The sequence below is a fragment of the Myotis nattereri genome (assembly GCF_964212035.1).
Source record: "Myotis nattereri genome assembly, chromosome: 9".
Lineage (NCBI taxonomy): Eukaryota > Metazoa > Chordata > Mammalia > Chiroptera > Vespertilionidae > Myotis > Myotis nattereri.
Window position 1 is genome coordinate 78,774,587 of NC_138084.1, and position 72,089 is coordinate 78,846,675.

The window sequence follows — 72,089 nt, forward strand, 5'->3', positions numbered from 1 at the left end:
AGTTTAAAATGAACCAATGAAGAAAGAAGCCACCGAGCTGACGGCTGTGGGCCATTCCTTGACCAGAAATGAAGCAGAGGCAGCGGCCGGACAGAGAGGCCTGGACAAAGCCCCGCTATGGCTCCAGACCTGGCCCTCAGGGAGCGCAGACGTGTTCAGGGACTAGGAGCAGAGAGAGGCAGGGTGGGCCGGGCGGACCTTGAGCTTCCTCCTCACCTCCGAAGCCCCCTGACTCCTCACGGCTCACCCCATACAGCCCAGCGCTCGCTCTGGCGCCCGAGGCCACTCAGTAAGGCCCAGCGTGTCTGCCCAGCATTGTCTGCACTGATCCTGCTCTTGGTGCTTCTCTCAGACAGTCAGCACCCGAGTGCCCGCTCTTACCTGTGTTCTGAGGCTGTGGCATCAGCAGCCAAAGACAGATTCTCGACCTCACGGGGTTTGGATTCTAGAGGAAGAAGGCCAAACAGGAACTTGAAAAACTAATACATAATGTCACTCAAGGAGATAAGTCCTCCATTATCATCATAACCCCAACAGACTGAAGGCTTAGAGCGTGATGGGGAGGCCTCTCCCCGAGGTGCCGGGACAGGACCTGCATGAACGGCAAGTGTGCGGTCCCTGGGCAAGCACAGCTTGGCACCTGTGAGTTCAGAAGGTGGGTCAGAAGGTGGTCAGAGGTGAATGGGTGGAGGGGCTTCGGCCAGAGATGCTGGCAGGTGCAGATCAGGAGGCCCTGGTGAGCCATGAAGGAAACGTGGCCTTCATTCGGGAAGTAGCTGAGCTCTGGCGGGCTGGCCGGGCCCCTCCTTTGAGTGTGATGGACGCCTGCTGAGCTCAGCATCCCCAGCCGGCGGTCTCCTACCAGGCACACCTTTCCTCATAGGAGCCGAGGCTCTTGATCTTTTGAGGGTAATGCGCCTTCAAGTTTATTTTTCTGGACTAACCCTCAGCTCTTTAATAAACCTCTTTGTGCTAATGGGTGCACGTGGGGGTCTTGGCTGGGCTCACCTGGCTCACCTGGACTCCAGATGTCAGGTCCGACGTTGGGCTGCTTGGCGAGTCTTCATCCTGGGGCCAGCTAAAGGGGGTGCCTCCCAGGGCGTGCATGGATGCAGTGACCAAACTGTCAGGGAAGACAATTAAAGAGAAAAGGAAAGCAACACAGGGGAGAGAAGAAAACATTTTTAAAAATTCCCTGTAAAATCTGTAGTGAGATAAGAGAAAATTTACATTCAAGAAACAAGAACAGGGTACTATTTTTTTAAAAGAAACAATGAGATAGCATGCAAGAGTTCTAAAAGTTAAAGCTGTAGTAACCAAAGTAAAACAAAATCAATGGAAGATTTGTGAAGTGAAGTGGGGTATATCTCCCTGGAAGCAAAAGCAAAAGACAGAAGGGAGTGAAACAGAAGAGGAAGGACAAGCATATTTGACTACTAGAGGCCTCGTGCACAAAATTTGTGCACTTGCGGGGGTATGTCCCTCAGCTCAGCCTGCACCCTCTCCAATCTGGGACCCCTTGGGGGATGTCCGACTGCTGGTTTAGGCCTGATCCAACCGCTCACCTGACTGCCTGCCTGATTGCCCCTAACTGCTTCTGTCTGCCAACCTAATCACCCCCTAACCACTCCCCTGCCAGCCTGATCGATGCCTAACTGCTCCCCTGCTGTCCTGGTCACCCCCAACTGCCCTCCCCTGCTGGTCTGGTCCCCCCCAACTGCCCTCCCTCCCTGTAGGCCCAGTTGCCCCCAACTGCCCTCCCTCCCCTGCCATCCTGGTTGCCCCTAACTGCCCTCCCCTGCTGGCCTGATCACCCACAACTGTCTTCCCCTGCCAGCCATCTTGCTGCAGCCATCTTGTGATGACCTGGGGGTGGCCATCTTGTGACCACATGGGGGTGGCCATCTTGTGACAACATGGGGGCGGCCATATTGTGCAAGGGTGTGATGGTCAATTTGCATATTCCCTCTTTATTATATTGGCTGTTTTATTGACTCACTAGAGGCCCAGTGCACAAAAATTCGTGGACTCTGGGGGTCCCTTAGCCCAGCCTTCGCCCTCTTGCAGTCTGGAACCCCTCAGGGGATGTCCACCTGCTGGCTTAGGCCTGCTCCCTGGGGGATCGGGCCTAAGCTGGCAGTCAGACATCCCTCTGGCAGCCCGGGAGCCCTCAGGGGTTGTCTGAATAATCGTTTAGGCCCGCTTCCCATGGGGAGTGGACCTAAGCCACAGTCAGACATCCTTAGTGCTTCCAAGGAGGCAGGAGAGGGTCCCACCACCACAGCTGCACTCGCAGCCCATCAGCCTGGCTTGTGCCTGAGTGGAGCTCCCTCTATTGGAGCACACTGACCACCACGGGACAGCTCCTGCATTGAGCATCTGCCCCCTGGTGGTCAGTGCACGTCATAGTGACCAGTCATTCCTGGTCGTTCCACCGTTAGGGTCATGTTACCCTTTTATTATATAGGATTGGAATAACTGTATAAGGTAAGTATAATCTCCTCTATCTACCTAGGAGAGCCTGCGGCTGCAGGGAGCGTGAGCACTCTTCCCACGGTTATGCATGGTGAAATGGCGGAGCTGGATGGAACCCACGTCTCATGCTACAAAGCCGCGTTGTTGCTGCTCAGCTGTGCCCTGGCGAGAGGATTGCTGGAGCTGGGCCGGCAGCCTGGAGGGAGGGGAGGGCTGAGCCGCGCTTTATCGGAGGGCACCCATGTCACCTGTGTGATAACTGGAAGACACAGGCTTTCCATCTTCCGAGGCTTTCTGCGCTGATATGAGAGAGACATCACGCGCACTCACAGGTGCTTCCCTAGCCTCAGCCGCCTGAAATCCCAGTCATTCTTTGTACTGGGATTTTATCTGATAAAGTTATGAGCATTCAGAACACAAAGTTGTCCTTTTATCAGACTTAGCGGGGCCTTTTCATAAAGTGGCAGCGGATCGAGGAGCCGGTTATACATCAGGCCGCTCATCCGGGTGGATTAGGCGATGATATATTTTTCAAGTCGGGAGAATGTAGTGGCAGAGGGAACATCACCAACACGCGCAGCTGGCAGGGCCTCTGATGAATGGGCCTCGGCTCCGCTGCTGGGCCTGGGCCGTGGAAGGAGATGAGGCCCCCAGCAGACCTGTCTCCTCTTTCCTGGGCGAGAAGAGAAAGATTGAGAGACAGCGGCTTCCTGTAGATCAAACCACGCACGCCCGGCAGAGCAGGCACTGCGAGGGTTTACCACCTGCAGACGCTCCCTCTCTCCCCTCCCTTCCTGCCTTTCTCCATCCGGGGGACAGAGCCAGGGTCCATGCTGATTATTGACACAGGTTAGTTTGAGGAGGTGACTGAAATATGGGACAGCAATGGCCTCCCAGGCACTGAACTGGAATAGAGTCGAGTCACGGGTCTCCGGAGACCTGGTGGTGGCAGCATGGGCCGCCCTGGGCAGAGACACTGTCCACCGGGGAAGAAGGGGAGAAGGGGCAAGCGCTGGGCTGCTGTGCTAACCAGCAGCGCCACACGCGGGAGGCTCAGCGTGGGGCTGCGTCCCTCCCCACAAGCACAGACTGGCATAAAGGGTGTTCCAGGGGGTGACCTGGCATGGAGAGGGTGCGCACCAGCAAAGGGGATTTAGTTTTCTTTTTTTTTTATAAACATTTGGCAACTCTGAAGTGATCATTTCTACTTTTTCCTCCCAGTGGCTGGAACTGTGCTCTGGGGATGGCACTGTGCTCCCAGGCCATGTGCTCTGCCTGTGGGCGGGCATGTGAGGCTGCTACACTGCGGAGAAGCGTTGCAACACTAACCTGCAGAGCACTGTCCCGTGGTACTGGCGATGCCTGACCTGGCAGCAATTCCAGGCTCCAGAACCTCGCTCCACAGCCGGTCCCCTAACACCTCTGCCTGCACACGCTTCCCGGGTCTGGTCCCTGGAGAAGCTCAGGAGAACGCCACCTGCCCATGGCCATGGGCCGGGCTCCTCCTTCTCCACCCTGCCCCTGCCTCTGAGTGCCTTGCACCTGTGCTAGCAGGCAGCAACCTGCCCACTGCAACTGGGAAGGAAGGGAGGGAGGGAGGGAGGGAGGGAGGAAGGGAAGAAGGAAGGGAGGAGGAAGGGAGGAAGGGAGGAAGGAAGGAAGGAAAAGAGGGAGGAAGGGAGGAAGGGAGGAAGGGAGGAAGGGAGGAAGGAGATAGATTTAAAGCACAATACAACAAAAAAACCTATCTGCACCTTTTGCTCAGAAATGGCACAGCCGAAGGGGTCTCAGACATGGTGATTAACTTCCTCTGAAAGCCAGCGCACCTGGGAACGTGCCGAGACACAATAGGCTGAGCAAATATTGGACAAGTCTCTATTCTGCATTGCCCACTTTGCTGGAGATGAATGGATTGACTTCTCAAACACTAACAAGAGCGAACCAGCCAGCCTGGATCCAAGATCAACATCGCTTGCTTTTCTTTCCGCCTTTTCTAATTTCTAGAGCAAATGTATACAAAATATTTATCTAAAATAGAGGCACTCAGGAAAGCAAGCTGTGCAAATAATTAGCGATCTGCAGCCATCGTGCGCCTGATCTAGGAACCCCAGGACGTGGGCTCCAACCTGGGTTTGCCCAGCAGAAGGCTCCGGGCACTGCCTGGCTGAGATGTGGTGTTATCTGCAGCCCTCTGACCTCTCCAGGTGGGGATGGGGCAGGAGGGGTGGGCGGGAGCACTGCATCCAGGACCCCAGGGAGCACGGAGGCACCCATTCTCTCAAGAAAGAGCTAGGGATTAAGCAACAAAAACCAACAAACAAACAAACACCGACAAGACAACAGTGTGGTGACTGCCAGAGGGCAGGGCAGTGGGAGAGAGAGGAGAGGGCGAAGGGGGGTAAGTGGTGATGGAAGGAGACTTGACCTGAGTAGTGAACACGCAATACAGATGATATGTTATAGAACTGTTCACCGGACGCCTGTGCAATTTTATTAATCAATGTCACTCCAATAAATTCATTAAAACATTTTTTTTTTAAAGAAAGAGCTGTGTATTGGCGAGCGGGTTCAGGGTAAGTGTGAGGAAACACTTTCTAGGTGCACTGCCTGAATCACAATGCAGTGAATAAACAGGGCTGCCCACGGCTTCCTCCCGGGCAAGTGGGGGGGGGGTGAAAGGGGGAATCTCGGTCAGAGATGGTGCCAACAGTGAAGGCAAGGCTGTCTGGAGGCAGGAGTGCACTTGGCGTGACCTCTCCGTGTCCCCATCTGCTGGAGCCAGCATCCGAAGGAGCCAGCCTTGGGTGAGGCCTCTGAGGTCATGGTGCTTTACCAGCAGCTCAGGAGCCGAGGCCCAGAGCGGTGAAGGGGCTTCCTGACGTCACACCGCAAGGGAGTGGGGAGGCCGGGGTTTCAGGCTGGCCTGTCCCGTTAACCTCCTGTGACTTCTCCTTCTGGGCTCAGCTGTCTCGGAGCCCCCAGCACAGGCTGGCCATGCCCTGGACAGGTGGGCCCCTGGCCAGAGCTACCCATTCTCTAACTGGGAGTGACCGTGTGGTACAGACGCCTGACGGTGCTCCGCGCTCAGCCTGACCTTGCCTGGGCACTGTATGCCTCCTGTGCCAGGATGCTGGCTGCTTCCAGATAGTCCCTGGGTGCCCCGTCCTGCTCTTACATGGCCTGGCTTCTCTTCTTTGCCCAATTTCTAGGATGGAGGTCCCAGCATGCCTTTCTGATGAGTCCACTTGCATTAGGACAAAATGGATGGGAGCAGGCTTCCCTCACTGTTCCAGGCCCCTGTGCCGGTGGCCACTGGGATGTGACATTCTCATTTTTCCTTCAGGAGGGAGAGAGGTTTTTATCTTTTCGCTGGAAGAGGAGTGACAGGGAAGCCACAGCAGCCAGGGCTGAGGACAGGCTGCGGTTTCTCATCATTAGAATAATTAAAGTATACAGACAGAAATGTGGTTTTACTTCATAACTGTATCCTGTCAACTAAATATTTCATTTAGGCCTCATGCCTGAGCTAAATGAGAATCTGGAGCAAAACTGCACTATTAGAACACAGTTAATTATTGATCCGGCCAGGCAGGAACGGGGAACAAGGGCCGGGCGCGCTCCGGCTCCGCTCACCAGGCATCTCCAGCGCTAAGCTGCACTTGAGCAGCTGCTTTTATCCCGGGAGCCCACCGCTGCCAGCTGCAAAACGCACAATCCCCACCAGCCGCATGGAGCCAGATTGAAGGCGACAAGGAAAATACTCCCTCTCTGCAGCTCATTTCTTCTGGGGGGAGGGGGTGGAGGGGGCGGGGAGGGTGGGGGTCCTGCTGCCTGCACCCCGAGGGCGTCTCCACACTCCCTTCTAGCCTCCCAGCTCTCAGGTGAGAAGAAAAGGAGCCAAACCATCATAGTGCAGAAGACACCAGTGATTTCATTAGTTCTCCATCTGGAAATGCTGGGCATGCTATCTAAACGTCTTGTACTACTTTGCTTTTTAAAAACAATGAAGACAATGGTTTATGATCCCAGCACTAACTGGGACCCCAGGCCTCATCTCAGTCAGCCCTCTCATTTGCCCAGACGGAGTTATTGAGGTTGTGGAGGCTGGAGGTGTGCCCAAGGCCACATCCTGTTAGTGTGAGTGGTAGACTTCAAGGTCCATCTAATTGTTTTTGGTTTTTTTTCAGAGAAGAGAGATAGAGCAGTTTGGAGTAGAGTTAGGAAGTGCTGGTAACTGTAGTGTGGGGGTGGGGGTGGGGGCATGGTGTGATTATATAATGTACCTGTAAGAAGGCCATGCTAGAAGGTCAAAGTCAAAATTTTTGAAAATACAACTTCGTTGTATACTTATTTTTAACCACATTGTAGCACTTCTCTTTGTATAGAATTATTAAAATAACCACCATAATTCATCTGTAATTCTTCTAGTTATTTATTCACCTATTTATCATTCCACTCGCAAAGCTATTATTGAATTGCATATCTTTTCTCTATCCCTCTCCCCCTCTCCCCCTTCTCTCTCTCCCTCTCTCCAAATCCATCCAAGAAGCACTTACTAGGTTCTACCTTGCTCACGATGTTGGAAAATGGACGTTCTCATGAACATTACTCTCTAAGAACAAACTCCCCCGAGGGAAGGCAGGCTTGCTGACTCACTCAGAGCCCAAATATGACTTGTATTTTTCACCAATGTGTGCTCAGTGAGATGCTTATGACCAAAGGTGAGAAGCTCAAAGGTCTTCTGAAGATCGATATTACAATTAGCAAGGTGGAAGCAGCCTTCAGGACAACCTGTCTCTACCGCTGCTTCAGGTTAGTCCTTGACCTAAATCCTACCGTCTTGTCAAAGGGTGTCTTTAATGCCCCACAAATTACATCGCCTCCTGCTTCTCTCCCTTTGGGATGACCACACAGGCCAGCTGCCCAGGGCTGAGGGGATTCCCCAGCAGAAGAGGACACCTCGGTCACCTCCTGCCTTTGTCCCCACAGCTCCTCTGTCTGGGCCATAATGTTCTCTGTCCATACAAACCCTTCTCGGCTCAAGTCCTAATGCTTCCTCAAAGATTTACTTAGCTTTCTTCCTTCTTTAAAATTTTATTGCAATTAGAGTCCTTGCCAAGTCACTTGTGTGTGTACACAACGTCGCATTGCCCAATCTTCTTGATCTGTCTGGGGATCTCTAATGCTACTGGAAACTTCTGGGCAGAGACTGTGCCCCACTCCAGTCCAGCATTCTGCTACTGCAGCTCTGACAGACACAAGTTCTCTGTTTTATTTAACCTAATCCCCTCCTGCTGCATTTTAAGTCTGCGAATGTTTACTCCTTTCTCAGAAAAGACAGGCAGGAACTCGCTTTGCGCCAGCACCAGTCCTTCTAACACGTGCCGTCAGTGACTAAAACCCTCCCAGCCCTTTCACTCTCCTTCGTAATGAGGCTCTTCCTTCTGGTCTGCCCGCTAAGGCACCATTCCTCTTCCATATCGCCCCCAGCCTTCCTTTCCAGTCTTCAAATGCAGCGTCCACATGGGGCCTGCTGTCAAAAGGGAGACTGGCCACGTGTTGTCCAAAGTGAGCCCGGAAGGCTGCTTGGCCAGGTGCTGACAAGCTTTATCACCTGGTCCCCTGGAGGAGGGAGGGGCTGGGGGAGGTCTGGGCGGCAGCGGTATCTTTCAGAAGGACTGGCATGTCAGGACTTAGGTTTTCTTTGGACATCCCTCCCTCTTGTCACCAGCAGGGCCTTGATCGCTGGCCTGGCCTGGAAACTCACCGTGGCTGCCCAGGGGACGGCTGCCGCTTCTGTGTGCACTAATGGAGAAGAAAATGCCCACGGAGGCCTGTGGGCCACACAAAGCAGCTGGCAGTTTGTGGTGTTAAGAAAAACAACACTGGAGGGTCAGAGGATGGAAAATAGGACATGGATGACATGCGAGGACTGGGCGAGCGGCGAGGCCTGGGAGGCCGGCTCCTGCCTATGGCTGGACTTGTGTTCTCTCATGGCTCCTGAAAGCGGGCATGTTCCTGTGTCCCCCGCTCCCCCACTTCCAAGCCATGAAGGAGCGACAGAGACAGTGAGGGTGACAGGAATGTGGCTGGCCCATTGCAAAGGCGCCTGCAATGTTTTGGCCTCCTGTACCCAGGCCTCTTGCAATGTGACTTTGCCTCCTCCCAGCATGAGGAGGAGTCTATTTTATCATCCCTTAAATCAGGACCGATTTTTTGTTTGTTTGTTTGCCAATAAAATGCCACAGAGGAGAGTGTGCCAGTTCTGAGCCTAGAAATCAGAGCTTTGTGTGCCCCCCCCCCCCGCCCCCCGCCATGTGCTCATGAAGATACTTATGACCAAAGCTGAAGAAGGTCAAAGGTCTCCTAAAGATAGGGATTAACCAATACCGCCCTCTATTGGAGAAGGCATTGCTGTGAAAGGCCTGAGATGGCCTGCTAGAGGATGAGAACTACATGGCCTGGCATATGGGCTGTGGTTGCCACAGCTACCCACCAGCTGACCACGAGCACGGGAGTGAAGCCAGTCAAGATCAGCCTGGCCCAAGTCAGCGGAATCACCTGTGGATGTGCAGATGTGTAAGCAATAATAACTGTTGACTGTTTTAAGCCATTGGGTTTGGGGGTTGTTTTCTATGCAGCAAGATTTAACGGACGCAGAGATTGAAAGGGTGGAGGGACGAGGTTTGTCTTCCAGATTCTAAGGGAGATGGGATGAATTTGGTTCTTGATGGCACACAGGGATCTCCACAATCTGGACTCCTCTTCTCTCTTTGGCCATACTTCTCACCACTAATACCCCTCCACACCTCCCTGCCTCCCCCATACATATATAAGCTCTTGCTTGCTGAGCTCTGTGTACAGTTTGAACCCTGGCTTTGACTTCTACTTTCTCCTCCTGGTACCTTGTCCCAGTTCTCACCTTCTTTCCTTTTGCTGGCTAATTCCTACTCAATCCTCAGGCTTCAGCTCGGCTTCCACTTCTGTCTGTCATTGCTGTACCTGTCTTTAGTTTCTTTTATGTCTGCCTCTCAAACACTTGCAACATTATGCTGCGATCTGAATGCCCCCCTCCTTCCCTTCAAGGACCACTGACTGTTCTCTGATTCCAACATTGATGCGGCTTAGGCCCTCACTCAGACATTCACTCATGGGTTGAGCCACCAAGCATTTCAAAGCACCCAGGTGATTCTAATGTGCGCCAGGCCTGAGGACCCCTGCAGATCTAGTGTATTTGGGAAAAGCTGTGTGTGCGGGAAGCCCTGACCCCCACACCTGCAGCTGTACTCCATTCCCTCAGCTCTGCCCTGAGCCTCTGCTCCCTGTGTGAGCGCCCAGGCCTGGACCTCCAGGGCTACTCTCCTCGCCTGAGGCCATGTTCTTCTGCCACTTGGGTCTCAACAGAAAGTGATGGGGAAAAGATGAGGTTTCTCTTTGTTGCCCTGTTCAATTCTTTACTCAAAACCACAAACAAAGGCTGTTTTGCATAAGCTCTTTTTCAGAAGGGATACAGGGCAAGGCAGAGGGGTAGCACATAGCAAAGAGCCTGAGATGAATCGAGCTTGGTCAGAAAATCCTTTGCACGGTTCCATCACCATCAGTTTCTCTGACCTTTGCCTCTTTGTGTTAATGGGTTCTTTTTTCAAATGCACTTGGCTTTGTCAATTTATATCCATTCCTACCTCTTTACTCTTCTGACTTGGGCTACAGATGCAGACTGAAATTTCTCTTTATAATCATTTAGAGCAATTCCCTGCGTCACTCCTTTGGCCCACCAGGCCCTGGGCACTGACTCATTGCCCAACATGGCCCATCAGGTGAACTGGAACAGGGTGCAGCTCCGTTACCTGTCATTTTTGCCTGCTTACTTATCTGTCCCCCCAGTAGAGAACGAGCAACTTGGGGAGCTGTTTCCAGGTGCTCATGTTCACCAATGTGTTCTCAGGGCCAATGACTGACACCAGGTAGATGTTCTATAAATATTTCTTGGATGGATGATGTGTGGATGAAAGAATTCAGGAGTGAGACCTCAGTGGGGGATCCCTAGGGAATGCCAAGGGTTCAGTTCAGTTGTCCAATCTACAAGGAGAATGTTTGATTTGAAACAAGACAGGAGGGTCCTAAGATGAATGGCCTAGAATGAAGCTGGGAGTAGGAGCAAGGGCAGGCGTGAGGCAAAATGCGAGGCCCAGGGACTGAAGGATCTGTAAATCGTAGGGCCATTTGCCACAGGGCAGGGTCCAGGGGGGCACTAGAGCAGAGCTGAGGGAGCCAATGGTGTCTTGTCCCCTAAACCACTATTTCAAGGTCATTTCCATCTCACTTCGTACAGATGTGAATTGTGTACACACACACACACACACACACACACACACGATTGCACCCAGTTATGTATGGACCACTTGGATCAGACTTTTAGGATCAGGCGTGAAGATGCCAGAGACTGTAAAATGCAGCTGGCGCTCAGGACAGTGATTTCCCTGGAAAGAAGTGGTGTGACCGAGTGCAGAAGAGGACAGATTTGGAGTCAGACCGTCTGCAGTGCTGGCCCTGCCTCTCAGCAGTGGTGGGGCCTCCCAATGGGAAACTACAGGAGTATCCGCGCTTGAACTCTAACCTCTAATGCCTCGGCTTACTGGGAACGTTAAACAAAATACACTGTGTAAAGGACTTAGCGTAGTTCCCGGCACCCGATAAAATACAACCATAGCCAACAGATGCTCTCGGGCCGCAGGCCCCGTGTCCGTGCTCTCCCAGCTCAGCGGGACAGGAAGACCGGGGCTGTGCTCACGGGTGTGGTGGCTAGAGGCGCCTCACCTATGTCGCCTACACATGCCTTCTAGGGCTGGGAGGGAACCATGCATTTCTGCTGAGTGTTGCATTTAAGTACCTACATGCTTGGTCTTGAAGGCACTGGTGACCCTGAGCCCAGGGAAGGAGAAGGCCCGCCTTCCAGGAGAGAAACACATCCCTGGGGCAGCTCATTCGGCCGCATCCCAGGTTTTTCTAGGAGATTCCCACCATCGGAAAACCAGCGAGGCCTGGCCTTGCCGGATGGGACGAGCTCCCAGCCTAGAGCAGTCGGACTGCGCGGATGGGCCATTCATAACCCAGGCACGACAGACCCGTTAGCGACATCGCTGCCGGCGGGCTGTTACTTACAATGTAGTTAGTGTCGCTTAACCAAAATGGATGGGGCCCGGTGTTTGATAGGAGAGCCCTGAATCGGACCGAGGAAAGCAAGTTCCAGCCCTTGTGGGCTGGTCTGGGGAAGGAGAGGGCAGGGTGGGGGCTGCTATTGAAGCCAGGTCTTCCTGACTCAGTACCATTGTTTTCCCTCTCAGGTAAATGTCCAAGATTAAAGCTCCCAGGGAAGGATGTGATGCGATGGTAAATCTTTGCTTGAGGAAAAGTGGATTTAAGAATTATGAAGGAGAAAGAGCACCGGGGGCGAGGGACGCTGGGGCCGTGGCCATGGGGCCGGTGGAAGCGGTAATTGTTGGGAAGTGTTTCTGAGGCCTCAAGCCCACGTAGTTAGTCTCCTTCTGCCGCCTTAAGGGTCTACTCCTGGGCAGTCTTCAACATTTCGACAAGCCTTCCCTAAAAGCCATCACTGCAACCCTGCTGTCGCCACCGAGACCTTTCTAAAGCTGTGGAGTGCTCAACCCAAGCATGACTTCTTTTCCCTTATGGAGTTCTTTTGCCCACAGGACCACCTGTGAATCCTGGGAAGATTCAGGTAGCTACACTTTCCAATTTCCCCCAATCAGTGCCCTTTCTAGGCTCCTTGGAGATCATCAGGGATGTCAAAAGCACAAAAAAATATATGTGAACCCTTGCTCCTCAGACATACTTGAGGCCAGTCCCTAGACAGGACACCCCAGCCCCCAGATCGACACCCTAGTGCCCAGATCGACACCCTAGCCCCCAGGTAGACATCCCAGTCCCCAGATAGACACCCCAGGTAGACACCCTAGCCCCAAGGTAGACACCCCAGCCCCCAGGTAGACACCCCAGCCCCCAGGTAGGACACTCCAGTCCCCAGGTAGGACACCCCAGCCCCCAGGTAGACACCCCAGCCCCCAGGTAGGACACCCCAGCCCCCAGATAGGACACCCCAGCCCCCAGGTAGACACCCCAGCCCCCAGGTAGGACACCCCAGTCCCCAGATAGGACACCCCAGCCCCCAGGTAGACACCCCAGCCCCTAGGTAGGACACCCCAGCCCCCAGGTAGGACACCACAGCCCCCAGGTAGGACACCCCAGCCCCCAGATAGGACACCCCAGCCCCCAGGTAGACACCCCAGCCCCCAGGTAGGACACCCCAGCCCCCAGGTAGACACCCCAGCCCCCAGGTAGGACACCCCAGCCCCCAGGTAGACACCCCAGCCCCCAGATAGGACACCCCAGTGGGTGTCCAGCTGGAGCTCCATCTCCCAGTGAGGCCGTTCATTCCCGTGCACTTGGCAGGGTGGTCGGTGGTAGTTACAGAGCTTGAGTGCAGATCTGGGTGAGGCCAATGAGCTCCCACCCGAGGTCTGTAGCCTCTGAGCTGTGTGCACTTCCTACGGCTTTGGGCCCCTGACGCTCACTGTGAAAGGGTCAGTCACAGTGCGCACAGTGGGTGTGGCTATTGAGCAGGTGTGTGTGAAGTGCTCGGCACCTGTGCGCACAGTAAGAAGCTGTTTTTCTCCACTTCTTTGCTTTCAGAAGCGGGAAGCTTCAGAGAACAGCCAGGAGCCCAGGGACTGGAGTTTTAGTTCCGGCTCCCTCACCACATAGCAGGGTGAATGTATGGTACGTGGTCGTTTTCCTTCAATCTCTCGCGTTGTTTCACTTACAGAGTGGAACGATAACTTCACAGATTTGCATGAGGGTTATACAAAAGACACAGTGGCTGGGAAGCGATCTGAAAGGTAATCAGCTGTAGGATATCAAGACTGGAAGGCTCCCGAGCGGTCAGGCAGGCCAACCTTCCCTGCCCACCCAGACTCCACGTGGAGCCTTCGGCAACGGAAAGCCCAGTCGGGTTTTCTGTGAAGTAGCACATTTCCTTGTGGGGTGAATGCAAGCGTTTTTAAATTACTTTAAAAATATATGTGATATTATTGGATACTATATTTTTTTTTTTTAATATAAAGGCAGGCTACCACGTGCAGCCCTCGTTTGCATGTGTCTGGAGCTTTGGAAGCTTGACTAGCCTATGTTCTCCTACAGATGGATGGTGAGCACTTGTTTGGAGGTTCCAGCAGGGAGCACAGCTACATATCCCCTTGACCGAAGACCGGTCCTCTCCTGGGGAGGAGGGGGGTTAGGAGAGGGTCAGTCGTCCTCTTCTACGGAGGATTCAGCTTCAGGAGGGACGCACATGCACATGGATCGGTGAGGGAGGAGGGGACGCCCGCCTAGCCAGTCAGTTCAGCTGAATCAACCCTGGCAACCAACGGGGTGACAGGTGTCGCAGCCAGATCGCCCTTACATACAATTTTTTTTGGTAGCCACCGTGGTTTTTCCCGGATCCTAGCAGTGAACCATGCAAACGCGCTGCCTGCCCTAATGAAGCATCCATACGGTGCCGTGTTAGAACAGCCTTCATTCATTGGAGTGAATTAGAGTCCCTGTAACTTCCAGCCATTGATCAGTCCCGGCCTCCACATCAATACCACCTCCTTCCCCAAACAGGCATGTGTGCACACACACAACAAGGAGTCTCTGTTTCAGCTCCCTCAACTGTTCTTCCTGATTCACGTGAGCTCTGGTGAGCAAAGTGCCCTCCTTTGCTTTCTTCCCACCCCTGGAGATTAAAGAGGCAAGACATTTGCATATGACCCCAGAGTTAGTGTTTCTGAAGAAATAGTATAACAGTTAGGATAACAAATAAGACTATCTGGCTCAGCACAATAGAAATTCGTTTTTTTGTTTTTTTTTATCATCTAACAGTTTCATACTCTGTCCTCTTCCACTAAACGTGCCGCATAGCATTTATCTTTCTCCCCACATCGTGGAGGCAGCAGAAACGGAGCAGAGGAGAATGCCTGAGGCCGCAGAATCTGAGAGCCAAGAATGAACTGGACTGGCCTTGCATTCTGGCCTCTGGGATCGGCACATGGAACAGAAACACCCGGTCAGGGAGGGAGTGAGGGGAAGGACTGTGGGAGGAAGAGGAGTGAAGAGGGAATCAGAAAGTCAGAGCACCTGCTGGGATGTTTTCCAAAGGCCAAGGCCCCGCCCCTCTGCGTGGTGGTAGGCCCAAATACACTGAGAGGAACCAACCTCCAGTTCCCTTTCCCTCTCTACTTCCCATTCTTCTCCAAGGCTTTGGGGCAGATCACGGACACCTTTTACAAAAGAACTTTTTAAATGTCAATGGGATCCAGTGAGTCTTTTGATTAAGAAAGGCAGGAGAGTTGATATTCAAGTGGGGTCAAGGGTAACCCCACTCTTTGGTCTTATAACAAGCATCAGCCCACACCCTCAGTTTGAAATAGCCACAGTGAAAAATAACCACCAGCAGACAAGTACCTGCCTTGGGAGATACGAAGCCATTTCCCTCGATGCTTATCTCTCCAAAGCAATCACGAGAGATGCATCTGAAAGCCATGTGAGTTCCCAGCCCCTCACATCTGCCCACCTTCCTGTTGATGCTCACTGTCACGTCAGCTGGGCGTTGGAACTGAGCACATCATCCTGATGTGTACGGACAGTTCAGCGCACAGTATGTTGGGATTATTAACCCTCTTACTCAGGATGCTACATTTCTATTAATGTTACCTTTGTTTTGTTGAAAGTCATGTGTCACACTATTACATAGTGAGCTCACAGAAAGCTAATCCCCTCTGAGTTTGTTTCACATGAATTTCTGGAAAAACGAAGGCTTCTCCCATTCTGTGCTGGCACAAATAATTTTAGGTCTAAGGGTGGGATTTTAAGTGTAGTCTGATAAATTTCATCTTCCGCATTCTATCCCATCCTTCAGCCCTGCCTTTTGAATCTAGATTTTGTTATCCAGGGTAACTAGCTGTCCCTCCCAGCTGGGTGCCATCTGCAACTCTGATAAGCAAGCTTCCTCCATAATTCAGGCAGACTTTCTGGTGGTCAGATTTCAGCAACCTGCTGGTCTGCATAGACTGTGGTTAAAGTGAGCTTCGATCCCTTTGCAGATATATCAGATGAGAACAAAATTAGTAGGCCAGCCAACTTATGGATAAACTACTGCCTGCAGACAGGGTTACATGTAAAAAATTCAAATGATTTTATTTTACTTTTTGTATTTCTCCTAAAAAGTGAAAGGAAATATCAGGAAAAAGCTTTCTGGTGCAAAAAAAAAAAATGTTAAATTTTTTGTTCTTTTTTTAAAGGCTAATAGATGTGTAATAAGCCTATCAACCTTCAGGTACCCAAGGCAAAACCCTAATTTTCCCAGTTAAATCAGTTCTTCCCCTAGTCTGCCCCATCTCAGAAAATAATGATTCATTTCTTCCAGTTGCTCAGGCTATAAAAGTTTGGTGTCACCTTTGACTTTTTTCCCCCTCTCACCCCCAAATTTGAGTAATTAACAAATCATTTTGGCTCAGTCTTGAGAAGGTACCTAGGACCTGATCGCTGTTCACCACCCCAACTGCCACCACCCTGTCCAAGCTGCCATCATCCCTTGCCTGGATTCTGGCAATAGCATCTTCTCTTGTATTCTATTTCCACCCTCACCCACCTGTAGTCTATTCTTAAAAACAAACAAACAAGTCAGATCATGTCACTCCTCTGCTTAAAACCCTCTGGTAGCTCCACTCAGAATAAAGTCCAAATGACCTCCAATGGTCTACAGCCCCCTAACTGATCAGCCCCCTCTGGTTCTCAGGGACCCTCTCCAGGTGCGGCCTTTCTCATTATCCTTCAGACACAGCTTTTGTTGTTTCTAGAACATCTCAGCAAGAACCTTCTTCTGCCTGGTGTTTTCCCTGCTGGAACGCTTCCTCCCTGGCTGGCTGTGTGCTCACTCCCGCACTCCCTCCGGCCTTCTTTGTCACATAAGGAAGGCTTTCTCTGACCATCCTGTTAAAGATAGCATGTCCCCTGCACCCCACACATTGTCCTCCTTTTTCTGTTTTATTTTATTTTATTTTTGGGGTAACAGTCAGCTACCTGGCATAGTAAGTACTGATTTCTGGTTCATTGTCAATCTCCTCTCATCTGACTATAAACCATGAGAACAAGGCTTTTGTTAAGTTCGCTCATATACTCCAGAACATAGAAATACCCCAATCAATATTTGTGGAATGAATAAGCAGGTGGCATTGATGTAGACTTAAAGTTGTCTTTGTGGTAATATAGTACATCTTCAGTAGATTTTAAACTCTCCTCCCGCCCCCCAAGCCAGGGAATTCTTCCTTTAAGTGAATTCTTAAGCAGAAATCAGACAATTTCAAACAGAAAGCCTCCACTTGTAATTATAGTAATTAATTATATTTAAGTGAGCTGTTTTGGTTGACATAAGGATAGAAAATCAGAGACCCCCAAACACTGTAGGCTTCAACTATTCCTTAGGTAGAAGGTTTAAAAACCACAACACCAACGTATTCTAGAACTCGATCACTATGGTGACTATGAGTTACCAGAATGGTTGCGGTATTTATAGGACGTTAAAAAAGGAAAATAGTTCTCCCCTCCTGCTTCTCCCTCCCAACACTGAGGCGGAAACGGACAGGATGGGATCTCAAGGTCTTGTTTTGGGAGGAAGGTTATGTGATGAAATGAGTGTCTGGCGTTGCCATGATGGGCACCCCTGCCTGCGATGGGAATGGAGAGCTGGGGAGCATAAAAGGTGGAACAGATTTCGAACGCGACTCAACCCATTGCTGCATTGAGAAGCATCGAGTCTTCAGAGCGAGGTGCGGCTTCAATTAGAAATTTCACGGAAATTTCAAATTAACAACCATTTCCCCCTTAAACAACAGAATGAGATGGCGTTGCAGGGAAACTGACAGGTAATTTGGGAAACGAAAGGTTCCTTGGACTCCGTAGTTAATGGAGAGCTTAGCACCAATTCCTGCGTAATTTGCACTTCTGAGAAGCAGACTTATTATGAAGCCAGACATCTCCAGCACTTTCAACTCTTGGATCTGCCGGGCTCTAAGCTGACCAGGAACGCAGAAAGGCTGAGGTCAGAGGCGGCCATTTCAATATCTGAGGCTGCCAGGCTCCCCCAAACTGGCATTTGAACTGAAGAGTTGAAAATTGGAGGTGACATTCAGAAGTCTCTGGAAAGCATAACCCTGACTTCCTCCTTGAAAAGCTTATCTGAGGCCTGGCTTGCTTTGATGAGGTTACTGAAAAGCGCGCTGTGCCAGCTCTTGAAAGATAACAGTCAGCGCCAGGGAGGCCGCAGTACCCCTGGGGGAAGTGGCGCAGATGTCGCCAGCTGGGGACACTAATTAAATGGTCTGGACCACTTTCTGGAGATGAGGGAGTCTGCCCCTTACACCTTTTCTCCCTGGAACCCTCCAGGGGGCGATGCCCTGAGTGCTCGGGGCACCTTTCAGAGAGGGCCGCCCCCTGCTGCCCCAGGAGGAAGGCATTTGTGCCTAAACCGGGCTTGCTCAGGGAGCAGACTCCCCCTGCTGCTCTGCTGCCCTTTCCTCCAAGCAGGGAGGAGGGGAAAGGAAGAGCTGTGGCACCAAAGACGCCCACTCGCCCAGGCCTCATTTAAGGGCCAGTGGTGCTGAAGACAGAACCGATGTCAATGCTAGAATCAATGCCCCCGGCTCCTTTAAGACGGCAAGTAGCCTCCGCCCTGGTCACTGCCCCAGGCTGGTCTGTTTCTTCTGGAACTTCACCACGCTGAGGTCTGTCTTGCTTAGTGTGGCCTTTCTCCTGAGGGTTTCAGTGTTTGCTTGTGGATCCCGGAGCTTCCCGGCTCGGCCGTGGGCTCTGTGAAGGCAGGGACCGTGTCCTGTACGTCTGCTGCTCCCAAGCTCCTTGTATGATGTTGAACATAAAACAGGTGCTCGTTCAGCAAGTAGGTAGGGCAGTGATGGCGAACCTTTTGAGCTCAGCGTGTCAGCATTTTGAAAAACCCTAACTTAACTCTGGTGCAGTGCCACATATAGAAATTTTTTGATATTTACAACCATAGTAAAACAAAGACCTATATTTTTGATATTTATTTTATATATTTAAATGCCATTTAACAAAGAAAAATCAACCAAAAAAATGAGTTCGCGTGTCACCTGTCACACGCGTGTCATAGGTTCACCCTCACTGATGTAGGGAGTGCATTCTCTTACTGAGACAGGGCACGGGAAGTAGGGGCTGCCCGCTCCCGGGGCCACAGGCTGGCCCTTCTGCTTCCTGCTGGCTGGGTGACTTCCCACAATGAGTTCACCCTCATGGCCTCAGTTTCTTTAGTTGTCAGGAGGGGTTAGAAAAGCCAGCCTCGATATCTTGTAACATAGATGTGGTGAAGGTCAAAAGCCTAAATGAATGCCTTTGGTTGCTGGCCAAACTATGATTTTTGTTTATAAACGCATGGGATTTAGGTTAGATTTTTAGACACCTCTCTGGGCCTCAGGTTTTTGTGCGTGTTTTTTTACAATATTTATAATAATTTATACTTTTAAATGTATTCATTATTCAATAGACATATACTATATATACAGTATTGTACTACCTGTTAAGAATACGAGGATAAATCTAAGCATGGCCCATGCCTTCCAATACTTCACATCAGTGAGGGAGGTAAGGTTGGCAGGCAACTAGTGGAAGAAATGAACGCTTCTCTATGTCAGGGATGAGATATATATGTTATTTATTACAGGGACAGTTATCCCTCAGTATCTGCACCACCGGCGCTCAAGTGCCTGATATAAAATGCTGTGGTATTCATCCATATTTGCATATAGGTTGCATGTCACTTCATTCATGTAGATTCAGCATGGTGCTTGGAGCATGACAAATTCAAGTTTTGCTTTTTGGAACTCTCTGGGGTTAATTTTTGATTTGCCATTAGCTGAATCAGGAGATATGAAACCCACAGATAAGGAGGACTGACAGTATATATGATATAATATGTTACACTACAGGCCCGATGCATGAAATTCAGCAAGAGTAGGCCTTCCTTCCTCCAGCTGCCTGCACCAGCTTCCCTCTGGCACCTGGGACCCAGGCTTTCCTCACAGCCCCGGCTTTGTCAGGAAGGTCATCGGAAGGATGTCTGGTCTAATTAGCATATTACACTTTTATTATTATAGATTATATCAATTATTATGCATTATATTCAAATTGCATTAATTCTACAAACATGTACCTATATAGTCAAATTCCCCATAATAATTTTTGATTCCTTACCTTGTAAAACAGAAATCAGCTTGATTTGTAAATAAATATATATATATATATATATATATATATATATATATATATCCTATCTAATAAAAGAGAAACATGGTAATTGGCGTATGACCGCTACCCTTCCCATTGGCTAATCAGGGCAATATGCAAATTAACTGTCAGCCAAGATGGCGGCCGGCAGCCAGGCAGCTTAAAACTAAAATGAGGCTTGCTTGCTTCAGTGATGTTTCTCTCTGTCTTTCCCTCTCTCTTCCACGCTTTCTAAAAATCAATGCAAAAATATCTTCAGGTGAGGATAAAAAAAAAAAAGAAGGAAATGTCATATTCTATGAAAGAGACATCTTGAAAATGCCTAAAGAAAGTTGCCATTTTTTCGTGGTGAAGGGACTGGAGTCTGTGTTGATGAAAACATCTTGTCGGCTGCATTGGCTGGCAGTGGCAGCAGCAGTGGGGTGATGAGGGTGGTGCCTTCCCCTGATTAGCCTGGTTGCCTCCCTCAGAGGGAGGCCAAACTTCAGCTTACACCCCCCCTCCATGGGGAGCGGGCCTAAACCGTCTGTAGGACATCCCCTGAGGGCTCCTAGACTGTGAGAGGGGGCAGGCTGGGCTGAGGGACGCCCCCCCCCCAGTGCATGAATTTTGTGCACTGGGCCTCTAGTATTTAAATAAGCAGTTATTTTAGGAAGAAACAGAAATAGCTCCTTCATTTACCAAGTGGCTATCCATGTGGGGAAAGGGTGGTTCTAGGAGACTCACAGCCACGCTCAGAGGTGAAGAGGTCAGTGGACAGCTCAAGTGACACCCCAGACCCAACTTCACCCCTGTGACAAAACCACTGTGACTGAGGTGTGCTGTGGTGTGTGAACCCCATGACATGGCCACAGAAGGCTGTGGTGAGAAAGGGTAGGGAGCAGGGGCACCATGAAGGCCTGTGTGGAGGAAAGACTCCTTGGAGCTGAGAGTCCAAGTTGAGCAGTAAACAATCATTGATTTTGCAAACAGTGCATTCTTCCCAAACCAAAGAGCAATCTCTGTGTGGTCCCAGGACAGTCTGTCTGCTGTGGCCGCATACAAAGATAGCAGTTATTGTCAGTAATACCATTCTCTAAAATAAACGACAAATATATACACATCTGGGCAGCACACACTTAGATATATTATCTTTATAAAGTCCTTGTGGAATATAAAAATTTAATAACCCAGGTCACAGGTATGATAGGAAAAGTCTGTAAGTGGTGTTCTAAAACAAATGAACTAAAGTTTGTGGCAATTGTACCATTCATTCACATTGCAAAAATTTTGATTCCTTAAAAATAATTGTTTCCTTTATGTGTATTTTCAATCTTGTACTCCCCAAAATGCCTGGAAGAGTGTCTAAAAATAGTAAGCATAAAAAATTAATTTTGTAATGTATCTAAATATTGCTAAAAGCTAGCTAAATCAGTAGTGAAATATTCAACCCTCTTGTTTAGTTAAATATCAATTAACTAGAGGCCTGATGCACAAAATTCATGTAAGAGTAGGCCTTCCTTCCCCTGGCTACTGGCACCCGCTTCCCTCTGGCACCCAGAACCCGGGCTTCCCTCCCCGCCTTGGCTTTGTCCGGAGGATGTCCAGTCTAATTAGCATATTATGCTTTTATTATTAGAGATTGGATTGGCTATTTGTTTTCTTTCATTAGAACATTAGTTCATGAAAGCTGGTTTATCCAGTGATATATCCTGAGTGCCTAGAACAGTGTTTGGCATACAATATGCAATCAATGAATAGTTATTCAGTGAATGGTGAATGAGTAAACTGACTTTAACTCACTGTTAACAAGTAAGGCAGCTTTTTACTAGTTGAACTGAAATGCATATTAGCTATGCAAAGAAAGTTCATTTATTTATTCATTTATTCTTCATGTATGTACTTATTTATTTACTAGAGGCCCAGTGCACAAAATTAGTGCACTGGGGGGGGGGTGGTTTCTCAGCTCAGCCTGCACCCTCTTGCAGTCTGGGAGCCCTCGGGGATGTCCAACTGCCACAGAGGCAGGAGAGCCTCCCACCACCACTACTGTGCTCGCCAGCCATGAGTCTGGCTTCTGGCTGAGTGGTGCTCCTCCTCTGGGAGTACACTGACCACCAGGGGGCAGCTCCTGCATTGAGCGTCTGCCCCCTAGTGATCAGTGTGCATCATAGCGACCAGTAGTTCCACTGTTGGGTCAAACCGGCTCTCAGAAATCCCCAAGGGGTCCCGGATAGTGAGAAGAGGGGTGCTGGAGGTTGGCCAGCCAGGGAGGGACTGCAGGGGGGCTCTAGGGCATGTCTGGCCCATCTCACTCCCAATCGGCCAGATCCCAGCAGCAAGCTAACCTATCAGTCAGAGTGTCTGCCCCCTGATGGTCAGTGCATGTCATAGCAAGTGGTTTAGTGGCCTTTGCATATCATTAGCATATTACGCTTTGATAGGTTGAACAGCTGACCGGAGGACTGGACACTTAGCGTATTAGGCTTTTGTTATATAGAATTCATTCAAAAAACACCTATCTTCATTGACTATGTTCAAGTCACTGTGATGGGAGACACAAAGTCACATTATGGGAGACAGAGATGGACAAGAAACGTTTTCCACCATTAGAGAAGTTATATATGTTTGTGTCCTGGAGAGATGCAAGACCAAATATAGCAATTGGATAAGGGTGCAATTGGAAAGATGATCTCATCCAGTCCATGTGGCTCAGCAGTTGAGCATTGACCTATGAACCAGGTGGTCACGGTTCAGTTCTCCGTCAGGGCACATGCCAGGGTTATGGCCTCAATCACCAGTATGCGGGTATGCAGGAAGCAGCCGGTCAATGATTCTCTCTCATCATTGATGTTTCTATCTCTCTCCCTCTCCCTTCCTCTCTGAAATCAGTAAATAAATATTTAAAAAAAAGAAAAAGAAAGATGATCCTCTCGGGTTTTCTTAATTCTGAGGTTCTATGATTTCATGTTTTACGTGTTGATTTCAGATAGTTCCTATGATACATACAACCTGAAGTTATGAAGATTTGAAATTAAACACTTTTCAAGGCAAGGCTTTCTGAAGAAGGTATCTTTTACTAGTAAGTGGATTTCTATTTGGAAGCTAATTTGTTGAGCTGAACAACCTCCAGGTCATTGGGTCAGATGCTGCTTTCTGCATCCCTGCACCCTCTTGCAGTCTGGGAGCCCTCGGGGATGTCCAACTGCCATTTTCTTCTTCAATGTATAGCAAGTTTAATACTTGATTTCTAGGTAGTTTTTCTATATTAAAACAAGCAGTTATTTTAGCAAGAAACAGAAATAGCTCCTTCATCTATCAAGTAGCTATCTATGTGGGGAAAGGGTGGTTTTAGGAGACCCACAGCCGCGTTCACAGGTGAAGAGGTTAGTGGAAATTTTCTTGTGCTTGCCCCTTATCTCAAAGTTTGGAAGACTGGAAAGGTATGACACATAAGGAAACTTATTTATAGATTTAAAGATACAGTTTGTAGGGACAGAAAAGGTGAATAAATATTTGTTGGAAAATTACTGCATCCTTAAAAAATGTTACTTATTACATTTTAAAAACTTGAACTGTAAGATACAATTAACAACAACAACAACACAAGCCCTGGATGATATGGCTCAGTTACCAAAAGTGCACCAACAGTCTCTGGTTCTATTCCTGGTCAGGGAACATGCCCGGGTGTGGGCTCGATCCCCAGTGGGGAGTGTGCAGGGAGCAGCCATTAATGATTAATGTTTCTCACATTGATGTCTTTCTCTCTCTCTCTCTCTCTCTCTCTCTCTCTCTCTCTCTCTCTCTCTCTCTAAAATACTTTCTAACAATCCCACAAAATTTCTCAAAATAAATTAGAATATAGAAAATGTTTCATGAAATTACTAACATATTAACCAGGTTCATGGCTAATATTAAAAACTGAACAATCTATTTAAATTGTACTCAGTCTATTTCTACACACAGTGGTCCAACAGGCAGCCCCAATCCCAGATGGCTTTGGCCCCAGTGGGTAGTCCAGCAGGACACATTGTCCTCTATGTACCTTACCTCTGCCAAGTCATCATGGTTCTGATGCTAAAACATGGGCAAGGTGTGTACAATTCATAGTGAGGCTAAACTTGGGGAGGGTGACAGGTGGCACTCCACAACTCATAGGAGATACCTCCAGGCAGAACGACTCCTTCCATTTGTGTAGACCTTTGTTTCTAAAGTGCTTTGTCATACATTATCTCATTGGTTCTTTTTCTCTCCATTTTATTGAAGAGACAGACCGCTAAGTCTTTGAGTGGGAATGCCATTTGCTTCAGGCGCCCTGATGAATCTGTGGTGGAGCTGGCACACGCTTATTCTTCTGCACCAGGAAGCCTACCGCGTTAGACACTAGACTCTGAGGGAGAACCAAGAGACCTTTCTCTGCACAGTGAAGTTCCCTTTGCCCAAAGATGGGGTAGAAAATAATGCCATCCCCATGCCCCAGAGGCTCCTCAGTGCCAGCCCCAGACATTCATCCTGATCACTAGGTCCCAACAGTCCAATCAGCTGACAGCTGGAGGAGAGGGGCTCCACCCTATGCTTGTCAACTCCGTGAATGGATAAAGGCATCAAGAGAAGACAGCCAGGGAGACCTTGGGCCACAGCCAGGACAAGATGTACATGGAAGGAGGGGAGGGGATTGGAGATGAGCTCTCTGCCTCAGCTACCTGGGTGCCACCTGCAGCTCTTCTGCTCTAAATCATGTCGGGCTGAGCTCCTGCGGGACAGCCTGGTCTCTTTGTACCATTTATCTTTTTAAAGCCACCGCTCTGAAGGGCGCCCTCAAAGGACATTAGGGACACATGCCCAGAGGCTCTGCGGTGGAGTCAGAAATCCTGGCTTTCGGTTCCAATTCTCTACTTTTAGCTTCGTGGTCTTGGGCAGGGCACCAGGAAGTATCTGTACAATGGAGGTAAATGGTGCATCCCATCTACATCACTGCCTCTTAAAGAGGATAAAAGAGCATTTCAGAAAAGTCCTTGTAAATACGTAGATACTCTCAGATACTGCACAAACGTATTTTTCCTGGGGCAGAAGGGCGTAATGAGTTGTTCTCAACTACCTCCCTCCCCCAGCCACTGGCCAGAGGATGACCAGGAGCTCAGCCAGGTTACAGCTGAGAGCAGAATTCTTGGGGTTTCCAATGCTAGCTCAAAATCCAAGGGACACAGTAGGGCCAATAGGTAGAAATTACAGGGAGACGGAGTTAGCTTCACATTAATTACTGTAATAATAACAGCCAATACATATTGGTTGCCTGCTCTGTGTAAAGTCCTCTGCTAGGTTGTTTGCCTATATAAACTTAATACTTCAAACAAGGCTCTGGTGATCATTCCATCACATTTATTGAGAACGTGCAACTTATCAAACTCTGAAATAGGAACCAAACCACAGAGGGGACAAGGTATAGATTCTGTCCTCAAGGAGCTCGTGGTATTGTGGGGAGACAAACACACAAATATAACATTATGTATGAAAAGGTATAGAGGAAATAGTTTTAAATCGGGGGGGTGGAGGAGCCAAGTTTGCTATCAGGCAAGGCCAATGAGGGGCCTCTTTTGAAGGACACGTTTGTGACCAATATTTGACCTGCTCATATGTGCATCTTCATAGGAAGAGTGCCCCTTGAATAATCAGTAGGAAAATAAATATTACTCTGTATTGTGTGGGTTAAATTAGCTGCTCCAGGGGCCACATAATGACATAAATATGATCATGCAAAACGAGATATAATAACGTGTTTCATAAGCTTCAGTGATATTTTTGCAGCCCATGAAAAGCAAGATAATGCCCATAAAAATAAGATATTATGGCGAAGTTGGTATTAATTACTAAGAGCCAAAGTGCACTGCTTGAGGCTGTAAAACTTTTAAGATTCCAGAAGAAAGCAGCTCAAGTAACAGGCTAACCACCATCACTAATCGCCTGGCAGCTACCCAGCCTATCTTGGTGAACAACAGAGTGGAGGCAGCGGAATAAGCCCTAATCAAACAGCCCGTGGCCCGTGGAGCCTTGCTAATTCAGCTGAGATGACGGGGTGGGCGAAGAGGGCTGAGAGCAGAAAAGCGCCCTCCTTGCCACTTTCCTTCTTCCTAATGATGGCTGGGCCGGCAGAGAGCCGCTGGCTACGCTCTCTGGGCCTCTTGAGAAGCAATGGGCCCTCAGTTCCTCCGGATCCGCTTTCCAGGTGCTGTGGATACAGATGAACCACATGGGGCCTTGGTGGAGTCGGAAATTTTATCCTCTTCTCTGCCTCTGTCCTTTTGGCTATAAACACACTCATGCAAGTACACATACACACACACACAAGCACACACACATACAAGCACATGCACGCATAAGCACACACATGCACACACAAGCACACACACTCAGCACACAGAGCTCCTTTCTTATATAAACGTGAGGCTCTCACTGCTTCTGTCTCCCACACTGAATGTGAGACCAATTTGGTGACAGCCTCTCATGGCCATAAACAAAATAGAAACATATGCACACGCGGCGATGAAACAGATCTGAAACGACACCCTGCCGCCTGTCGGGTGGCAGCTGAAATCAGACATCTTAATGTATGGTATTATGGGAATTACCCGCATTAAGATAAAATATCTGCGTTTAAGTAACTGTCTTCGGCTCTGAATTAACTTAGAGACTGAACTCAGAAAGCAAAGGCGAATGCGTAGGGGCTAAGGAGTGGATTCTACAGCCCTATGCCCGCTGCCATGCTGTGGGGGCACGGTGCAAGAATGCCAACAGGGACACCTCTGCTCCACCCTGAAGACGCAAGCACTTAGCAGAGGCCCCAAATCTCCTAGCACCGTGGTCGGCAAACTGTGGCTCGCGAGCCACATGCGGCTCTTTGGTCCCCTGAGTGTGGCTCTTCCACAAAATACCACGTGAGGGCGTGCACATACAGTGCGATTGAAACTTTGTGGCCCATGCACAGAAGTGGGTATTTTGTGGAAGAGCCACACTCAAGGGGCCAAAGAGCCGCATGTGGCTCACGAGCCGCAGTTTGCTGACCACTGTCCTAGCAGGTCCTTTAAAAATATTTGTAGAGTGAATGATGAGGTGCAGTAAGTCCTTTCTCAACCACCAAGTACGGTCTCCATTCTGTCTGCTTCTCCCTTCCTGTCCCTGTACATTTGACATGAGTCCAAAACTCTACTTCCCTCACCTGGTTGGAACCTATATTGCAGCACCTTGGCATTAGCTAGTCCAAGAAGTTTCCTTCTCTGACGGGGCTTTGCAAGACTGGATTGTGCCCATCCCACTCCTCGGAGTCCCTTCTCAGCCGTCTCCTTCCAGGGCTAAAGATGAGATTGGAGAGGAAGACGGAGGTGGTGTGTCAGCTGGTGTGCGGGCAGCTAGGTCAAGGACTTCAGTCTCCTGACGTCCAGCGTTGCTCCCTGGGCTTCGGAATGGACGGGGTTCCACCTCCCACCTTGCAGGTCGCTGGGGAGGAAGAGAAGCTTAACACTGAGCTGGACGACCGCCCGTGCTTATGAGAAACAAGTGGAATTAGATGCATGAATCACAGAATAATGTCCTCATAAACCAGGGACTTAAACGTGAAAGGTCAAACTGGAATGTTTTTAGATACACTGGTCAATAAAAGAGGCTGCCTCCGTGACTATGAGGTGTGGGAGATTTTTTAAAGCAAAACACAAAATACATTAATAATGAATTAAAGGACTGATAAATTTAGCTACATTAAAATTAAGAATGTATGTTCACCAAAACAATGGCATAAAGAAAGTGAAGAGACAAACCACAGATGGGAGGAATATATTTGCAACAAATAGATTCAGTAAAGGATTACATCCAAAATTCAAAGCCTTCAGAAAATTGTTAGGGAAAAGATGAACAATCTAACAGTTAAATGGGGGGTGGGGGGAGGAGATTCTATGAAAAGGCATTCCCTAGTAAAGAGAACTGGGTGGACACCAGGCAGGTTGGGGCGTGGGAGGGACAGGGGCCGAGGCATGGACATGTGGCTGGAGACTACTTCTAAGAGGCAGAGCAGCTGCAGAGATTTGCAACAACATCTGCCTTTGGAAACTCCTTCCAATGGTCTTGCATGAAAAGTATGGCTGTCGCTGGAAGGTCACCTAAGAAGCTGAAAAAGAACAGCTTGTAGACAACACCCAACATTACTAGCCAGGAAGCCCCTATTTAGAAACCTGCATTGCGGTCACCTTCTGTGACAAACCCGCAGCCCCCGGCCTTTGTGGAGACGGTATAAGAAGTCTGAAGCAGAAGGGGTTGGGTTTGCAGGATTTATCAGTTGCCTCTATTCATCACCCTCGCTTGAGCCCATGGCTCCTTCCGGGGTCCCCGGGGGCCGGCTTACCCTATGAAGCCCTCTCCTGGGGCGATGGCAGCCAGCACCATTAGGCAGATGCTGCTCTTCAAGGAGATCCTTCCAAGGCCGCGTCGCTTTGAAATGCTGCACACCGTTTCTGCGGCCTCTTCAACAGAATCATTCATTAGTCAGTGAAGAACAATCAATATCACAGTCCCACAATTACACACTGACTCTGTTTACCCAGTGGACCCTCTCTGATAATATTATTTATGATCCTAAATAACTCTATCGGTGTTCAATGGAGCTGGGGATGCCTCTGGGACCAGGGCACAGTCAAGTTATAAAGACATATAGCTCGTGCATCCATGGAAATGCTCAGATGCATTTCAGCGATGCCTGTCTCACAGTGCGCCTTCCCCAGTCAGCTCTACACCGTTCTAGCAGTGCCTGTGGGAGGGAACTCCTTTTTAGGGACAGGATTCTCTGTCATACAAAGGAGATGTGGCTGCCAAGGGAATGTTACTGTGGCTATTTCAGGGTTCTCCAGAGTGAAGGACACAGTGAAGAGCACAGCGGATTCGAGACTTCAGCAGCAGTGGGGATGTCGCTAGGCTTTGCCTTTCAGAGAGCACAGGACAAATGTGTCCGGGAGAAATCAATGGGGCAGCAGAAATGGGGAGATGAGCAACGGTGTGTGTGTGTGTGTGTGTGTGTGTGTGTGTGTGTGTGTGTGTAGATTGGAGTTCATGGTAGGGATGAGGGGTTCGGTGAGAAGCAGAGGATTTGTGAGGTCCGAAGGTCAAATATCCTGGGGTTCAAAAGGGAAGGTGAGACTATTCACTAAAAAACACATTTGGCCCAGCCAGCATGGCTCAGTGGTTGAGCATCGATCTATGAACCAGGAGGTCACGGTTTGATTCCCGGTCAGGGTACATGCCCGGGTTTCAGGCTCGATCCTCAGTGCAGGGCCTCCAGGAGGTAGCTGATCAATGATTCTCTGTCATCATCAATGTTTCTATCTCTCTCTCCCTCTCGCTTCCTCTCCGAAATCAATAAAAATATATTTTAAAAACATTTATTATTTGACTTGTTACAATGAGCATGTATTATTTACATAATTAAATACACATATACAGGGTGTCCCAAAAATGTATACACACTTTAACAGCTGATAGCTCAATTTCGAAAATGAAATGTATTTAATAAACACTGCCTTTATATTATTCAATATGTGTGTACATAGATTTTGGGGACACCCTGTAGAAGACAAGTCTCCCTCTTTCATTTTCTTCTTGTTTGCTCCCTCTTTCTACCTCTTCCTTCCACCTCCATCTCTCCCTCTCCCTCTCTCTCTCACACACATGCACACACACACACACACAGGCGTGCAAACACACTAGATTTGATAAGTAGCATCAAGAGAGGTTTGGTGCTGCTTCACAGCGCTGCCGAATGGCTGGAATAACATGAGAGTAGGATGCCTCTCAGTGCACACCCTGAGCCCATCTGATAGAAAGGAGTGTGAAGGCCAAAGAGTGGAATTCCCATTTTTCCACTGGCATTTCCCATGAGGCATTGAATTCCCATTTTTCTGTGGTTACTAATTGACCGGTCTCTTTTTAGGAGAGAGATGGGACAGGGGAAGGCTGCGATTATGAGGAAGGGGGCGGGGGGCACAGCTAGGATCCCCTGGCCATCCACATATGGTCTCCTCCTCGCGGCCTGCTAGGGAAGTGTCCAGAGCCAACACAAAGAGCCGGCCTCCCTGGGCTGACAGCCTTTCCAAGGGCAGCTGAAACCTTGGACAGGCGCCTGAACCTGGCTTTCACTTTTGAAACCTGCTCTTTCCAAATACTCTTCATAACAGCCCTGAGAGCTTGGCAGGGAGAGCATGGCCATCCCCACTGACCAGATGAGACAACTGAATATTCCAGGCTCGCATCCCCGGGCCTGGTGCCAGGAACGCCAGACTCCTATCCAACCCTTTCTCTGCTGGCCCAATAGCATTTCTCCTTGTCTCACCTAAGTGACAATTGGCCGGAGACAGGGTCACTGTGTGCAGGTCTAGACCAAAGGGTGATCTGTGGCAAAGCAGTCAACGACCAGAAACACATTGCAGAGTTGGGGAGGCTGCCCTTCCATTTCATCCTCCTGCTCTCCTGTCCACTGAAGACTGATGGTCTTCGCTGCACACGTCCGTGGAGGTTCTGAGCACTCTCCCTTCCTTCACTCTATCTTTCTCTTTCTTCCTTCTCCTTTTCCTCAGATATTTGGTGACTATCTGCCATCTTTCAGACACTCTGACAGGACAAGAGCTAGATGACGAAGACCCCTGCCTGCAGAGGCATACAGTCTAGAGATGAAATGCGAGTTAGACAGAGAAGAGTCAGTAGGAGACACACATTAAGTGCCACGGAACAGGGACCTGTGCGCTGAACAAGCTGGGTGTGTGATATGAAAGCACAGGCAATTTGCTTTGCTTCCCACTGTCATTTACATTCGCTTGAGGCGCATGATTCTTCCACCCTAGGTATATACTTGGACGGATCCATGACTTTGATGAAGACACTTTTCAGTAGTAAAAAGTCCAATGACATGTTAAATGACATTTAGACTCAACTCATGCTGAACCTGCACAATCCCGTGTAATGCTCAAAGCGTCCAATTCCATTGAGAGTTGCAGCTACTTCCCCTCTGTGGCCAGGGCCTGCCACCGTGTGTCCCCTGCCTGTTGTTGTCTGCAAAGAGGTGAAGTGGTGGGCTTCTCTGCTGCTCTCCTCCCCCCACTCTCAGTCCTCTGTCTATGACCCCCTGGGAGTGGGTAGGGGTGGGAGGAAAGAGGTGAGTGGAGCAGGCAAGTCTTCCTTGATGGACCTGCGTGGCCCAGCTGAGCATACAGACTCTGCCGTCTCTGGGGTTGGACCTGGTGTGGGAAGTTGGAGCAGGGAGAGGTTAACTCTGGCTGGGGAGACTCAGGGACGCAAAATTGGGGATGTGGGGACTTCCACTTGGAGAGAGAAGCAGGGTGTCACTGGACGAGGGCCACGATGAGCCCTGTGCATTGGAGGGCAGAGGTGTGGACCCCAGGTTCCTGGCGTGCACACGGGGATGCTGTGGAGGCTGAATGAAGGCCACCTCTGACTGTCCTTCTCCCCTCGGGTATCAGGATCCTCTGCCATGGGCTGAGGCCAAACTGAGCTCTGCTGCTGGGGACGTGATTTTGCCTGGGACAACTGTCCTAAGGACTGAACATTGTCATATCTTCTAAATGTTATTGGTGTGAGCCAGAGCTTTGATAATCGTTAATGTGCTTATTAGTTCTTTGGGCCTTTAACAAAGAGGGTGCACGAGAGACTCGGGGTTGAACTATCTCATCTCTGAGGAAGTGAGGAAGCACACGCGCTCCAGGGAAACGCAACTCAGAATCCAGCTCCCCGGGAGCTCCCACTCTGCTCAGACACGGAGCGTGCCTCTGGCCGAGACTGAGCTGAGCAAGAAAAGGGGAGGACCCCTGTTTCTCTGCACCCGAATTTAATGTGCAATTTGGGTTTCCATTTACAGGGGCCTAATACTTTGACTTTGGACATTGATCTCTTTGGGATTCTGATCTCTACATTTGGTTTAGATTTTGATGATGGAAAGGGTGGCTGTCCAAATGTGGGGCATCTTACTTGGGCATTTATTTTTGAAGAATCTTTATGCATTTTGTGTTAGCGCTTTATGCATTTTATTATTGAAGTATCTTCACGCTGCTGTCAAATCCCATTGCAGAACCTCTGAGGAATTTACTGGGCCGTGGGGCTGGACCTGAATCTGGATTGGAAAGAGAGTAAGCTCTGAATGTTCAGCCTTGGGTGCGGCATAGACTCGGAGCTGGTTTCATGAATGGGCCGTTCTGATCCACTTCAGGGCCTCCTGGGAACAGAATGAACACCGTCTGAAATGGCCAAGGAACGTGCCGGAAGGAGAGAGGCCGGTGCTGGAGAGCAGCTGCAGGGAGCTGGCCAGCCCACACACCTGGTTGACCAGAGGCTTAAAGTTCAGTCCAACTGGTTAGGAAAACAAACAGCTGGAGTCCTTAGTCCCGCTTCTCTAGGTTCCAGTGGAAGGACTTCCTACATTCACACTCCTGGCTCCGCGCTGCCCAGTCCTCACCAGGCAAGAATGGGCCGCCTGCCCTCTTCCTCCTTCTCACAGCCCTTTGGGATATGTTTGCCTTCAGGGGCACATCGTCCCTGCTGTCAGCCATGTGGCAAGATCAGTGGGACGGGCTCTGCCCGCAGCAGGAGAACCTAATGTTTTGGGGGTTCAGATTAGTTTAGGGGTATGATGGCAAGTCATTTCCGCCAGTCCAAGCCATGGCCTCTCATTTAACATTATCAATAATGAAGATGACGTCGGATCTCCTTGTCTCTGGCTCTTGGTGGATCTTGAAGTGGTTCTGGACTCAGCGGGAGGAAGAGGTGTTACATGTTTACCCCCTCAAACCCTCTCAGTAACCCTTTTGGACCAATAGCCACGTGATTTCTCAGCTGTGCATGAACCGACTTCTTTTGGAATGAATCACACGCCATCAATTTTCCAGTTCAAACACACACACTTCAGCAGAAGTCCCTTTGCAGCAAATGAAAGAAGGAATTTCCCAAGGGAAGGGCAGGTTGACACTCAGCCCAGGGCGGAGGGTCTGATGTGGGGGTATTCCTGTTCCCCAGCTGTGAAATCACAGGAGGCTTTCTGATGCCACTGTCCTTACAGCCAATGAGTCCGTTTGCAAAATGCTGACAATTCGGCAGAGCTGCGACGGGCTGGGTGGCATCCCGCTGTCCACAAGTTCTGAGAGGCGGTTAGTGTCTGACTCACAACGGAGGCAGGAGGGTGTGGGCTTTCCTGCGGCTGGTGGGGTAGCTTCCTGAGAGGCTTCCACTCAGGGCCCCACATGAGGGCTCTTCCCCATCCCCCTCTCTTTCTCCTCCAGTTCCCCCACTTGTGTCTGAAGCAGCCACGTGGAGGCAGTGACTGTGACAGTGTGGGGAGAGCTGCCCCGTGGGTGTCTAGTCACGGAAGCAGGCTCCCTGGGAGAAAGCTGGGCAGCGGGCCTGTCTCCCCTCATGGCACAGCACGCCAAGGTCAGAGAGGGCTGGAGGGGGCCGTCACATCCGCCTACGCGTTGTCCATGGTGTTGGAGAGAGATGACACAGAGAAGGCCTCTTACTGGACACGGCTCAACTCCCAGGGGCCTCAGAAGGGGAATACCTCTGGCTCTCCTACAGCCTGCTGTTCTGTGGTCTCAGCACATGGGAGGGGAGCTGAGGGGACACAGAGCCAACACCTGGAGAGACTGCAGGGGCCATCAGCACGTGGCTGACAGTCACCCCCACGCCCACTCAGCTGCTCCCAGGGGCTCCCACTGCACCAGCAGGCAGTAGCCCACTCCTGGAGGCTGTTCCGCTCATCCCGGCTCCCCGGCCTCTCACATCTGGCTGACATGGACCCTAGGGACAGAGTGGCCACAGGGAACCAAGGCACAGCCTTCCCTCTGAGCTGAGAGAGAGCATGTGTGAGTTTTATGGTGTGTCCGTGGGCCTGTGGCTCTGTGTGTCGCTGAGGGTGCGCAAGGCGAGGATGGCTCTGCTGCCTCTCCTGGCCCTTCACCCCTGTTCTGAAAGACCTGGCTTTTTGGCAGCTGGTCCTGTCTCACCTCTGGATGAAACCCGGCTCCTGCAATGGTGGGAATCTGAAGCCAGGCTCCACGTCATGAGCTGTGTGGGGAGCTTCCTGCTCACGGGCGGCCATGGTTCGACGCCCAGCTCAGCACTTACCAGTCCCGGCGTCTGAGAAGGTCCCGTAAACTCTGCGAGCCTTCTCCTCCTGCGGCACTGAAATCATAACAGTAATAGTAACGATAGCAATAAAACAGCGATAATAGAATCAAGTCTGCAAAAATGTGGCGGGACCAACTGGATAGTGAATGGAAAGCACTTCAGACTGTAGGTGCCGTTCCTGGGGGGTGGGGGGGTGGGGGGAGTTCATGTGGCCAGAGTGGCAGCTGGGAGTCTTGGAGAGCAGCAGGGAGGAGGGGACTCAGGAGGGCCACGCGGGACACCTGACCCTCCCCCTCACCCTGCCCTCCCCTGGAGCCGCGGCCTGACCAGCACCCCCGCAGGGATCAGGAGGGCTCGGGATTACCCTGAGAAGTTAGTGCAGAGGATTTGGGCAAACAGTCAATGGCCATGGTCTCCCACCTCAGAGCGGTGGGCCTTTGCAGGGGACACTTGGAGCCTCACACTCCACTTGTCTCAGTGTCCTTATCTGAGCAATGGGTGGCGGTACTGCCCTGTCCAGCTCATGGGACCAGAGTGAGTGCACCAGTGTGACGTGCCCCTGGGTGACGGGCTTTGAGGCAAGATCCTGCACACCTGCGTGAGTGGGGCCGTGGGCCGGGGGAGGCGGGGCTGGCCTCTCCAGCTTGCTCCCCCCTCACTGTGGCCAGGCCTGGCTACCCTGGGGCCAGTGGGAGCAGTTTCCCCTGATGAGAAACAAGTCCTGCTCCTGAAGGAGAGCCAGCTGCTGGGAGCCCGACCCGCTCTGGCCTTCCTCCCCTGCAGGTGCCTGGGAGTGGGCCGGCCGCTCCCCCTGGGCCGGGCTGTTCAGGGCCCCTGTCTCTCCTCCAGGGTGAAAACTGGAAAGCAGAGCTCTTTGGGCTCAGATGCTGCTGGAGTGCCAGGCCCCAGAGAGCCGCTCCTGCCCCCTGCCCTCCCTCCCTTTCCCACGGGGGCAGAGCAGGCATCTGCGTCAGGGCTCTTGGGGAGGGGCTCACATGCCCTTCTGGAGGCTTCCAGGGAGAGACAGCAGCAGGGGCTGAGAAGGAGGAGCCGGAGAAGCAGAAGAAGGAAGAAGAAGGAGGCAAAGCCAGGAGATTACCAGGGATCAAGAAGAGGCTGTGTAAGTACATGGCGACTTACATGGAGCTGGGCTTGGGCGCCGTGAGGCCTGGGGGCGGCTTGGCAGCTGGCGCTCATAAACTGCGTATTCGAGAAGCCAAAGCAAGATGGTCCGTCTTCCAGGCCCTGGGATCACAAGGGGCGGGAGGCCAGCTCAGAGGTCAGGGCTAGCCCTTCTGCGTGCCTTGTCTGGGCCTGGGGGCAATAGGCATTTATGGGAAGCACTTCTTCTGGGGCAGATGTTGGTGAGGAGGTGGGGCTGAGTGTGCAAGTATGCACACCTGCCTAAAGGTATGCAGGTGCCTGCAGCCCTGGCCAGCTTCCAGCCCGAGCCACCTCATCTCAAGTGGCAGCGCCCCTCCTGTCAGCTGCTCTGCCTGCTCCCCAGTCAGTTCAGGGTGGGGCAGTGGTTCCGACAGCTGCCCCATTCCCTGCTGGGCTGCATCCATGGTGGACATGTGCCAGGAGCTGGCGGTTCATCCGGACTTCCGCCCTCTGGCTCTCAAGTGATCCGCAGCAAACGCAGGATGGGCTGAGCAGCTCCCGTTACAGATGCGAAACCAGGGCTCCGGGCTCCCCACGGCTGCCTTTGACGTCAGATTCAGTAGTTTCCTCTGTCCACCTCCAGTGCTACTGGGGAAGGTTTCCTCTAAGCATGGACTTTCTCCTCTTATCTCTCTCCTCTCTCAACCCTTAAGGGTTAGAAATGTGCCGGGCAAGCCAAATGAAGGGTCTGGCTCCCCCCAACTATGGCTTTTGTGGCTGGACTTATATAGTCAGGGTCAAGGTGGGTCACCAATCCAGAGCTTAGCTCTTGGGTGGGACCTTATGCCAAGGCCTGAGGGCCTGTAAATTCTGAATTTCTGTGCTTTGACAGATGCTAGGGTTGGCAGAAGCTTTAATGTAGAGGAGGGAGAAGGCGCCGTCATCAGGAACTCAGGGAGGCTTTTGGCTTTAGAATCTGCTGTTAAAATCCTAGTTATGTGACAGAGGCCGATCCTTAGACTCCTGCACCTCAGTTTCCTCACCTATGAAATGGGAATAATAATAGCTAATATGTATGGAATGCCAATAATATGACAGATCTGTTTTAAGTATTTAACATATATTAATTTAACCCTTACAACAATTTTGTGAGTCAGGAATTGTTATCGCCATTTAACAGATGAGGAAACTGAGGCTCAGGATAGTAAGTAACTTGCCCAACATCACACAATGAGTATGCGAATGGAGCCCAGGCAGCCTGCCTGCGGAATTTGCCCGTAACCCCTACAATACTTCTCAGCGGGGCTGGAGAGCCACTTGAACCTACGAAATAGTCCAACAGTAGGTGGTGGCTTCAAAACATGCCTGCAGACTCTGACACTCCTTCATCAGAAGGCAGAGTCTAGGTCTCCTCCGCTTGAAGGTCCGGGGGGCCTGTGGCTGCCCTAGAGAAGCAGAAGGGAGCCAATACGATGCTGCGTTTCCAGGCGATTAGAGCGGCCTTTCAGCTCCTCTGGTTTCTCTTGGGACCCTTGGTCTGGGACCTTCATGCCATGTCAGAACCCTGGACCCCTGAAGCTGCCACAGGAGAGACCACAGAGAAGCACAAGCTACCCAAGGTGTCTTCCCAGCCAGGCTCCAGATGTGTGGAGTGCAGAGGCTTCCCGCCAACCCCAGGCCCAGCCTCCTCCTCCTGCAGCTGCAGGGGGCTCCAGTGAGAATTGCAGGCCCACCCAGGTGAGTCCCAGATTTGTGAGCAGATAAATGGTCATTATTGTTGAAGCTACTGTGTTGAGTGGCTGGTTATGCCGCAGCAGATGGCCAGAGTAGAGTACCTGCCTCACAATTGTCACTAAGAAAGAATACGTGTGTCAAGTCCCCGGCAGTGAATGCCACCCCTTACCCCTTGCCATCAGCACTCTCTGGGTCCCCTCACCAAGTCTCTTAACTTGTCTTAAAACAGAAACCTCGCCCAGCCGGCCAGCATGGCTCAGTGGTGGAGCGTGATCTATGGACCAGGAGGTCGCGGTCTGATTCCCAGTCAGGGCACATGCCCAGGTTGCAGGCTCAGTCCACAGTGTGGGGCGTGCAGGAGGCAGCCGATCAATGATTCTCTCTCATCACTGATGTTTCTCTCTCTCTCCCTTCCTCTCTGAAATCAATATAAAATTATACACACACACACATAACCAGAAGCTTTTCAGCACAAGCTGAAGAGCCACCTCAGTAAACCACGAAAACCAGCGCAGTGGGTCTCAGCTTTCTCCTGCAGGGCCCAGACCTCCAGGCCCTCTCGGAACACGAGCTGCAGTGGTGCTAGGAGGGGAGACCCTACATGCACAGGCAGAGGATGGCCGGCCTCGGGTGTCCTTCCAGAAAGCTCTGTGGAGCTTGTGCTGGGCATTGTCCCTGCATTGGCAGCTCCCCACTGAGGTCACACAATGCCCAGTTTTCCTTAGGAGTAGGTTGCGTGAGAGTAAAGGCTTTACTTTAATTTGTTATTCTATTCAATTCATGAATTTCATCACTTCCTCCACAAGAAATCACAATGCATATTAGAGTATAATAAGGGAACCACGGGCCTATCGGAGGGCAGAGAAGGGGAAATGAAGTAATGAAAGGGGTGAAAGAGAAGAAAGAAGGAAGAAAGAAAATGCACAGGGAGGAGGAAAAGAAGACAAAAGAAGGGAGAGAGAAGGGAGAAAGCTGAAAGGGTGATGGGAGAAAGGAGAGAGGAAGGGCTTCAGATGAAAGGCAAAATGTAATGTAGGAAGGCTCCGTCCTCGTGGCCCTCTGTCCTCAGGGGGTCCCGGAGCAGGAGGCTGGCAGCTTCATTCCCAGATCTGTCCTCCTCGCTTTGCGCCAGTGCTGGCCTTGGACACACAGCGCTTGCCTGCAGCCCAAGCCTGAGCTCCTTAAATAGCTCTGAACGGCACTGAGCGGTGGATAAACATTTGTCTCACAGCTCACAAAGCAGAGCTGCTGGCTACCGGCCGCTTTGATGTAATGAGTTCCATTCTGGACCCCAGGGAGCGTTTAGATGGGCTCTTCTTTGCCTGGGCTGCCAGTCAAGCTGGTGCCAGGAGGGCAGCGGGGGCGGGGGCGGGGGGGAAGCAGCACTAATCTCTTCTTCACCACCCCTGTCCAGATCGGGAACCCCCAGAAGCCAGACTACCCTATTCTCAAAGGGACGGGATTGGGCACCTTGGATGGGGGTGCCCAAAACAATGGCTGGGTGACCTCCTTTCTCTGCACCATCAGGAAATGATCAGAATACAGCCCTGTGAAGCCCTGAGCATTGCAGGTGGTGTCTGCAGCCCTCTCCCCTCGGCTGGCCCCACCCAGCCTCTGCAGGCCTGGAGCTGGATTCTGCACAGAGGAGGCTGACGGGACAGCCTGGCGTTGCCACTCTTGGTTGGCAGCTGCCTTGCTTGACCACTGGTCTCTACCACCCAGAATGTGCCTAGCAACTTCCTGCTCGTCTTGGTACTCGGAGTGCCCTGCAGTCTGACCAAGGTTCCTGCACAGAGGGGAAGGGCGGAGGGTGGGGAATGGGCCGGTTGGTTCTCTTCTTCCTTCCAAACTCCCCACTTCAGGACAATGTGACCCTCTGCCAGAAGGAGCTGAGGACCAGATGATGTGATGACTACATGGTAATTACTTTGTTGGCCTTTCAGCACTTCCTCTGTGGATATTAATGGCCACCAAGGCTCCGCTGTTTGCCAGGGCCCTGGAGCCTGCCAGCCAGAGGACCAGGGTGGGTCATTATCCCGGAGCCTGGTTCAATCCCCACTGCCACTGCCTCACTGCTTTAGACTTTCAGAAAGGAAGGAACTAGCAAAGACAGTGGGTGGGAAATGCGAAGGGGAGAAAACAAATCCAAGAGGAAGTGATTCAGCTTTGCAGACAGATCAGTTGTTGAATTGGCTTCTTGTGCTGTTATGATTGGCATCTCCTAGGGGTTATCTAGTTCCTCCCCCGGACTCCAGGTGAGAGCCACCCTGGAAGTTTCTATCCTTTTTCTTAAATGTACGACGACTGAAGAAATTGCCAAATGAGGTCAGAGGCAGACCTGCATTTCTCCACTGAAGCAAGTTAGGTGGCAAGAGCAGGACAAACCAGGTACAAACAGCAGAAGCCCGGACAAAAGGTGGCCTCCCCTGGATCCTACCCTTCTCCTTTGCAGCTGCCTGGTGACTGGAAGAGCGCGAGCCCTGGAAGCAGACGCAGAGCGAGCAGCTGGCCCCAGGCCCTGGGCTGCAGAAGACGATGAAAAGGGAGCCACCTTTGAATAAGGCAACTCCACTGCTTTATAACTGCGATCGTGAACGAGTACATACCTTTTCTGAGCCCCAGCGTCCTCATGGGCAAACAATGTCCCCAGAACAGGACCGCACATGATGAGTAATGGCTCTTGCCCAGAGGTGTGCGAGCAGCTTGCGCCAGCTCACGAGCTGACGGTGCACATCCTTTCCTAACTCGGGGTGCACTGATGTCACATTCAAAGTCCAGAACTGGCCACGGTGGGAGAACGTTCACCGTAGAAATTGGCAGATGCTACAAACCGGGCATTGAGGTTTGTCCCCGGGAGAGCTGGTCACCGGCAGACCACATGTCTGCTCCATTTCGGCGGCCTGGAGCTGGGGTCTGAGAGCGTGTTCTCGGGCTCTGCAAGCCGCAAGCCAGCCCTTCAGATGATCTATCTGCCTCTCACCCGCCACAAGAAACTGCTCACCTCCGGCAGGGATTGTCCAAATCTCCTGGAGGCCCCATTAGAAGCTGCGCTCCTTAATCTATTCAGCACCACGAGGCAATTGTCGAGCAAGTTGATTGTAGTCCAAATCCAGGTATCAATTCAAAATGTTTTTGCCTCAGACAACTGCGTCCGATCAATCAGTAATGTAATCCTCTGCTGGTAGAACACGAAACCCAGCCCCACCTTGCCTCTGAGGCAAGCGCCATTAGTCTTGGGATGCACCATCAATTGATGCACAGAGCAAACAGCGGCACTGCGCCCGGGGAGTGGGAACCCATGAAATAGCAGTTACTTTATGGTGAACGACAAATCATTGCTCGCTCGTTCCCCATCAAGTGGAACACCATCCATCACATGCTGGACTCCTTGGGTTCCAAGACGGATAGAACGCCTTGAACAGACGTTCCGGCTGGGACTGCTGGCGGGGCTGCGCCGTGCTTTTGTTTTTCCTGAGAGGGGAGATGAGACCATTCCGCTTTCGGTATCGTCCTGCCCTTCATTCTAGTTTATAAGGTGAGTGAGGCAAAGAACTTCATCAGTTTTCATGTCCTTGAGGATGGGGATCTTCATCTTTTTCATGTTGCACAAAATTTGTCTGAATGGCAAGAGAAAGGCCATGCTTCTGAGCAGGAGGAAAGGACTGGGCACCTCCTTTTTTGGTTTAGGGACTCGTTTAGGTCCTGTCTGCCCCCATGCAATGACCCCTCCTCCGTTAGCCTGCCATGGTGCCTATAATTCCAGCCCTTTGGATCACACCTTTATATTAAGGTGTTATGGCCAGAAGAGTTATATTGCTGTGAACATCCCTATAACACAGGGTAGGTAAATATCGCTGGAAGGTGAGGAATGTGAAAGGAGAGGTGAGGTTGTGAAATAAATATTATAGCAGCTGACCTTGCTTTGGGGGATATGAAGCTGGCATATGAAAGAGTGTGATATTTGAGTGAAAGGTAGGAGTTTCTGAAGGTAATATCCACTTCCTTTCCAATTTTTTCCAGAGCCATCCCTGGCCCTCGTTGGTTTTTAAGCAAGAATGTGGAGAGCAATAAATGTCAAAGCCTGCCTCCATCCTAATGGGAACATAAAGCAGGGAGGGGGTGAGCTGGTGCGATGCACCACAGCTCATGAATAATCCCGCAGGCCTGTCTCTGGCCCTCTGCCATCCACGGGGCAGGGCACCAGGGGCAGGGGACGCTTTCTGGCTGCTGATTTAATTAAGTGCGGCTAGTTTGTGACGGAAGCTTGCTCGGCACAAAGCCAGAATTACAGGTGCATTGGCCATGTCATTGATGAGTGAGACAGGCCTCTGGTTTGACCAAATTAACCAGTCATTTGGGAAACTTGACGACTTTCGGGTAGCAATTGAGTGTGCTCTGGTGCAGTAAGACGCTGGTGATTTTGTTAAAACCCATCAATACAGTGACAGATATACTGGTTACTTCAATCCACCTGACAGTTCAGTGTAAGTACAACTTTTATGATACCACGTACCTGGCATTATGTAGTCAACGCAATGTTTGATTGGCTAATTTTTTTCATTTCACCTGGTTCTTATGGACGTAATGCTGACACACCTTAGGGGTAGTTTGGCAATAGTTGGCATGTTTCCTTCATGTACTTTTTGCCTTTGCCACCTGGACTAGGGAAAGCAGCCCTTCCCTCTGCCAGCTGCCCCATTGACATCTATGCCACCTTTCCCCAGACATCAGGGCATTGTCTCGGGTAGGAGGCGGCTGCCTGCAGGTGGCGCTCAGCGGCAAGGGCAGGTGCGACAATGAGCAGCAGTAACGTTCTTTTCGTGGGGTGGGGCCTATTGGAGGGGTGAGTCAGCTGGCACATGCCAGGCCTTTCTTGGCTTGTAACCTTGGTTCTTCTGTGAAGCTTGTTTCTCAGTGTGAGGTCAGATGTGCTCTTCCTTCTCTCCCCCTTTTCCTGACTTTTCTCTCTTCAGTTACTGTGCCGGGCACTGTGCTTAACGCCAGGGAGGAGTCGGAGATGAGGCAGCCATTACCCCTACCCTGAAGCACCTGGACACACTCTGCTCGAGAAGAAAGGGAAGCTCACAAGTAACTACAGTGTGAAATCTAGGAGAGCATATAAAGCAGAAGAGAGTGAGTTTTTGGGAGGTGAGGAGAAGGGGAGTCAATGTTCCTTTGGGCTTCATGGAGGAGGTAACAGGGGCTTCGAGGGATGGATGGCATTAGGACTGGCCAGTGCACAGGACAGTGGGGGAATCTGGCAAGTGATAGGTGGGGGAAAGAGAAGAACAAATGTAGAGGCCACGGTCGGGTAGCTCAGCAAGATTGTCATCCCAATACACCAAGGTTGCGAGTTCAACCTCTGGTTAGGACACATATAAAAGCAACTAATGAATACATGAATAATTGGGACAACAAATCATGTTTTTTTTTTCTCTCTGTCTCCTTCCTCTCTCTCTCTAAAATAAAAAACAAAAAAGAAATTAAAGAAAAGAACCAAGATATAAATGAAGAATAAGGCAGCATGGTTGAAGTAGTCATCCTTCCGGACAGAAAATACAGGTAGAAGAGTAACAAAAATAACACTTTGCCCCAATTCAATAGGGTCAGAGCAAAAGTGCATTGGATGCCAGGTCTTGGACTGGGCACATCTGGCCATTCATTGGGAGTCACTGAAGATTTGTTAGTGGTGAATGATATTGAAACTGATCTGTAGGAAGAATAATCTGCCATGAGTTGTTAAGGTAGTTTGGATGTGGGAACATAGGCAGTAGAGATAAGAGTCAATAGACTATGAGACAGTCTGAGAGACGACAATTAAGAGCTTGTACTAGGGGCCATTGTGGTAAGAAAGAAACGAGGAAACAATATTGAAAAGCAAGTCTGGTTAGGATCAATAGGACATGGTTCTAATAATTGCACATGCACCAGGAGTTGGAAATGACTCTGCAGTTTTGGGTTTTGATATTTGGTTGAGCTGACCTGGGAGAAATGTGCTGATGGCAGCCATCTCCCCTTGCTCAGCCCGGGAGTGCAGCACAGCTGTGGCGGTGGGGTCCACTGGCCTACACTCACCTTGCAGGGTGCCTGCAGCTCACCTCAAGGGCTCCCTGTGCTCCTTTCCATTGTGTGCCCCAGGGCCTTCTCCAACACCTTGGAGCCTGATTGGCATGCCCACAGTAGTAGCCTAAGTGTGTGGGGGAGAGAATGCCCTAGGCAACTCCCAATTAATGGGTAACGGGATTCAGGCCTCTAGGAGAACAAGTTGGAAAATATTCTGACCAGTGAGCAGGAGGTCCCAGTGGAGTGGAATCAGCATTGTCTACAGCGCTGGCCCTGAGGATTCTCCCTCACACGCACTTGTACATCCCTTTCTCCCCCTCCCTGCTCCCTCACTCTCGCCTGCTGGGATCCCCTCCCACCCATTCCTTGCACCAAGCTTTGCCTTTGGGATAATCTGAGACAGACATATGATGTGTAAGGTGGGTGGTGGACATTCAGGTGGAGGTCTTTCTAAGACACATGTAAATGAGCCTAGAACGATAGAGGCTGGAGTCTGAGATACAGATGTAGGAATCAACTGCCCGGACAGGGTGATTGAAATGAGGGACGTGAGAGAAATGGTGCAGGGAGAGAATGTGGGAGAGAAAAGGGACAGGCACCGACCTCGGGGAGCTCTCCATCTGGTATATGGAAAGAGAACAAGCAACCAGCTCAGTGCACAGGGACTAGTAAGGAGGGGTCTAGGGTGATGGCTGTAGCAACCCTGAAAGGATCTTCAACGTGGCCATCAGAGATGAACGCTGCAGAGGCCCAAGGAGAATATGGCATGTTGGGACTTCTTAAAGAGCTGGAGAGAGCGGTTTTCGTGATGACAGTAAAAGCCATTTACAAAGAATAAGGATATAAGGAATCGGAGGCCCAGAGCACAGACTGGAGGTGCCCTCCCCTGGCACCTGGACAGCCTTAAAACAATGCCCACATCTCACAATAGACCTCCTGCATGAGGGTCCCCAGGGGCGGGGCCTCTGTCTAATTACATTGAGGGAAAGGAGGAGCACTGGCAGTTTACTAGCTGGGGGAACAGGGAGGAGAAGAATATTTTAGGAGTAGGCGACATGCAGAGGAGCTGAACCCCAGGCAGAGGGAGTTAAGCCCGTGGAAAGGAAGATATTAAAGATGTAGGAGAAAGGGAATAATATATGGAGAAGGGCTCAGAGGAGGAGGTGGAGGGATCAAGAACACAAGTGGGGTCAAGAGAGTTTAGTTTTAATAGAAAGGATTCATTCATTCAGCCATTCAGCACACAGAGATGAGCTTCCTTCTCTTTCATAGGCTTTTCTGCCAGGGAACTTGGTGTCAAGAGAAGGGCAAAGCATGGCCACTCCCTCTAGGAGGTAGGAAGTGGAAAGAAGCAATCCACACAGAGACTTGCTGGGCTCTAGGATAGAAACATGGAGTACAGGAAGAGCCATCCTGTTTTGAATGGCACCTCTGACCCAGACCTGCGGTGGGGGCTGAGAAGGTAACTTCCCACGGCCTCAGTTTTATCTTTGACCACCACCCACCCTGAGCTGCTACAACAATCGAATGAGAGAGAATATTGTGCTCCGGTGCTGAGCACAGGGATGAGTGCATGGTAGGCCTCCCTAAAAACTTGCTCTTCTTTCTTCCTTGGGCAAAATACAGTGGCACTGCAGAGGAAACGATGTTTTCCTCTCCCAGGAGTAAAGCTTCCCAGAGCAGCTCTTAGTCACATGAACTTAGAGCTGGTGGAGGGAAAGGGGAGAAGGTGTATGAATAGTCAGCAATGATTTGAGTCAAGAGCAGGGAAGTTGAGAAACATCAGTCTGTTCTGATTTTCCAGTAAACAGAAAGCAATGTTGTAGCCTGAGGGTCAGTGCTGTGGGCTGAATGGAGTTATGTCCCCACTCCCCGAATCAGGTTAAAGCCTGAGCCCCAGCACTTCAGAGGGTGACTGCTTGGAGACAGGGCTGTTAAAGAGGTGATTAAGATAAAATTAGAGGTCACAGGGGTGGGCCCTAATCAATGTGACTGGTGTCCCTCCAAGAAGAGGAGATTAGGACGCAGACACACCCTAGAAGAAGACGGCCATCTACGAGCCAAGGAGAGAGGCCTCAACCAGCCTCGCCAACGCCGTGATCTGAGATCTTTAGCCTTCAGAATGGCGAGGAAGTAATTTCCATGTGTAAGCCAGCCAGTCTGTGGTCTTTGCTACAGCAGCCCTAGCAAACTAATATATCACAGGTGAGGGGGTACCAACAGATTTGAGAGGATGAGGGAATGAGAATGTTTCAGAAGAGCCGTGATGGGAAAGTCAAAGCCGTCTGAGTAGGATCCTGAACAGAGGAGGCCAGCTAACTAAAGACAAATCCACGCTTGTTTGTTTTTCCAGAACAGTTTGCAGGGCAGCTACATTTGGCATAAAACTGGGCTGCCTTTGCATTTGGCACCAGCCGACTAATGGGTCAGGAGCGTGGGGACATCCCGAGTGCCATGAGCAGGTGGAATGAGCAGCCTGGGCGCGGGCTGAGGGAGGCCAATGAGGGCAGCGAGGAGACATGGGCTGGGAGGAGAGGGAGGATTCTGGAATAGAAGAACTGAGTGAGCAAAAGGGAGAGAGCAGGAGATAGGGAAAAGACAGCGCGTGGAGGCATGCTCAGAGTTTTAAAACAGTGGGCAGGATTGTGTTATGTCTTGTGAGGACTGGATTGGACCAAGCAGTGGCTGCGTACCACATGGAGGGTTAGGGTTAGGGTTAGGGTTAGGGTAAGGTGTTCTCCAGCGCTAGTGGTCCATGTTTAGTAGCAGTGTTTTCCTAAAGCATACAGTGTCTCCACCTGCAGAGCCTCCTGGTCTGCCCTCAGGGCCTATGTCCTTTGGAAGGATGAGAAGACCAGGCCTAGGGCCCTTCATGTTTTAAGTAAAATGATTGTGCTCCAGTGGGGCTCGACCCCAGGTCTTGCTCTTGATTTAGGGCCCCTACAGCCTGCCTCCATTAGCAAGTGCATGGCAAGGAGGGCCCTGCGTCCTCCTGTCACAGGGATGAGCTGAGGCCCTCTTCCCAGAACTTCCTGGAAGTGTAGGCAGGTGAGGGTAAGAGCCACATGCCAGGGTTTCTTCTTAGACTCTCCCATTTTATAGTCCTGCAAGGAAGGTCACAAAATCATCCTGAGGTCCTTGGAGGGATGGAAGGAAAGAGGAAGTAATCCCCCCGGATACCGTTAGTCCTACCTGTAGGTGAGTCCCTAAACCAGTCTCAAAGACATTGATAGATTCCAGTTACTTTTGCAATAGCCAATCATGCCCTACGCCCACAGAGAGCCCAGCACACAGTAGGCATTCATTAACTGTTTGCAGAGTTATTGAGCGCTTAGCAGGTCTGCCTGACCAGAGTTCTCACATCCCTATATCCTGCTACACGCATGCTCCTCATAGTGCGTCAGCATCGGCTCCCACGGTCCCCAGCAGCAGTTCTCAATCTCAAGTCAAACACCCTGGCTTGTCTCACCCGTTGTGAGATACACTGAGAGTGAGTTGTTACCTATAATAAGGCGTCGTGTCTGGAAGGTTCTATTTACAAAACAGAGAGGATTTGAAAGAGAGCTCATGTCACTTGCATTTCAGTTTGCTTTCTTAGTGGGAGGTCAATGGACCGAGTCCCAGTGGGCTTACAGGGCATTGGGTACAATCTGTGTTAAGGCAATTGGGTGTGTTTTGAACGTGTAACTTTCAGCCAAGTGTCCTGATCTGGGGGGAAATGGGTATGAGACTTGCTTTTAGAGCAGCAGTTCTCAACCTGTGGGTTGAGACCCATTTGGGGGTCGAACGACCCTTTCACAGGGGTCCTGTAAATACATCCCGCATATCAGATATTTACATTATGATTCATAACAGTAGCAACATTACAGTTATGAAGTAGCAACGAAAATAATTTTATGGTTAGGGATCACCACAACATGAGGAACTGTATTAAAGGGTCGCAGCATTAGGAAGGTTGAGAACCACTGTTTTAGAACATTCATTCCTCCATGTGGAATAGAGGCCAGATCGTAAGCTTTCTCCTTGCCAGGCTAAACAATTGCAGATCTGTCCAGTGACTAGACATGCAGTGCACTCCTGAGGAGCATTCTCATTGGCTGAGTGGGTCTCTGAGGACCGCCCCCATATACAGGAGAGTGATTCCTGAAAGTTGCTCAAACATAGCAAATGTAGCCCTGTCCTAACAACGCAGAGCGGGGGACCTCTGAACCATGTCTCTCTCTATCTCCTTAACTATTTCAGAGAGATCATTAACAAGGTGAAATTGGGTGCCTCCAGGGTCACTGCACAATATACATTGTTCCTGTCTTTTAATGGCCTTTCCCCAGACAACAGTGATTCCTAAACTGCAGCGTCTGCAGCTGCTAACCTGGGCTGGCTGAGCCATGCTGTCTATGAGACCGGCACGGCCAGCTTGCCGGTGCAGACCTGAGCTTGGGCAGATGGATAAGGCTTGTGGGGAGGGGAGAGGGGAGAGGGTCTGGGTTTAAAGAGAGGGAACCAGCAGAGAAGCAGGCAGCCCTTGGAGGTCTTTGTTATTGATTTAGCATGAGAACTGAAAGTGGCAGGCAGGCAGGTGCCGGGGCTGACAGGAGGGGAAGACAGGTGTAGGCAGTCCTGGACGGTGATTAGCGGGGCTGCAGATGTGGCCAGGGTGTCAGCTGGTGATGATTAGCAAGGACGCAGCTGAGGGGCAGGGCATCAGATGGCCGGTTCACAGTCCAGATGTGAGAGGCCACTGGACCCACACCCCGTCAGACAGTCTCTGCTCCTCCCAGCATGTGGCTCACCTTCCCCTCCGCGCTGTGGCCCTGGCCGTGCCTTCCTGCCCTGGGTTCCTGTGCAGGTGAAGGCACAGATTGCAGACCCCGTCGTCCAGCCCCCGGGCCCAGGCGTGCTGTCGGACCTCTGCACTCACCCTTCCACCATTCCCTTGCCTGTGTCACGCGCATGGCTCGTTCTTCTGAGCGCGGGCTCCTAGGGCCATCTCCGGCCTCCCTTTGTGCTTCTGGGATGTAGTGACTGCCCATTCTGCCCAGGTAAGCTCCTGGCTACACCCGCACCCCCAGAGTTCTGATTTGGGCCCACAGGCCTCGTTCTGGCCAGCCCCACCCCTGGCCTGTCAGCTGGAGAAGCAGGCATTCAGAGGCAAAGCTGGTCATGCCAGGCAGAGAAGCAGGTGGGATGTCAGGCAGGCAAGGTGATATGACGGGCATTGCCCAGGATTCATGGCCCCAATTTGTCCTGGTTAATGGCTGTTTACAAATTCCAGGATGCCAGTCCTTTGAGCTGTGCTGTGTCCGGACCACACTCCTTGATGTGTGTGTGTGTGTGTGTGTGTGTGTGTGTGTGTCTGTCTGTCTCCCAGAGTCCATTATTCCTGGGCCTGCAACAGAAGGAGGACATGCTGAAGGCTGTCACATGCCTGGTGACACATGGCTGGTGTCACACGGATCATCACTGGAGGAGGGACAGGGACCGCCACACTTGGCACCTGGGGCTGTGTCCTTGTGATAGGAGTCAGGCCCATTGCAAAACCCAGTCACTGGGGAAAGCAACTCCCTGGCACCGGTTGTTGGCCTGATGGAGGAAAAGAAGCCCCACCAGCTGGGCAGGAGACACCCCCTGAGGCTGGGCTTGCCACACAAACAGGTTAGCAGTTTGACCAGACTGTCCAGGCAGCTCTAAGGCTCTCCCACAAGCTACTCGATAGGGTCACCTCATCAGTCTCCTTAGTAAACGTGTCACCAGGACCATTTCACAGGCACTTCATAGCAAACAATGGCAGACATTTCCAGGAGAGAGAGAGGGCTTTGGGGCAACATGCCCCCGTGGGGCCGAGTGACGCACACGCAGCTTTAGATATTATCTGGTGACCAGCCATGGGAACAGGGACAGCAGTCAGACAGAGTTCAAAGCCGTGAAATCCAGAGATAATCCCCCAAATCATGCTGACCAAATGCTTTGCTTTCATCCAAGATTGTCGAGTGGGTGACCCCAAATAAACAAACGAGTTCTAGCCTTTTGGCGATGTTTAGCCCAATGCCTGCTTTTCCAGGTGAGGAAAGGGAGGCGCCTGGTGCAGAGGGAAGCCCGGGCTGCGAGGGCAGCTGAGTGTGTGCGCGGCCAGATCCAGCCGCGCCTGGCTGCCGGCAGAGGCGGTTCTGATAAACCCGGAGCCCAGATGAGGTGCAGGAACTTGTGATGGAGAAAATCAAAAGGAAGGGGACCTGGAGTGGAAGTCCCTCCTAAGAACTAGGGAGCACCTCTAATGCCTCGTTGGGTACCTTCCCTGGGTCCCGGCCGCCGGCACCTGCGGGAGCCCCCTCCTGTCTCCAAAGGGCAGCCACGTCCCAAAGCAGCGCGATGTGTGTGATGGGCTCTGGCTGGAGCGTATTTACGGCTCTACTTGTACAATTATCCCCGTGAGTATTATCTTACTGAGTGAGCCCGGTACCTCAGTCAACTCCGTGAGTAACCCCAGCGCATCTGTGGCTGAGCTCCGACCACTGCGGGAGCCACGCTGGATGTCAGCTCCCGCTCAGCATGGTTGTCTGTGTGCTGACAGCATCTCAGGGCCCAGCCCAGGCGCTGGGTGTACGTGGTTTGGCTCCCGCAGACAACAGACATTGTTAGGAAAGATGGAAACAAGAAGACCAAGAGCCCTTTATGTGCATACTTCCTCTAGCCCAGTGGTCCTCAACCTTCTGGCCCTTTAAATACAGTTGTGCATGTTGTGACCCAACCATAAAATTATTTTTGTTGCTACTTCATAACTGTAATGTTGCTACTGTGATGAATCATAATGTAAATATCTGATATGCAGGATGGTCTTAGGCGACCCCTGTGAAAGGGTCGTTCGACCCTCAAAGAGGTTGCGACCCACAGGTTGAGAACCGCTGCTCTAGCCTGTTGGCAAGTAATCAGGCCAGTGGAGAGCGCTGGAGCAGGGGATTAGGAGTCCTGTGCTCTAGTCCTACACTTTGGAACGCTCAGCCTGAGGAAAACCAGCACGTTGGGCCTCCCTCCTGCCATCTTTAAAACGGTGACAGGCGTGGGAGGCAGGATGCTGAGTTCTTAGGATGAATGTGATAACAAGTGCATTCTACTGCTTGGTTGGATACCCTCTGAGCGTGCAGCAAGGGCAGCAAGGCCACCTGGCCCGTGATCCACCATCTCCTTATTCTGAGGAAACGGAGGAAAGGAAGTTCATGACGTTTCTGCCCTCAGAGACATTGAGAACAAGCGGACATCTGAACACATTTTTAATGAACCTGGATGACTATGTATGTACTTGTGCTGCACAAGCCAGCCTAATGTGAACATAGGACGTCCTAGTACTGTGATGGCGAACCTATGACACGCGTGTCAGAGGTGACACACGAACTCACTTTTTTGGTTGATTTTTCTTTGTTATATGGCATTTAAATATATAAAATAAGGATCAAAAATATAAGTCTTTGTTTTACTATGGTTGCAAGTATCAAAAAATTTCTCTATGTGACACGGCACCAGAGTTAAGTTAGGGTTTTTCAAAATGCTGGCACGCCGAGCTCAAAAGGTTCGCCGTCACTGCCCTAGTGTGTTAGGGCCTTTCCAGAGCTGACCACGTTTAAGAACAGTCAGATTCCGTCCCGGCCGCTGCACCCCACAAACCCCGGGCCCCCACTCCGGGCAGCAGTGTGTTCAGAAAGGCTGACTCTGAAGGAGCACAATTGGGAAGCATTTGCCTTAGGACACAGGGTTGAATGAGTTGTCCTCCATTATGGGAAATACCACGTCATAATTCCTAAGAACTAAAGCAGACTTTTTCAAGATTGGATTCCATATTTACTAGTAGTTGAATCTCTCTCCACAGCCTTGAAAGAGAACCTCTGTAAAGTTTTCCCTCTTTTTAGAAATTAACGAGAAAAAAAATGAATCGAGTTTAGGAAAGGACAGTAGGGGGACAGGAGTGAGTGTACAGACTCAGGGAAGTGCCTGGAGGATGATGCCACAAACTGGGGCGAGTACATAACATCACAGACGTGTCCACATTGGTTAGAGCAGGTTTCTTTGCAGCAATAAAAAAACAACAACAGCTAGAGACATTAACATGCAATGATGTTAGACAAAATTAAGTAGCACTGCCCAGGAAGTTAGCTGATGAGTAAAAATACATGCTTGTCTTTCCCACCCGCCAACATCCCCCCGATTCCCAACCCCCAAAAGTAATTCTGATGGGCCAAAACAGGCCTGTTTGGCTGTTGTTTTATTTTTTCAGGACCTTCCAGATGGCTTTGGGTGACTTAATGGCCATGTAAGTGCACTGCGTTTTTATTGTAAATCTTGCCTCCCTTGGTGGTTCCCTGATGCCTCCCTGTTACAGGCGCTGCCATATATCACCGCCATTCTGCAGGCACGCCACCCAGATAGCATCCGTGGGATTGTAAACACGGTGATTCACAAACTGGTGGCAGCAGCTAAAAGCAGAGCAGTTCTCGACCCCAAGCATGACACCAAGATTCTAAATGGGATGTTGCAACACAAAGCTGCCTGAGTCTCGAAAGCACAACCGTGTCACCGTGGCACTCATAGGTAGCGGAACCTGTGATTGACAAGCACACCCGATGTCGTTTCTCCCAGGGCTCAGCATCCTTGCGCCCCACTGGCCTCCTGGTGCGTTGCTGCCATTTATTTGCATCCACAAGCAGGGAGCAAGCATTCTGCAGAAACACCCCAGAGTGGTTTCTGATTCCCAAAGGCCTTTGCAGCCAGCTCTATTGGAATGATTTCCAATATCCAGTTTCAGAGAATTCTGACCACAATATGCAGACTATGGCAGGTCTTAATGACGATAATACCATTTCACATTTTCATGGCGTTTAACAGCTTACAAAGTGCTTTCACGTATATTATCACATTGAATCCCAGCGAGATCGATAGCCTCTTCTCCATTCTATTGGCAGCTCAGTGGAGTGGAAAGAGCTCTGAGCCAGACTTAAGTTCAAATCTTGGCAATGACCCCCCACCAGCCGGCCAGCCATGCACAATTTGTATTATTTCTCCCAGTCTCCTTTTTCTTGCCTACGATGGGGAGTCATTTCTGTTACTTAAAGATGAAGTGTGTGGTAAGACTAAAGTAATATATGTACAAAAACATAGTGTAGGGCATGATGCATAGAAGCACTGGATCATTGTTAGTTTCTATTCACTTACTCATGGAGAAAATGAAGCTGGAGAAGCTGAGGGACTTGCTCAAAACAGCAGCTAGTAAACAGCAGGGCTGTGACTTCATTTATTTTACGACTTTATTGAACACCTACTACATGCCAGTGCCTCGGGCATAGGAAAGTCACCTTGAGATGTTCACCATAGAGTGCCAGAACCTGAAATGCAAATGAGCAATTGCAATCTCATGTGGTCTGAGAGACAAAACATATTTCGGGACTGTCCTCACACTCTGGGCACACCCAGGGATCTACACAGGAAATGAGTGAAGAGGACCCTTCAGAGGAAGGGGCAACAGAGTTAAACCAGAAATAGAATTTCAGCACAGAGGGGCATGAAGGGACAGAAGAGGGGCAGGGAGGTGCTAAGGAGGCAGAAATGCAACCGATTGGAGGGGCTGAGGGGATGCTGTGAAGTATGGATCTCTGTCTAGCCTGAACTCGAGAGAATCCGTGGGATTGTTTTACACGAAGAACCACTGTGGCCAGAATTCCAGTTTTGAAATTGTGGCAGATTTGTGCAGGGTTCACAGGAGGAGAGAGGCAATGGAGGCCGTGTTCAATGAGAGATAATGAGGCTGTGAACTAAGCAAGTGGCAGAGCGGACAATGATGAGAGGTGCAGCGAGGAGGAATCGATGGGATGGGGCAATTGATTACATGCCATGGATGAGAGACAGAGAGTCAAGAAGGATGCCCAGGTTATTAGCCCAGATGATGGGTAATGGTGGTGCCTCTCACTGACAGGAGAGTGGGATTGAAGGGACAGTAATGGATTCATTCAGACTTGTTGGTTCTGAGAGACCCATGGACGTGCAGGAGGAGATGTTCAGTAGAGAGTTAAAATGGGATTTGAGCTTGGGAGAGGACTGAGGCGAGATGCATTGATCCGGGGGTTATTGGCTTTTAGATGATGGATGAGACTGGACTGTCTTTTCTTCCTGCTCTACCTTCTTAGAGCCCTATCTTCTGAGAACAGGGAAATAGAGCCATGGAGGACTCGGGAATACTAACGTGTAAGTGCTAGAATGAGGACCAGCAAAGGAGAAAGGCGATGTAAGAAGCCAAGGGAGACAAATACCTTTTGATGGTGAAAGTAGAGGTAGATATCAAATTCCCCCAAGAATCAAAGAAAAGAGACTAAAACACAACTATCCTTTTTGGCAATTAGAAGGTCAACTTAGCGGTAGAAAAGGTGGTTAAAAACAAAACAAAACAAACCTCTCAACTATGATCCCAGAATAAGAAAAAAATATGTTATATTGTAACCTGGGACAAAAGTTTCATGGCTAATACCCACTCTCTGATATCTCATACCTATTCTATTCTATTCTATTCTATTCTATTCTATTCTATTCTATTCTATTCTATTCTATTCTAAATGCTGCTTGCTATTCATTAAATTTACTTTCAGACCAAATAGTGGGGTGCAAGCTGAAGTTTGAAAAGGCATTGGTTTAGCTAAATATAATTTCCCACCAGAAACTTATGTGGAGTAAAGTATGGGATAGAAGAAAAGACTCGGAGCAAAGACATCAGATTCACGCCATGACTCAGCTACTTAATGGCTGTGTGACCTTCGATGTGCCCATTAGCCTCCATGTGTCTCTTCCATTATCTGTAAAATTCAGGTAATACATCAGCTGCAAAGGGATCTTCTGGGGATCAAATAAGATAAAATATGTGAGTGAAGAGAGGGTATGTTTAGAATAGTCCTGGTCAAACTCAGGTTTTTTTAGTCCCACTCACAGAAGGAGCAGAATGGTGCATTATGGGTCCTAGGCTGCAGCTCTCTTACCTGAATCCTGGAGCTACATTTCTCTAGAGCATACCAAGAACCAGAATGAGACCCAAAATTTAATGAGGCAGAATCGGTGGTGTTGCTACATTTACAAAATGTTCTTGTTCTAATACTATTATAGTCATTTTGGGGTTTTGAGTTAATCCAGAGTCCTCTATTATAAGGACTTTCCATAAAGTCCTGTTGGGAGAGAAGCCCATACAGGCAGGTTTTCTCACCACAGCATGAAATAATAGACGGACTGCAGAGACACACAAAAACATGGAGTCCTCTATACAGGCAATAATCCTTATGAACTTCAGTAGGCCTGGATGTATCACCATATTAAGGCAAAATACAATAATGGATTTTTATGAAAACAAAATACTACATTTGCATACCTTATATGTGCACTGACTTAGACACAAGAAAGAGAAAGATGACTAAGGAACGGTTCCTGATCTCCAAAGGTGTACAAACAGATGGTTGAGCAGACCTATAAATAGATAATGTCAATTAAATGGTACAACTAAGAGAGATTTGCATCTGATCATGATAAGATATGAATGTACTATGAGAGAGAAGAAGGTGAGCAGCTAGCCCAATGTGGAGTTCAGGGAATACTTCTTGAAGGTCATCTTGCCCAAGATGAGTCTTGATGTAAGGATTAATCAAGGTAATGAAAGACGGCGAATAAATTTCAGGAAGGCAGAGTAGCATAAGAAAGGCATGAAGTATAAAAACGTGCGTAGTGAATACAATATTTGTATAAACAAGCAGACAATAGAGGTAGAGGTGGTCCCCATTGCTGAGAGTCTTCTCCCAGATTGGGTGCTCGGAGCACATTGTATTGGACATGGAAGCCACTGGTAGGGACTGGCCACTCTGGCAGCCTTGTGGAGGGAAAGTTAAGAGAGGGTCAGGGACATACATTCAAGAGCAATTACAATAGCTCAGGAGAAATCTGTTGAGGGTCTGGACAAGAGAAGCAGGAATAGTGATGGAAGAGGACTTAGATTTTAGAAATATTTGGATACTCTACTTCAGGGATAAAAATTGAATAATACTGTCTAATAATATTATTTTCCTTGAGTTCAAAGTTGAATATGGGAAAAATGAGACATGCCTACATAGCACTGTAATATGAGTAGGAGCTGCTAAGTGTGGAAACAGGCATAGGCACCTGGGAGTCAGAGGAAAGAGGCATAAACTCCAATTGCGTGATTCAGGGATGGCCTCATGAGAGAGGTGGCATTAAAGGCAGGTCTTGATAGGTGAATAGGGTTTCGTCATGAGTTGAGAAAAGCAACAGGCATTCCAGTAGAAGGAGTGCCTTGAACAATCACGGGATGGGAGATGGTGTAGTTTAAGGATAAGAACACAGGCTTTGGGCTCAAATCTCTGCTCTGCCACATCCTTAATCATTGAATTGGAGGCAACTTGCTTTGTTCCTCTGAGCTTCTGCTCCTCGTTTGTAAAATGATTAGAGTTATCATTTATCCTACTGGGTTGTTGTGAGATTTATGAGATAATGTATGTAACTGTGCTTGACTCAAAGCAAGCAACCAATGAGTTAGCTGTTATTTTATTATTGGGACAAAATGATAGGGAGTGGGGGTTGAGGCAGGATTTGTCATGGAAAGGAGAATGCATAGGTGAGAACAAAATGGGGAGAGGGGGTCAGCATCTGGGACAGACTGCAGAAGGCCCTGAGTGTGAGGCTGAGGAATATGGAGTTTCCTGACTTGGCAATAGGGAGCCCCTGAGGATTTATGATGGAGCCGAGGAGCTGAGCTGTGTGGCCGAGGCTAGTCAGCCGTCACGCTAAAGATGGTTTGGATGAACAAAGGAGCAAAAGCGTGGAGATCATTTATAAAATTATTACAAGAGTTCAGATGAGAGATAATAAATGCCTGAGTTTGTGTAATGTTTGTAAGAATGGGGAAGAGATCTTAAAAGGAGAGAAGTTATTAAGGGGAAATAGCAAAGATATCCAAGTTTCCAGCCAAGGTCATTAGTGCTGGAATGAACACTAATAAATATTAACAAATATTAAGAAGACAAGAAAGGAAGTAAGTCAGGAGTTCTAGGAGTTGGGAAATAGAGCAAAATGATAGTTTCTATTTTGGAGACTCTCAATTATCCTGATATTCATTCTCCTCTATGTTGTACAGATGGCCACTGTTGTACAGAAATGCCATTTCCCAATATCCCTTGCAACTGAGTGTTGCCATGTGGTTAAATTCTGACCATTGGAATGTGAACAGAGCAATGTCCTGGTCATTCCTTTTAAAGTGACCTGTTTCTCATTATTCCTTTTCCTGGTCCTGAAGGTCAGTGCAGGAATACAGTGCTGAGAGCCAGCGTTCTACCTGCTGGTGAAGGCAACGGCCAAGCACTGGTCCGAACAACAGCCCTCTGCCTCACCCCAGGCACAGCTGGCTCCCATTTCACTCAGAGACATAAACGTCTACACTGCTTAGGCTACAGATGTTTGTTTGTTTGTTTGGTAGCTGAGACAGTCCCCTAACTAATAGAGATGATGAGCTTGAGATACAGCAAAGGGTGGAGGTGGCCAGGAGAGAGCTGGAATTAAGGCTCCGTAGCCATAGAGATGGGTCAGGGGTAGAGATATCGAATTAGAAGTCATGTGAATAATTATGATGATTGAGGCCAGCCAGTGAATGAGATTGCTGAGCGACCCCTGGTGATACGGGAGAGATGAGGACCCCAAAATACCCAGGCAGCACATCTGGAGGGATGGGGAGAGGAAGAAAAGGAACACCATAGAGACTGAACTGGATGCAGATACAGGACGCTGAGGAGTTAAGGAGGAGGAAGAGACGGCAGAAGAGAACAGTGGCAGGGCAATCAAGGGAGATTTTTATAAGAGCGTCTTCGGCAGAGAGGTCAAGGAAGGTAAAAACTGAGAGAAGGCCGCACATTTGGGAGATTAGAGTAGGAAACAATGACGAAAAAAGTCCAATTATGCTCAAAATAATGTGCTGAACAAGGCAGGAAGTTGTATAATAAAATTTAAAGAGTTCAATCTAAAGTTAACTTTTAAAATGGATAAGGTAAGTAATACAAACTCCCCCCTCCAGAAGGTGAAACTGGATCCTCCCCAGTCCTTGGTATGCGCTGGATTGAGCATCTGGCTTCCAGAGGATAGAATGCAGACAGGGGAAAACAGTAACTTCAGAGTGGAGCAACCTGACAAATGCCCCACCCTACCCAAGTGGTCAAGGTCAACACCGCCAGGGATAGGGCACCTGGGTATAATGTACCCCTGTATGAAGTGACAAGAAAGGCGATTCAGCTCTGTCGTGGTCTTTCCCAAAAACCCGTAACCCCAGCCAAGACGTGAGAAAAACATCAGACAAACTCAGACTGAGAGACATTCTACAAAATAACTGACCAGTGTCCTTCAAAACTGTCAAGGTCACGGAAAATAAGGAAAGAGTAGAGAACTGTCACCCCACAGCAACAAAGGAGACATAATGACTGAATGCCACGTGGGATCCTGAATGTGATCCTGGAACAGGGAGAAAATCAATGGGAACACTGGTGAAATCTGAATAAAGCCTGCGAAGTCCAATACCATCGTCGTATTGTACAAATGTTAGTTTCTTACTTTTGACAAATATTCCACTGCTACATAAAATGTTCGGCTAGGGCAGTGGTTCTCAACCTTCTGGCCCTTTAAATACAGTTCCTCATGTTGTGACCCAACCATAAAATTATTTTTGTTGCTACTTCATAACTGTAATGTTGCGACTGTTATGAATCATAATGTAAACATCTGATATGCAGGATGGTCTTAGGCGACCCCTGTGAAAGGGTCGTTCAACCGCCAAAGGGGTCGCGACCCACAGGTTGAGAACCGCTGGGCCAGGGGAAAGTGGGTGACTGATATATTCTCTATACTTACTGGTTTTGTAACTCTTCTGTAAATCTAAAATCATTCCAATGTAAGAACTTCTTTTTTTTTTTCTTTTAATATAAGGCAAGGCCCGAGCTTTGGGATGGTTCCTACTAGGAATAAGCAAGTTTGAAATAGAAAGAATCCATCCCCGACTGCCCTGCCCTTCCCCCCTCCTTCACCCCGAAGAAAAATTTTTCCATTAGTCCATTATTACAGTACAATGGAATGTTCAATTTCACACTGTGTGTGACATTCCGTGCCAACTAGAATAGTTAATGCAACTTTACATTTATGGCTCTGCTTGGGTGTGAATTATTGTGTTTATGAAAATCTCCATATTAATGTCCGGCTGTAAGTCATTCTGCGGCTGCCTTTATTAATAGCTCAATTCCCACTGCTCAGCGCTGCGAGTCATTCCAGCCCCTGCCGCTGCGGAGCGGGGCTGCTGCCCACTTTTGCCATCTACGCGGCCGTCTTGAACTTTGCTCTAGAGCCACCAGCCGCCGAATTGCTCAGCACGTACTTTGGACTGTTTCTTTGTTGGTGAGGCTGGGCAGCTTGTCTGAGGGTAGCCTTTTACTCTCTGCTCCTTTGTTGGCTGCTCTTTAGCAATACCCGCTGCAAAGGGATTTGGGCACGGAGTCTGCAGCTGGTTCAAGCCCTGCCCATGTGACTTGGTCATTCAGTCTCCCTGGGTCCCAGTTTCCCCATCTAAAGTGGGAATCACAATGTCTTTTCTAAAGGTGTTATGAAAATTAAAGGCAATGGTGTTAGTACAGGTTTTAGTAGAGTTCCTGGCACCCGGAAAGCCCTTAGCGGTCTTTCTGTGCTGGTAATTACACTGACAAGAATGTTAGCACGGTTAATAGTGGGTAATGTTGAAAGAACGCGGGGCTGGCGGCTGGGAGGCCCGGGATTTAGTTCGGGTTTGTCGGTACACTAGGCTGCTGGCCTCGGAAAAGCCACTTCTCTCTCAGGCTCTCTGTTCGCTGGTGTGCAGTACAGGAGCTGACTTAGGCATCTCTTCAGGGCTAGTACTCTGCACTCCATCCATAGAACAGCTAGCTAACACCTGGCAGGTGTGCCCACCTTCACTCCTTTATCCATCCCTCCCCCACCCAGCCCCTTCTCCTGGGGTCAGACAGTCCTCAACCAGAGCTCAGAATATTCCGGAAGGGGCCAGGCTTGGCTCTGCTTTCTCAGGCTTCCGCACACGCCAGCTCAGATCAGACCCCCTACCCCAGCCCCTTGCTGGAAGGAGGGGAATATGAAATCTCAGCAGGCAAGGAGGGTTTTATGCTCTGTAAATCATTAAAGTGGCCAATATTTTCCTTTGCTGCACTTCTCTCACCTCACAATATTTTTCCCCCTGCAGTGAAATCCATTCCCCCAGCCTGGAAACGTAGGCACTTTATAGAAAATCTTTAGCTTGTACCAGCACAAATGGATGGGTCTTATTTCCTGTCTGCAGCTCATGGTGCTGCGAAGGCATTGCCAAAAACTATTGACTGAGACATAAAAGCAAAAAAGCAAAAAAAGCAAAAAAAAAAAAAAAAAAAGATGGAAATGAATGTGGGCATGTTCATATATACATTTACAAACACACAGACATGACCGTGATCAAGCCCACACTTTAAGGAAGAGTCCACACAGGGACCTCCTCATTCATAACCCGACTCCCAACCCTTTCCCTGCCCAGGGCCCCCTCTGCGCTGGCGGAGGAAGGGACTGGGGGCCTAGATCCCATAGTCTTCCTGTTCCCCGGGCCAGGACTCTGGGAGGGTCCCACTCAAGAGCCAGCCACCATGTAATTTTAGAAATGAAAAGAGAAAAGCACAGTAAGCCCTCCGGGCTTTCCTTTTCCTAATATGATTCTTCCTAATAACTCCCAGGCCTTGTGGTTGAAGAAGGACTTTCGGGGGGAGGTACATATAGTGCCACATACAATCTTCACTTGAATTAGTGAGGGAACCACTACTGACCCCGTCTCGCAGTGGTTGAAACTGAGGGCTGGAGGAATGGGACGATTCATCCGACACCACCTGGTTAGGAAGTGAGGCACCTGGGACTCCAGCCATCTCTTGAGTTCAGTCCTGGTGTGTTTTCCATGCCCTCACATGGCCCCTCCCCCCAGAGGTCCCTGCAGCAGGAGGCATCTCCTGGTCAGCTTGCTTCTTTCCTGTCGGTGGCCTGGTCTGTGGGGAAAGGCCCGGGAGCCGGGCTGCAGGGGAGAGGAGGCACACAGAGAGGTGGGTGCATGACAGTCAGCAGGAGAGCAAAGGTCACTCACTTTACACCCCTGCTGCCTGCAGGTCGGTGGGATCCTTGGGCCTGTGTGCCCAGCAGCATCCAGGCCACTGTGCCTGAGCTGTTGCCCCGCCTCCTCGTGTTTAGAAGGTGACTGGTACCCCGGATCCCACAGAGGGGCCAGACCATAGCCGAGGCATGTCAACTGGCAGGCACTAATTCTTTCCTCCCCCGCCCTCCTCCATCTCTGCCCCTTTCCTTTGTACCCTTCTTCTATCATAACTTCCTTCCCTTTCTTTCTGCTATTTGGTAGGTTGAACCCAAATAACATGAATAATTCATTCCAAGAACCTCAGTTATCCAATTGTCCAGTTGTCCCTCACTCCTCAGCACAGCTCCCTTCTTCTGCAGTGCCTACCACTCGCTTCCCCCAGGTGCCTAGTCCCAGGCCACCTGCTCATTCCCCCCAGGTGTCTAGTCCTAGGGCCACCCCCTCATTCCCCCAGGTGCCTAGTCCCAGGGCCACCCCCTCATTCCCTCCAGGTGCCTAGTCCTAGGGCCACCCCCTCATTCCCTCCAGGTGCCTAGTCCCAGGGCCACCCCCTCATTCCCTCCAGGTGCCTAGTCCCAGGGCCACCCCCTCATTCCCTCCAGGTGCCTAGTCCCAGGGCCACCCCCTCATTCCCTCCAGGTGCCTAGTCCCAGGGCCACCCCCTCACTCCCCCAGGTGCCTAGTCCCAGGGCCACCCCCTCATTCCCTCCAGGTGCCTAGTCCCAGGGCCACCCCCTCATTCCCTCCAGGTGCCTAGTCCCAGAGCAACCCCCTCATTCCCTCCAGGTGCCCAGTCCCAGGGCCACCCTCTCACTCCCTCCAGGTGCCTAGTCCCAGGGCCACCCCCTCATTCCCACCAGGTGCCTAGTCCCAGGGCCACCCTCTCATTCCCCCAGGTGCCTAGTCCCAGGGCCACCCCCTCATTCCCCCAGGTGCCTAGTCCCAGGGCCACCCCCTCATTCCCCCAGGTGCCTAGTCCCAGGGCCACCCCCTCATTCCCACCAGGTGCCTAGTCCCAGGGCCACCCTCTCATTCCCCCAGGTGCCTAGTCCCAGGGCCACCCCCTCATTCCCTCCAGGTGCCTAGTCCCAGGGCCACCCCCTCACTCCCCCAGGTGCCTAGTCCCAGGGCCACCCCCTCATTCCCACCAGGTGCCTAGTCCCAGGGCCACCCTCTCATTCCCCCAGGTGCCTAGTCCCAGGGCCACCCCCTCATTCCCCCAGGTGCCTAGTCCCAGGGCCACCCCCTCATTCCCCCAGGTGCCTAGTCCCAGGGCCACCCCCTCATTCCCCCAGGTGCCTAGTCCCAGGGCCACCCCCTCATTCCCCCAGGTGCCTAGTCCCAGGGCCACCCTCTCATTCCCCCAGGTGCCTAGTCCCAGGGCCACCCCCTCATTCCCTCCAGGTGCCTAGTCCCAGGGCCACCCCCTCATTCCCTCCAGGTGCCTAGTCCCAGGGCCACCCCCTCATTCCCTCCAGGTGCCTAGTCCCAGGGCCACCCCCTCACTCCCCCAGGTGCCTAGTCCCAGGGCCACCCCCTCACTCCCCCAGGTGCCTAGTCCCAGGGCCACCCCCTCATTCCCTCCAGGTGCCTAGTCCCAGGGCCACCCCCTCATTCCCACCAGGTGCCTAGTCCCAGGGCCACCCCCTCATTCCCACCAGGTGCCTAGTCCCAGGGCCACCCCCTCATTCCCCCAGGTGCCTAGTCCCAGGGCCACCCCCTCATTCCCACCAGGTGCCTAGTCCCAGGGCCACCCTCTCATTCCCCCAGGTGCCTAGTCCCTGGGGCCACCTGTGTCCCTCACAAGCAGAGGCCCAGAGGCCAAGCCCATTTACAGTCACTGCCCTGGGCACACTCATTCAAGCTGTGGGGCCCTGCATGTCTTCCTCTCTGGCGGAACCAATGTTCGGCCCACACATTGTGCCCAGTGCCTAGCCTATTGCCAGGGAGGCCTCCAGGCGCCCCGCACAGCTGTGAACTGCCCAGGAAAGGAACCTGGTGCATGACTATCCACCGGGAGAGCAGGGCTCAGAGCCAGTGCTCTTGGGGACACAAGTTCTGTCTCGGAGAGGGAGGGGCAGCGAGCCCAGCATGGTGACACCCTTCTCCACACGGACGCCACAGGCCCTGCCCTCAGTGTCCTGAGCTCCAATGATCCGCATCCCTGAGGGGCCCCATCCAATTCTCACCCCTGCCTGTCACACCCCCTTGGGCACCACACACTCCCTCTTGGAGGCCAGGGCCTGCGGCTGTTTTCTCTTGGCTCCTCCTTAGATGCTGTTTGCAGAGAGAAGGGTGTCTTCCAGGCCCGAGGTGGCAGCTGACACGGCTTGGCGCTCTCATTAGCTGAGCCGGCTGGTGCACTGCTGAGGTTTCCTGTGCCTCAGTGTGTTTCTTTTTTTAAACATGATCAATACCCTCCCGGCTGGGCTCCCTCACCGGCTCCCTATTGTTCTCGGCTTGCATGGAGCCGGGTCCTGGTCAAGGACTCGGGAGCCTCAGAAGATGTGCTCCCTGCGGCTGGCGGTGGCCTGGCAAGACCTCGCTGCACATGAGGCTCGATTTCCTGCACGCCTGCCTGGGAGCAGCGTTCAGTAGTTCAGTAGCTGTGAAGGCACCAGGCCCGAGGGGGCAAGGAGGCTCCGGTAAAGATGAATGCTGTGTGGCTCCAGGGCAGACCCTTTCCCTCTCTGGGCATCTGCTTCTTCGCTGTGTGTGAAAAAAGGGGTGAGGTCCTAGTTCTCCTGTGAGCACCCCAACCCTGTGATTCTCAAAGGTCTCAGAGTGGCATCCTGAGATTCGGACCCTTGTAGCGGGAGGGGAATCAGGAAAGCACCTTCACAGTCAGGACCTCGCCTGCTCGTGGCCTCGGGCCTGAAAGCAATGCAGACCTTTGCCATGGGCCCCTGAAGAGGCTGCAGCAGACTGGACAGGCTGGAGGTCTGGCCCCTCCTCCACCGGGCCCCGCCCCCTCACCACCCAGCCCGCCAGGTGCTCAGCTTGCTGCTCCTGCTCCCGCTGTTACCCAGCTGTAGTGACTGGATATGCCAGGTGCAGGCTGCTGAGGAAATGTCTTCCACATGCTTTTGTTATATATATTTTTTAATAAAACAGATGCTAGTTCAAATAAGGTTTTATTGGCAAGTCATTCTGGAGTTTGGATTTTTCCTGCCGCCTTCTTTAGATTAATAGCATCTGCCAAAACCTCTGATGGTGCTGGACTGGAGATAGTCTCCGCCCTGTGCGAGCTAATGAGAGTTCTCCCTCTATTCTCAAAAGGAAAGCGATAACATAATATATCATTTTTACTGAGAGCTTAGCATGTGTCAGATATGGTGCTAAGGACATATCAGAAGGTATTTTGTTAATTCATATGATGTACTTATGTCATCCCCTTTTACAAAAAAAGCACAGAGAGAGGTTAATAAATTTGTCCAAATTTGGGGGACAAAATTAGAGGAACCCAGAACCAAGTCCTGACCTCTCTGGCCTTTGAGTCCCTTCCCTCCTGACCCCGTTTCTACGTCAGTACCCTGACCACTGCGACATTCTTCACATCATCACAGCAGATGACAATCCGACAGGGTGGGGAGGACACTGGCTTCCACACCAAATCCAGGTTCCTGGCCCTGACTCGTGACAGAAAGCCCCAGTGGACTCTCCAAGCCTCGGTGGCCCACCTTCACAAAGTCACCATGAAGACCAAATACAACAACGTTCGTGAAAATGCTTTGAAATAGGAAGCATGCAAGGAATATTTGATGTGGTGGTTTGTTCTGACACTGCCCAGACCAGAACCCATCAACTGGCCGTGGAAAAAGAACCCTCCCTTACTGGTGCCCTTTCCCACAGCTGCCCTGCCCTGAGCGAGTGCCCGCCCCCACCCCCCACGCCCCATCCCCCACCTCCAGTGCTGTCTCCACAGCCATCGCAGGCCCTCTCCAGGGCTCCCTCCGGGCTGCGAGGAGGCACATGGCTGAGTCAGCTGCATTTCCTCCCTTCCCCAGCTCCCTTAAACCTGTTACTGAAATTGGCTCCCTGGTACCAGCAGCTCTGCTTGCCACCCAGCAAGTCCCCAGGGGACGGGGGTCGGGGGAGTCGGGGCACTAATCCCATTTGCTCTCCCTGCAGGCTGCTGGCTCGGGGGACAGCAGGTGGGTGCAGGGAGTGGGTCTGTCCCCTGGGGGCAGCAGGGACTAAGCTCTCCCGGAATAAAAGCGAGTTAGTTGCCACCTTCCTGGTGACAATAATCCACCCCACTCCTTGCAAGGCAGTGACAGCCCGGGTGATGCATCTCCATGGCCAGGGTATGGGCTCTTTCAGTCCTTGTCCACCAGGAGCAAGCGCCCGGAGCTGTCCCGCAGCCTGCTGGCCCTCTGTGGTAAGAGCACCTCTGTCCGTGGCAGGATGATCCCGCCCCGGCAGCTTCAGAGCCCGAGACACCCTGCCCTGCTCTGCCAAGAGCCGCCTCTCAGGGGGACAACAGGCCCCTCGGACATTCCACCCACAGCCCTCCCAGCAGCGGAGCCTGAGAGTCTCAGGGCCACAGCCCGCTGTTTCTTTGAAGTCTCCTGTTTTATCTCAGGCATTCCCGTGCATTCCATAATATACATGTTTATTTGAGTATAAGACTGTTTAACTCTAGATCTTCAAGTAAAACCGATGCCCAGGGAAGATACGTCTTGTTTATTCTGGGGCTTTACTCCTCCAGCCTGCCACAGCGCACCCTGGGGCACTGCTCGGTGAGAGGGTGAGAGAGGCATGTGCAGCAGGAGCTGCAACAAACTCTCTGGGCTGACGGCCTCCACTCCCACCTGCGGAACCCCTCCTGCCTGCGGAACCCCTCCGATCTGCCTGCTCAGCTCCTGCCCTCTGTTCAGGACACTGGAGACGGGGACAGATGCAGACGGGGAAGCTGCCAGGGGCACCGACCACAGTGTCCACAGCCCCGGTGCCTGCTGAGCGAGCATTTTCCTTATGCCTTGGCTCCACTGACCACCGAGAGCCTGAGACTCCCTAAGCACAGCCTCTCCTCAGGCCCGACCCTCTGGGGGCTGAGGGACAGCAGGGCACCTGGTAGCCTGTGGGAGTGGAAAGTGGCGTCTTTATAAGTGATGGCACTCTTCAGGGCAGACCCTGAGCAGTCTGGGGGAAGGGAATGGCTCTTGTTCTGACTTGAATGGTCTCAGGGAAGGCCAGTGACCAGTGACGAAGAGAACTGATGCTGGGGTTGAGTGAGGATGGAAGAGGAGTTGGGGACTTCAGAAACAAGAATGGGAAGAAGGGATTGGCCAAGGGGGGCCTTTTGGATGCGCAGGGGCCTTCCACCTGCACCCGACAGTGGAGCTAACTGGTCGCTGGAGGAGGCTCCAGAGGCCGAGCCACTGCGCTGAGAGCACAGGGGCACCTCCCCGAGGCGGGGGCCGGGCTGGGGCTGCTGCCGCCTCCTGCGCCCCCCTCCTCCCCCCGCTTCTCGTCCTCTGCTCACTCAGTCCCCACAAGCTACGCCTCCAGGTGAGGTAACTTATGGAACGCAAAGGTGAAACCTGATGTGATCCGTGCAGCGTTTCTCAGGCAGGCCAAGAACATCCAGCTCTGCGATTTTGCTCGATACAACAAAGCCGAACCTTGATCGCACAGGCTGTGCGGAGCCAGGAGAGAGGGGACTGTCAACACCTCGGACGCTCTGCAGACAGCCGGTGGAGACACATTGCACCTGGGCGGCCAGTGGAGGGAGGGTGGAGCCTGCCAAATCCACTCGGGTTTGCAGGGCGCACTGCGTGGACATTTGAAATCATTTCCTTTTCCATAGTCCCTAATCTGCCAGCTGTTCTGGGAGCATTGGCTTCGGTGCCGGCAATGGCAACAGTCGGCCTTGAATGTAAGAGCCACGGGGCTCCTTTAAATTATGTTGTCTTGCTACGTTGCTGTTATGTCAACCCAAACTCTGTATAGCTTCCGGGAGAAGGGAATTTTGTCTGATGATGAATTTAAAGGAAAAGAAGCCATTATTTTTATATCCAGGCTGCTTAAAAGGAAGCATAGCTTGGGCTCGGTCTTATTTGAGAACTCAGGAGAACTTGAGGTTGGTCGTTTTGCAGCCAGAGTCCCCGATCCTTCTAGCACCTTTCCCGGCAGTGAGGTCTGCAGTGACCAGGAGCAGGTGAGCACCAGGGAAACAGAGCCGGTGCCTGACCCCAGAGTCCCGGATGGAACTCTGTTTCATTCACATTAGTCAACTAATGCTGATGCGGTGCTGTCATATGCCTATGTCTACAGATTAATTCATGGAACCCTGGGAAGTACATGGCACTGGCCCCATTTTTGCTCAGAGGGATGAAAGCAACTTGCCCAAGGAGCCTATACTGAGAAGTCATGCGGTAAGGAATTAAACAATGGTTTCTAATACCAGAACTTTCTACACCCCCACTCTGAAAGGAGGGCCAGTCTACAGCTGTGAATTTATCTATTTCTTCATGCACACACTCAACAGCTATGCACTGGGCATGCACGGCCAGTCACTAGGGACACAACCATGACTCGGAGTATGTCCTTGCACTACAGGGTTACAGAGTCTACTAGACTCACAGTGCAGTCTCGAAATGTGCATTCATCCAATATTTAACATTTAGTAGAACAAACAGCTGGCCAGGGGGCGCACACTTCCCAGGCTGTTGCTTTGATGTCCTGTGGTCCTTACTGCTGTTTTCAGTGCATGAGTGACTCCTGGGCATACCTGGCGGAGGCCTGCCCTGGGTCATTAGGTCTGCAGTGAGGCCCACACATTCTCTTTTTCCTTCTTTTTAAACTACAGGTGAATCAGTTGGTTGCCACCTGAGATGACTAAACCCAAAGCTTGGAGGACACAGCCCTTTGAGGACCCACATATCATTTTGCTTTTCTGACTTCCATTGTTTCACTGGGCCTTCTTTAGTGAAGACCTTTTCACCTTAGTTCATGGTACTTAGGTGACTGATATTAAACAGACCCCGTCTTAGATGAGCCCTCGGCCCGCTCCTACTGCACATTGGCCAGTGGTGGGGAATTGCGCATGTGAAACTGCCATCATGGAACTGGCTTGGCATTCAGCTCGGCTCCTTCCCTGCCCGTGACCCTGCAGAAGACCCCTCTCATCGTTTCTGTTTTTAAATATGTATTTTTAATGATTTCAGAGAGGAAGGGAGAGGGAGAGAGAGAAACATCAATGATGAGAGAGAATCATTGATTGGCTGTCTCCTGCACGCCTCCTACTGGTGATCAGGCCTGCAATCCAGGCATGTGTCCTTGACTGGAATCAAACCTGAGACCCTTCAGTCCGCAGGCTGATGCTCTATCCACTGAGCCACACCAGCTAGGGCTCCTCCTCCTTCTCTTGTTCAATTCTACCCTCATTTAACTCAAGACAGATAATCATCTGGGAAAAAAGAATCAGATAATCTGAATCCGATTACTTTGTCCAATTCTTTTATTTTGTAGACAACAAAAGCCCAGAAAGGGGAAGTGCTTTTCCTGAAGGCACACAGCCTGGCATTGGCTAGGACTAGAATCCAGGGTATCAGAACCACCTTTCTCAGGGTATCAGAGCACCCAGCCTCACCCTGAACACGACTTCCAGACAGCCAGGGACGCCAGCTCCCTCCTCAAGCCGCTCAGCCTAGTTCCAAGACAGCTTCTCTGTAGAATCAAGACCAGCTCCATGGTGGGTCAGGCCTGCGGTGCAGCCAGGCGGCCAGCGGAATGTCAGCCAGCCGGGGGCCACTGGCATTCAGGAAATAAGATAAGCTTCTGCTCCCTGTCCACCGCCGGGCACCGTGTGTGGCATTTCCATGGCAGGAGGGCAGCAGTGGCCCTGGCTGACGAAGGACATCACAGGCAGGGCCAGCCCTGTAGCTCCAGGTTAATCGCGGACGAACTGCACCCTGGTATGACAGTGTTCTTCTCCTCGATGCGTTATCTGGACCATTTCAAAGGCCTTTGTGTGGGCTAAGCTGGCGGTGGGCGACGTTTGCAGGCTGGGACTTACAGAAAAGATGTATTTCCTGACAGGGAGAAGGTCACCCAGACAGGGGCCATTACAATGAGCTGCGGTCGGGTCGGAATTTCCTGGAGCTCGATCCGTGTGGTCTCGGGCATTACTCAAGCATTGGGATTAGAGCGCTAGAGCGGGGGCCAAGAAAACGCTGTTCAAAGTGGTCGGCAAGTCCCAGGCTGTGAAAAGTCGCTCTACTGTTCGCCCCCAACCCCTCAGTGCGACGGCTGGGGTCCGGGGGTCAGTGTGACGTCAGCAGGTCAGAACGAAGAACTCCACAGATGGGGCGTGTGGAGGAGTGGTTTGGCCTGGGGAGCTGCACCCAGAGAACCCCGGCTGGCGGGAGGACTCACTGAACGGCCCTCAGGGGGTCGCCAGGTGCTCTGAGTCTTGGTGACTCATATAAAGCGGGACTGGTGACACTTGCTCATAGCCATCTTTGTATTTTTCTCATTGGACACAGACATAAAAACTCTGAAACTAAAAAATAATATTTTTGGACATAACTTTGGGAATCAATAGCTCTCTGTTCCCATGGGAACAGAGTGGGTTCACTGTCGTCCCAGCAACCTAACCCCAGTTAGTGTGAATGAGTCCAGACCAACCTCCGACGCCAAAAGCTGTTCCAGGCGTCATGCCCAAGGCACAGACACGCCAAGGGCACAGACATGCCCAGGGCACAGACACGCCCAAGGCACAGATATGCCCAGGGCACAGACATGCCCAGGGCACAGATACACCCAGGGCACAGACACACCCAGGGCATAGACACGCCCAGGGCACAGACACACCCAGGGCACAGACACGCTCAGGGCACAGTCACGCCCAGGGCACAGACACGCCCAAGGCACAGATATGCCCAGGGTACAGTCACACCCAGGGCACTGACATGCTCAGGGCAAAGACATGCCTAGGGCACAGTCTCACCCAGGGCACAGACACACCCAGGGCACAGACATGCCCAGGGCACAGACACACCCAGGGCACAGACACGCCCAGGGCACAGACACGCTCAGGGCACAGACACACCCAGGGCACAGACACGCCCAAGGCACAGATATGCCCAGGGTACAGTCACACCCAGGGCACTGACATGCTCAGGGCAAAGACATGCCTAGGGCACAGTCTCACCCAGGGCACAGACACACCCAGGGCACAGACACACCCAGGGCACAGTCACGCCCAGGGCACAGACACGCCCAAGGCACAGTCACACCCAGGGCACAGACACACCCAGGGCACAGACACACCCAGAGCACAGTCATACCCAGGGCACAGACACACCCAGAGCACAGTCACACCCAGGGCACAGACACACCCAGGGCACAGTCACGCCCAGGGCACAGACACGCCCAAGGCACAGGCATACCCAGGGCACAGGCATTCCCAGGGCACAGTCACACCCAGGGCACAGACAAGTCCAGGGCACATTCACACCCAGGGCACAGACACGCCCAGGGCACAGTCACACCCAGGGCGGAGACACACCCAGGGTACTGGCAAGTCTGCAAATGGTCCACCTTGCCCATCTCATCTGCTCTGAGTTGTGCTTTCCAAATCCAGCCCTGATTTTAGGTGGCAGGTCGGTTGGGCTAACTAACCTATGAGGTTTCTTGGTTCCAGTCTGTGCTCTTGTGGTTCACAATTAGACTGTTGATCATACAGACACAATAAACTCCATCTGCTCCTAAAGATTTGACGTTGACAGGCTCATGTAACACCCACAGAACACTCAGGCCAGGGAGTGCTGTGTTCTGCCCAGGGTTGGTGGGACAGGGGGCATAGTGAGAAGTGCCTCTTCTATCAAGCTTTTAGCACCAGCTAAGAGAAGCACGTTGGACACCCGCCCATAAAGGTGAGACAAACGCCATGATTTCTAGGCCACCCCGTGGCTCCTTCCTAGCCACCCGCCACTGTGACCCAGCTCTCAGGTTCTCATCCAGGCTAAGTGGCCAGCTCATAGACCCTCCTTTGCTCTTCTTCTTTTTAAAAATATTTTTTTTTATTTTTTTTTTTATATATTTTATTGATTTTTTACAGAGAGGAAGGGAGAGAGATAGAGAGTTAGAAACATCGATGAGAGAGAAACATCGATCAGCTGCCTCCTGCACATCTCCTACTGGGGATATGCCCGCAACCCAGGTACATGCCCTTGACCGGAATCGAACCTGGGACTTTTCAGTCCTCAAGCCGACGCTCTATCCACTGAGCCAAACCGGTTTCGGCTAAAAATATTTTATTGATTTCAGAGAGAAAGGGAGATGGAAATATGAATGATGAGAGAGAATCATTAATTGGCTGCCTCCTGCATGCCCCACACCAGGATTGAGCCTGCAACTTGGGCATGTGCCCTGACTAGGAATTGAACTGCGAGCTCCTGGGTCGTAAGTCAATGCTCCATCACTGAGCCACACCAGCCGGGCTGTTCTTATAATGAGCAATACTCCAACCACAGGACCCAAACTAGCTGGTTTTAAAGGCAGGCTTCTCTGGTGGAGGTGGACTCCTGAGTTCCACCCATTTCCCCAGAAAGTCCAGGGCTACTCAGAGTCCCGGCTGCTCCAGGAGCCCAGTGTGGAAGCCATTGATCCAGGAAAGGAGGCACCCAGAGGTGGGGGGACCTGGCCTGCCCACAGCTGTGAGCAGTAAAGCTGAGGTTAGCACCAGGAGTTCTCGCCTCCTAGGTCAGCAGTCGTCCCCTGTGCTCATCTTCATTGTCATCGCCTTCATCTCCATCCCCGTAACCTCCACCAGTCACTGGTCCCCAAGCCTTCCGTAAGCGCTGTCAGCTAAGCCACTGCCTGTGTCACTGTGCTAACTGAGCACTATCCGCTGAGTCCCCTGTGGCATTTCTTCTAGTGACAGAGAATGTGATGGCCCAGGGGGGAGTGGACAGTATCGTTAGCAAGGGACCTGGATGGAGAGGCAGAGATTTTACCCAGCGGCCCAGTTCTGCTGCTGAGAACTGCACACTCTCTCTGGGCCTCACTGGCCTCATCTGTGAAGTGGGAGGAGCAGCATCTACCGCCCGCACCCACCGATTTGTTCTGAGGCTCCAATGAGGAGGCCTCCTTTGCAGCATGCTGTGCCCTGCCCCACAGGCTCCGTCAGATGCATCCAGCTCCCCTGGGAGGCCTCCAGGGAGCTCTGCTTCGCCCGCCCGAGCACAGCAGGCATTTCCATCAAAATAAACTCGCTCTTTTCTTCTGCATCAACATTGCTGGCTTTGGCTCTTTCCCTGGCCTTCGTTGAAAACAAATAAACAAACATGAGATGGGGTGAGAGGTTGAGGAAGGGATATGGCAAAAGACAAAGAAAGAAAGAGAGAGGGAGATTGATTTCTGGGCAGAATTTATACCTTTTTGGCTTTTTCAAAGGTAAATAAATAGATAGTGGTTGTTGTTCTGCTTGCCGCCGAGAGTGTGCCTGCTCCTCTGTTGTGTGTAGAGCCTTTGAAAGGCCCTGGAAGCAATCCCTCCCTTTCCAGAGGAGCAGACAGATAATTGAAAGCTTTCAGAGGCTGCGAGGGGTGAGCCCGGTGCTGCTGTGTGCGTGGCCGCAGCGACTGAGCAGGCCTGTGTTTTCCTGGAAAGTAGAATTCCTTTTCTTAATTTCCTTTCCACCATTGCCCGGCCACCCCTGGTCCCCCGATCTCTGATGAGGCACTTAGATGGGAGAAGAAACAATACATGATCACCACGAAATCATGCCAGATAAACACAGCAAATGCTCCTGCTGCTTCTCCAGCTTCCGATGAAAAGTGCTGCCTCTTTGTTCCGGGCCTGGGGAACTGGGGGCCTTTCCATTGGGCTTTATTAGCACCCACATGGCAGAAGCCCAGGCAGCCCTGGGCGAGCAGGGTTCGTGTTGTAATTTGTTGCCTAGGCAGGCAGAACAAAGTGACATGGGAGAAAGGATGGGGCCGTTTCCTCCTGCTGCTATTGCCCTCCATGA